Raw genomic sequence first — 72,089 nt, 5'->3', positions numbered from 1 at the left:
CCATTTCATTCCTTATTGATATACCTTGAATATTATATTAGACTAGCACAAAGTCTTAACTTGGACACATATCATTTGGCAGAACAGAAACATTCTTCACATTCATGCACATTCAAATATCTCATTGGTAACTATTTACAGTTGGCAAAACATGCTTTAAACGTATCCAGTGACGTATTTTAAACAATGATATTTATACTGTCCCTCTGCCAAATAAGCCCACAGCACTGTAAGAACTGATCAATTCAGCTATACTGCGTAGAGTGGAAGATGCATGGCTAAAAATGCAAATCTCTGACATAGTGTTCAATAGCAGCATGAAACAAATAGCAATAATAAAGGAGAATTCCTATGAACAGGGAGCACATCCATAAAGACAACCATTAGCATAACTAGGAGATGGGCTCTGTTACACACCCATGTCCCCGGGCTTAGGCACAAACCCGGGTTTCCCAACTCTTCTGAAAAGTCAGAAAGTTGGGGCTGATCTGACTTCGAAAGGAATTGTGTTCCTTTGAGAAACAGAACCAAAATTCCCTATCAGCTTTCCTACTGCCCATCAGTAACATTACCCTGCTTACAACTACCAGATCTGGGCTGCAAAAATCTATACCAAGACTAGATGGCAATATTCTTTTTGCCATTAAGTAGTCATCTGCGTTTTTGCAATCCATTATCTGGTACTGTTTTCCATCCCTGGCTACTACAAATATCTATGCTTTCTCTGTTGCAACATCTGCTCTTAGAAGAGCATTGTACAGCCCTCATTTTGATGGAATTTAAAAAGTCTTTGAAAATGCAGCAGCATAATATCCTACGGATCTTGATCATCGTGTTAATATTAAGCCAGCATAAATGATCTTCCATCTGATTCATAAAGTATTTTTTCCTGAGATTACAAAAATGCCATAATGTTCTGTATTTTTCAGTTTGAGATTCCTCTCAAATTTAACTAGATTACGGTACTAAAAATAACACATAGAATTTCATTTTATATCTAGGTGCTCTAATAAAGAAACCTTAGCTTAATTATGAAATGCTGTCACTGTTAGCACTAACACTAATTATTCTGAGGCTTGAATAAGTTGTCAGAGTCAGGTACCAATGTATCATTGTGAGGATTAAAACTTTCAGGTTGAATCAAATTTTGGTCTATCATTGGGACATTTCATTTTGTTCTTTAGAAAACCTTTAAATTTAAAGCGTGAATGGTCTTGTTGGGACAAAATACAGACCAAACACAGATATTCTAGAGGCTGGGCACATGATTATGGTTATAGAAGCCATTTAAGTGATTCTACATGCTGAAGTGCCACACCCATGTGGTAAGCTTTAATCATCTTCAAATTCACTGTAATTTTGAGTTTGCTGGGTCATGGAAAAAAGTTGCTTGATCCATGGCATGGAGAAAAATTCATGACAAAACTTCATGATCAAAGAATAGTTAACGGCAGGACATGTAGCTTGCCAGAACCTATTATTTAAACATGTGTATCAGCTATCCAAGACAATTCTGAGCTATCTTACTGGTATCCAGGTTTCCAAGTTTTGCCACAAAGCCAACCTCTCCTTAGTGTAACTTTGGAAAGAGTGAAATATTTTTCAGATACTGTATCTAAAGTGGAACTTGAAAAATGTAAGACAGGTTAAAAAGAGGAGGCAAGCTGTCTAGAAATCATGGCAACAATCTCAAGCAGGCGCACAGAGAATTTAACCTGAAGTTTAAATATTAAACACGTCTGTACTTCTGGTTTCTGCCTTAGGAATATATACCTCATGTCACAGTGAAAATGTCTTCTCTGTCTAATATTTCTGATGTGTGGAATTTGATATGACAGAAGAAAATATGTTTTTGAGGGTTCTTAGAATTCTCCCCACAGAACCTAGAGAGCTTGCAGGAAAGAAATGCCAGTTGCAATCCTAGGTCAGCAAGTTGACAGTACAAATTTTAAAAAAAGATACAAGCCAGTTTTGCTAACATGTATTACCAAAGTTAAATTCGAATATATCCTGAAAAACTGTTGCTGAGCCAAAGAGCATACTCTTCTTAATTATTATGATATTATCCAAAGATTTAAAACCGAATCAGGACGCATAAGGAGCCCTATCTGTTGTCAGCATACTAGATTTTGCCGCACAAGTAATTTTTCGGTTTGGTGAAGCATGCCGAAAATGCAGCAAGCATTTTAAAAAGCCAAAGTGAACTGGCTGGTGATAAACTCAGGTCTTCCAATGTGGATATAGGCACAAACAGTGTATATAACTTGAAAAGCAAGCACAGTAATCGGTTATTAACTTTAGTCTCCCTACATCTTAGAACATTGTGACATGCTTAACAAGTTTGCTATATACAACAATAGTGACACCAGCTGCACGCCACTTCACTGTCATGCTTCATCAGCACTGGAAAGTCTTTTCAGAAGGCCAGGTAAAGAACCAGACAAACAAAATACAGAAACTCTTTCCTTCCCAAATGCAACAAGTAGCAGACATCTCTAACCAATGGGCACGCAGGCACAGTGCTACTCTTCAGTAGTTAACACACCCTTTCCTGAAACTTTGTTAAGCCAGCATTGTTTACCTCTAAGGATAATCTCTTCCTTGCTCTCAGATCACAGCTAAATTCCCTTGCCCCAGGTTCCCCTGCAGGGAAGGAAGTGAAGCTTCTTATACTTCCTCACCCTTGAATGGCAAACCTAGCAAATAATTTTAAGCGGGAAAGGAAGGAAGGACCGGCAGAGCCTTTATGACCTGATCCGAAGCTGAAGGAGAAATCCTGCAGGTGAAGAGTGTGGGGACTGGAAGAGGACAGGCTGCCAGCCTGTGGAGATTCAGTCCTAGTTTGGAAAGAGAGGTCTCTGTTTATTCAGCTGCCTCCTCCCCATGCTGCAAATCATGACAGCTCTTTTTTAAAACAACCAAGAGCACTTCCTCTTACAACAGCTACTAGTGAGGGAGGCTACCGCTAGAAGGGGCGGGAATGGAAAGCCGGAGACGTGCAGGCTTACTGATCTTGGCTAAGCTGAGGCAAACTGTCTTTGCTGAATAAAGTCTACATGCAAGAGCTATGCTAATGTAAGATCAGATTAGTTATATTTTGTCCGCCTCTGCTTAATACAGAAACGTAAACATAGAGGAATGGAGAGAGAATAATGCCACATATATCCCCCAGAAACTTAATAAACTTTTGAGGATATTGCATATTACAAACGAAAAACCTTAATTCCCAGGACTACATATTGTAAGATTTTGCTCCCATGCTTTTGGGCTGCTTCCATCTTCCTGATTTTGAAAGACTATACTGGAAAGTCAAAGGTGTGTGTGTGTGTGTGTGCATACAAGATATATAGAAGTGAGGAAAAAACTGTAAAGACAGAAATGAAATCCTCCTTAGCTAATTCTTCTTGTGTTGAATATCCGCTTTTCCTCCATGTAAATAGTGCTATATCTTGACCTGATTTTGCTTCAGTAAAAGGTCATCCTCCTTCTTCATTTCCTGTGCTCTGTGAGCAATTCTTCCATTTAAACAGACCCTGTTCTCAATGACAGCAGCTACTAAGCAAGCAAGGCTAACTGCTAGAAGGGCGGGAATGGAAAGCTTTTCAGTGATGCCTCTTTATCTTGAAAATGAAGCAGGCTGATAAATTATTCTATTTGGGGAAAAGAAGCCCAAATAGAAACACACCCTAATGCATTATTTCTTGGTTCTAAATACACTGCACTAATATTTTATTTTCTATTATCAGAATGAACGATAAGAGGTGAACTAAGTCTAAACTACTGCAGCAGCAACCCATCCAACTCCAAAAGGCCATGGAAGAGCATTCGTTCCCTGAAGGCCTGGGGTATAATCCCCCTTTCTTCTCTCTTCTGATGTTTCAACTCATTTTGCAGGGTATTTGGGGCAGATTGGTTCATTTCTCTCAATAATGAAAACATGGATTGCAGTGTGTGCCAAACATATTCTAGGTGGGAAAAGGATAAAGGATAATTTGTAATAGATTTCTATAGAGACAGCTCATCTTATTTGACAATGGCCACGTTGTTCTTAAAGACTGACATATTGTCACAAAAGATTTCTTGAATTATCATCCGCTTCATTATTCAAATATTTGTATGGTTATATTTTTAAATATATGGCTACATACATATTCTTTAAACACATCAAAGACTGTCACAAATTAATCTTATATGAGTTTTATTTAGTAAAATGTGCACAAAAGTGTTCTCAAATAAGCTTTATTTCCCCTTTTTTCCAACTGTTTGCTTCTTTCTTCTTTACCATATTTTATCAGTGTTCTTCTCAAAAGCTTCCCTCTTTATTAAATAAATATCAAAATGTTTGTATTCTTTGATAAGAAAAAAACCCCACATGGACCTCTCCGCATATGCATTATATTTTATGTACAGTATTGAACAATCTTATATTTTTGAAAATCAGATGAATAATCTGTAGCGTGGTATCTAAATATTGAAGTAGCCTACTAATTACCCTATTTTTCAGCCTTTTAAGAGAAAACAATTGGAAACATTCTTCATTCTGCAAATATACTTGCTATGCATGTTATAGCATTACAGTAATATATCCTGTTAACATATGCATGAAGTACAAGAGGGACTTGAAAGAAAATGCTAAAATGCATCTCGCCCCCTCCCTAAAAAAAGATTTTGAGTCTGTTCCCTCCTCTCCCCATACTGCTTTCAGAAAGGCACAATTTTGCATCTGCTCTTAAGAATTAAGTGTAAATCTGGGGTATCACATGGCAACATTATTCATCTGACTGTTTCAGTTCCCAGTTTCAAATCCAATGCACCGAACTTGCTATTGGAGGAATGCATTTGAATGTATCTTTACATAATGTGGGGGTGAAGCACTGGATGTTATCATAGATGCGTGGTATTACATTCTGAGTAACCCTAAAGTATGTGCTGCAATCATATTTGTTCCAACTGCCTTTTTGCAGAACAATCTCACAAACAGAAGTTGAGTGGTTGGAGACAAATTATTACTCAGATTTTAAACATTTCATATTGCCAGAGACATTCATTTGGGAAAAAAAGACTGCTATAAAGTAGCAAAGGTTTATTCAACTTTGCTATTCATTTTAACAGACTAAGCACAGGATAATTTATACTAATGTACCTTGCTATTTAAGAAAAGAAAAAAAGGGGGGGGGGTGTTCATAAATAAGCTATGTGTAAAAAAAGCCATGTTAGCTAGGTTAGTTAGCTAGCTAATAATACTAAATCTATCACAGCCTAGACAGTGTGTCAATTCTCACCCTAGGTGGCTCAGTGGCTAAGACGCTGAGTTTGTTGATCAGAAAGGTCGGTAGTTCAGCGGTTCGAATCCCTAGTATAGGTTGGACTAGATGACCTCCAAGGTCCCTTCCAACTCTGTTACTGTTAACTCCTCCTGTCCTACCAAATACAAAAGGTAGAAAATATTAGCCACTCAAGCAATTACCACGGTCATGTTCCATATTAACCTAAGTAGAGAGATGGATCCAGCTCTAGAGAAGTTATCATTATACAGGAATAAACAATACCAGGTGAAGATCAGGGGTGGGTTGCTTCCAACGTTACTGCTGGTTTGCTTTGCACGCGCTTTGCGCACGTACGCAGTTGCCTGTAAATTGTTCTGCGCATACGCAGAACTTTTAAAAAGGATTAAAACCATCCCGTCAACGGCAAACAGGGAACTGGTTCAGAGACGTGGCCAGCCTGGGTCGCTGCCGGTTCTGCGATGCAGGCCAATATACCAGTACTGGTTTGCCTGAATCGGTGCGAACCAGTAGCAACCCACCTCTGCTAAAGATATATGGTGCTACAGTACTAAAAAGCCAAAAGCCATTTTCAAATCCTTTAATGAAGACTGCCAACAATCTTCCATATTTCAGCTAACGGAGTTTCAGGAACATAATATGTTTATTTAAAAAAAAGGAAGTGCAAAAAAGATATATTCTACAGATTTCTAAATTCCTCTATTCTATATAAAAAAATTATATACTTTTTCTTATCTATTTTCCCATTACACCTTTAATTCTTCTTTCTCTTGGTTTTTTAAAGAAATGTTTCTTTTTTTCCATTCTTTTGTATTTTATTAATACAAAATATTTTATTAAGTTTTGAAAATTCAGTAAAGTTATGTTTTAAAAAGGAAGTATGCTACAACCCAGGGAAACAGCAGATGGAAATGGTCTATTAATTTATTTAAATCATTTTATACTGCCTTTTACAGGTCAGTTCACAATGGGTCTTAAAAGCAATAAACAATTATTACAGCTTAAAAACAATAAAATAATAAAAGTTGTTGATAATATCAACAGAGCTACCCTAAGAACCATCACAGCAAAATTAAACAAAAGAGCATGCACTCAAAATAAGAATTAAAATCTCTTGTAAGTAAACATATTGTCAGCTAGTATCATTTCTTAGATGTAGAGGTTTTTCAAATGGCAAATGGTAAGAATGCTCTTTTCTTGTAGCCAATTCCATGTCACCTTTCTTTCAAGAAAGAAAAAGAAAAAAATGGACTTCTAAATGTAATACAGCAGGCTAATATGGGGAAAGATTTAATTAAGATAGCAAATCTAAAATGATCCACATGAATCAGTTTAGTGAAAAGAAAATACATCAAGCGAAATGTTAGTTGGATACAGGTCCTTTCTTGATGTCCATAAAAAATTGGGGAACTGTAATTATCTCATTCCCAATTCAGACAAAGCCATTTTTCAGATTCGGTTTTCAAATTCTGAGATAAGGAAATAAAATAGAAGATATTGGAATTCTGTGCAGACTTCTTGTTGTCACTGTGAGAAAAAAATGCAGCTAGATGAAAATTATCTCTGCTTGCTGCAGAATCTTGTCCTGGGGTACTGGTGACAATGAAGCCTCCCCATATATCCTACTTTAATCACAATTGAAATATCAGTAATGAAAATTAATTAAAAATGGGAAGTTATTTTCATTTTCTTTCTATCTCCTTTTCCATCTGTAGCATGTCTTTGTAGACTGGAAGCCTGGGAACAGGAAATGCCTGTTTTTATTATTAGATAACCTGCTATGAAATGTTTTTAAAGACATTTAAATATATCAAACAAATATATTTTCTTAAATTTTCTAACCGATTCGGTTACTCACACTACTTTTGCTTAAGGTCCTGAGGAACAACGGGGTGGGGGAGGGGAGAGAATTGGATAGGCGAAAGCAAATTACTATATCTCAACTCATCTTCCTTCATCTCAGTGTCCTCATGATGTGTTGGCTGTGCCAGCTGGGAATTCTGGGAACTGCAGCTCAAAACATTTAACTCTAAGCAAGCCCTAACAACTCACAGAGTTATAAAATGGACGGTTTCCATGCAGATTTCCCTGAGCATCTGGGAAGAAGAAAAGGTTTGTGGACCTGGTGAGCAACGTGACTCCCAAAGACGGCATAAGCAAGCTTTCACTTGACCTTTTCAGTGCCTCCACCCTCTTTTCCCCAAATGAAAGATGATTATGCTGGGTAAACAGATCTGTGGTTGACTCATCAACATGCAAATTTCAGAAAGAGGTTTCCTGAGTAAAAATAAAAGAACAGGACTTATTTTTTTTTAAAGGTCTAATTCAAAGTGATAGTGGAATTTTTTTTTTCTAGTCAAAATAAAATTGTAGCAAGGACAATAGAGAAGAGAATATGCATCCCAGCCATCAAAACATTTAACCCATAAAACACTAATTGAATTCATGATATCCATAACATTTTTAGTACACAGGGATACCTCGGAGAATATTGCTGGTTCTATTCCAGATGACTGAAATAAAGCAAATATTGCAATAAAGCAAATCACAATTTTTTAATGTTTCCCAGTTCATATAAAAATTATGTTCACTCTATACTGCAGACTATCAAATGTGTAATAACATTATTCTAAAAAACAATCTACATACCTTAATTAAAAATACCGTGTTTCCCCGAAAATAAGACAGGGCCTTATTTTCTTTTGACCTCCCAAATAAGCACTTGGTCTTATTTTCAGGGAGGTCTCATTTATTTTTGAGGTGTAGAAGGCGGCAATTGTGGTCATCTCATGGCTGCTGCTGTGTTGCAATATTTTCAGGGGAGGCTTATTTTGAGGGGAGGGCTTATTTTAGCGCATGCGCTCAAAAGCCTGATTGGATTTATTATCAGGGGAGGTTTTATTTTGGGGAAACAGGGTACTTTGTTGCTAAACATTGCAAATCATCATCTGAATCTTCAGCCAGTTGTACTCTTTTTCTAACCTCTCCCCCTAAAAATACTTGCCAAAAGCAATAAAACAAAGCACAATAAAATAAGATAGGCCCGTGATGGCAAACCTATGGCACAGGTGCCAGAGGTGGCAGGCGGAGTCCTCTTCGTGGGCACACATGCCAGAAAAAGGGATGAAAGCAGCCAAAAAACCAGGTGATTTTTGGTCATTTTCCGGGCTGTTTTCAGGTCGTTTTAGGCCATTTTGAGGCCACTTTTGGCAGTCTGGCGGAAAACAAAAAATGGTTTGAAAATGGCCCCCAAATGGCCTGAAAACAGCCCAAAAGACAGCCCCAAAACCAGCCAAAAACACATGAATACACCTGCATTCCGGTTTGGGCACTTGGTGCCGAAAAGGTTTGCCATCTCTGAGATAGGCCTTTACATGAATGTCCTAAAGCAGTAGAATATGCAACATTTTCAGTATCAAGAGGTGTACTTGTTCTTTAAGCAGTGTGCTTAAAGGAACACACTCCAAAACTTGGAGGGATTAAGACAAAAACTATAATTTAATTTGATTTCATTATAATTAAACAGTTTGTAGAATTGCTCTCATATGTGGCATTTAATCATTTTCTTGTGTCATGTTACAAATTACTGTAATGAGTTTAGGAGTCCTTGGGGGCCTTTCCAAGACTTCTCCAGGCTCCATGTGACTCTGGGGCCTTAAGCTATGCACCTAAAGAAGGAATTGATAGATTACCATAAAATCAATTCCTGAGTTTATAATTAACATTTTTGAGAAATAATTATGTTTAAATCCTTGTTAACAAACAGAAGCAAGAAATCAATATATAATACATACTGAAAAGGATTGAATTTTTCTTTATACACTTCTTAACCAGTGGAATATAGGCATATTGTCAAAACATTATTAGATCATGTTTTATTTAATGAGCCCCAGATTTTAAGTTAATTCATATATAATCCAGAAAAAACCTGCAGTAATTAATCACAATTACAAGTTTTTGCATATTGACTTAACTAGGATCATAAGGACTGTGCTCAACACAGTTTGCACAATAGTTTAATTACAATAACCATTATTATATTCCAGCAGTAAAGTAATTCAGCATTTCCTGACTTCCTATGTATATGCTAGACTTCAAGAATTCATTATGGTCTTGGAGGAAAAGCCAACATCACGACGATACGACGTGCGGTCTCGATGCTCTGAGACCGCAGCCGATACTTTTGCCGCTGGGTGGTCCAATCGGACCTAAACCGTCCCGAAGAGATGGTGAACAGGAAGAATACGTCTTGCTGACCTCAGGGACATTGCAAAGTCCCTGATCGATGCAAGAAAAGTTCTTCAAGCCGGTGACAAAAAAATCCAGCCAAGGCTGATGAAGTCGGGGCGGCTCCAAAATGAAAGGATACGGAAAGAGAAAGTGTTTCCAACTAGTGAGGAACTTTTACTGTTTTAAAAAGAGACTGCCCATAAAAAACTTAAAATTAATTTAAATTGGAGAACAGAAGAATCAAGTGGCGGAATTAAATTTGGAATGGTTTTGGACAGTGATTATCTTACTTTTTAAATGCTATCTTCATGGATGGAATTTATGCAAGCCTTTTAAAACAAATGAAGTTTTCTTCTATTTTTTCTTTTATTATTCTCTGTAACCTATGGTCTAAAATTTTCCTCTTTCATTACTGTGGGTGTTCTTCTAACCCATTTAAAAATTGGACTCTTTTTTCTAACTTTAAATACAAAAAAGATACAAAAAGAAATAAAGAAATTTGCAACAATAACACTACTACTCGGAGGCTGGAAGATTTGTGTATTGGAAATGGAACACTTTTTTTCTTCACTGATTGTTTTTGCTCGGCACTACAAGGTCTCACTGCTTGGTTATAGAGAGTGATAAGAAGGGAAGTATACAGATGTCCCTTTGAAGTATATCTTTAACCAGAGAAAAGTGAAAACATTTTTGTGAATTTATGTTTAATTTTATTAACCTTCCAAGCTAGAGCAGCTGTGTTTGTTAGCTGGAGAGAATGGCACAATATTAAAAACAAACAGAAACCTTAAGCTTTCAAAAGATATTTTCAGAAATACAGAAATTATCAAATACATATGAGAGGATAGAGAAGAAGCAGAAAGATTTAGAGCATATAACAGCAAAATTTGATGAAGAAGTTGAGGATGTTTATCAAATGGAAAACATGGTGGTTGAAACCCAAAAAATCGAAGTGGAAAATGAATATAAAGAGATTAAATTTGCTGATATTTATGGTGATTGGTTTGTCTCTGAAAATGGAAAGAGTGGAATACTGAAAGAGGAATTAAATGGAGGGGAAATTTATCCCAGAGGGCAAGATACAGAAGAAGAAAAAACCAAATAATCTATGGATGTAAAGAGAGAAATTTTATTATGAATAACATTGATAACACTACTGACAATCAAAGATAAGATGACTAAGGAAACAGAAGAAGGGCATCAAGATTACACGAGAGATCTTACAAGCAAGGAGTTGCTAAGAGGAGTCCATACAAAGTTGATCAAGGAGATGATTAGAGGACTGGCACCACAAATGGCAGAAGATATGAGACTGTTTTGCTATTGAAAAGATACTGATTGATAGATGGAAGAATATAATTTAAAACTAGTTAAACTTAGTGAAATTTATTGACAATAGATATAGTTTAAATAAATAATTGATAATGTTACTAATATAGACAATGTGAAGTGTTATGATGAGTATAATTGGATATGAATATTGAATGGTACCCATGTAAGGAAGATTAGAAATCCCTTTGTATTATATATAAAGATTAATAATAATAAAAAAGAACCAAGTTAGATACAGTTGAAGTTTTGATTATTAGGGGGAAAATGTTATGATACAGGATATAGTCAAATAAAGGAAGGATAAGAATAACAACGTATATATAGATATGGGTATAACATAAGGAAACTCGATGTAAATTTTGTGATTCGGAAAGGAGGATTAGATAAGTTTGTTATTAAATATTATGGATGTTTAGCTAGAATAAGGCATAAGGATTTAGTGTTAGTGGAGGATTTTAGAAATAGTAATTGAAAGGCCAGTATGTGGTTATGTATTAAATTTTGGTATATTCTATGATGAAGGACGCTTAAACAATTATAGTCAAATGAAAATGGAGATATGATGATGGTGACATGTGTAAATTTTTGAGTTAAAATGCTTGAGTTAATATGAATGATGTTTGTTGACTGTGGAAGAGATGCACAAAAGTCTTTTTGTAACCAACTGATACACTTTCTACAGCATCTTAAGAAGGATGTTGTGTTTGTTTTAAATAAAAAATAAAAAAAATTATTAAAAAAAGAATTCATTATGGTCTTACAAACATGCTATTATTAATATCCAATCCACCACAAATGCAGGAAGCACAGTTCATACATACATATATTATTGTACTTTTAATTTAGCCCTTTAGTTAATACTCCCACTATTAGAGAAGGACAAAATAGAAATAATTTGCAAAGGTTGGTGTGTCAACCCACTTTCCTTTCAGAAAAAACTGTATTAGTTATATTTTTATCCCATCTTTCTCCAAAAAATTCAATGTGACATACATACAGTAACACCTCCTCCTTCAATTTCCTTCCATTAAAAGAAAATATTCTCCCCAGGATTTACCTCCCAGGATTACTACTGTATTGTCTATGCAATGAATGGAAAGGAGGGGAAGGAGAAAAAGATGGGAAGAATAACAGTTCCACAGAATAAGAATTCCCAAATTACAGGTTTTGTGAAAAGAAAACAGTATATTGGAAATCTTTTTATTTGATGCTACCATAGAGTATATCCATTCAGTTCATGAAGGCAAGTATCACAACATAGCACCAAACTTGGGAGATAAGAAACTTGATATTAAAATAAGTGGTTGGGTTTTTTTCCCCTTAGATGAACACTTTTCCTTAAAAATCTATGATTTCTTCAATTGCTCCTTAACCTTATTTAGCCTGGAGGTAAATTTAAAGTTAGTCCTTTTCCTTAAAAAAACATTCATAGGATGGATATAGACTGAAACTACATTTTTATCGCTTCAATCAGTTGTACATGTTGGAGAAGAAGAAAAAAATCCACAGGACTTAACAAATGATTCTCTAAATAAATGCAAATCAGAAATCACTTCCCAGATATGAAGGCCAAGATGTCATTCTCAAAAAATGCATGAGTCCCACCCAGGGGACTCAACCAGATATTGATAGAATACAATAACCCCACTTTTTTAGAGAAAGGTAAAACTGTCATATATTCATTTGCAATTGATCTCCTACAGTCAAAGATGCTGCAGTTGTTTTTGCCACAGTCCACATGCAAGTAAAACTACACTGCTAATTTCATGAAAGAACTGGCCTTATTTTAGAGCATAATTAAGTGCAAGACAATAGCTTTAAACAAGGTTGGCTGAAAGGAGCCAGCCTTGTTTACTTTTTATATAATATAGCTTTTAAAAAAAGATTTAATATGCACATTCAACAAATATGTTTTAATTATATGTAGCAGATGGAGAGGATTGTACTGTGCTATTTTTATTAGCATACAGGATATGGCATAGTCAGTCACAGACTGTCTCTTTTTAATCCTATCTCTTTAGTTTTTAAAAGCTGCCCTACAAATTGAATTTATTCTGAACATTTGGGGTATTTTCAAAGACACATTTAAGCATTCAAGTTACACTGTGCAACGTATTATCTGTTTCATTGAAAATTTTCTGTTTTGGAAATCATTTACAAGTGATAATGCAAATAACCAAACAAAAATCTAAGGTAGCAATTTAACCTAACTATAGATCAAATACAAGACATTTAAATAATTTCATCACTTCTTAAATTAAAGACTCTCGGCCTGATTAACAAGCAAATAAACATGAAGAGTATTTGAACAAGTTATTATGATATAAATACTTGGAAAACTTGCAATGATTAAATATTTTAAACACCTCGGGAATCATCTTCCGTGAGGGTAGCGAGGAAATAGGGACCCAAATATACATTCTCTAAAAATCAAGAAAGTTTCTTGCTTTAGAACTACTATTGTTATTCATATGCAATTTCAGTCCACAGATGAAGACTTATTCAACTAATCAGTTTAATCATTTATTTGAGAAATGTATGAAGTGGTAATTCTAGGTTTGCAAATTCATTTGGTTTGTATAAAACTATTTATAACTTTGAATAGAAAACAAAACAGTTTTTGCTCACTCTTGGTCAAAATGATCCTTCCAGATGTGTTGGATCACAATTTATTGTTTTCAGCTATCTTGAGTAAGTCCATTCCATCTTAGCAACATAATGCCACTCCCAATAAAAAAATATTTAAGACAAGTAAGAAATCTTTCCTTCTAAGACAAGCCTGGCTTGGTTCAACAGCACAACTGGATCATGTGCTGATTTCTGAACTATTAAGCTAGAACAATGCTTTTATTTCTTGCACATCAAAGGCAGCCTTTGTGATCCTCAATACACTCATTTGCTGTCCAGGATGATGCTGCCAGTACTGCAATGAAGAGGAAGCAAGCAAAGAAACAGGACCACATCCCCACCCCCACACAACTGAGCAAGAATTCTCTGAGGGATTATGAAGCAACAGAAGGAAAGTATAGACCAGTGATGGCTAACCGTTTCCGGACCGAGTGCCCAAAGTCCGTGTGTGTGTATGCAAATACGCACATGTGCACCTGAACTCCCGAAATTCAATGTGCATGCCCCTGTGCATACGCAACAGAGACCCGAAGACCAGCTGGCTGGTGAAAGGCGTGCATGAATGCGCAGCGGAGCAGAGCTGGGGCAAAGCTTGCATGCCCACCGAGAGAGGGCGCTGCATGCCATAGGTTCTCCATCACGGGTATAGACTCTCCCACACTGCTTGAAAAGAATTTTCCCTTTCCCCAAATCAAATTTGGAATATAATGTCTTCCTAGGCTTCAGCAAAATCCTGATTGTAGCTAACAGCTGCCACTAGTGCAGGTGCTACAGGGTTAACTGTCTTGACCCTAATAACAGGGAGCTCCCAGGAGGGAAGCAGGCAAGTTCTCATTAATGGCTTCCCTTTTTAAATGAACTTCCCCTGAGAGCAAGCAAGGCTGAGTGTCACGGTGGAGGCTAATGAATAAATTCTATAGAAGGTGCTGTGCTCTACAAAGGAATTCAACAGTGTTCTCCTCTCTTCCCAGGGAGGCATCTGCAGGGATTTTCCCCCATAGGAATCATTCTGACAATGACCTGACTCTATTAAATGAAGAAGGAACAAAGAAAGGTGTGATTAGCTATGAATACTTGAAAGGAAACAATGTTTAATGACTTGAAATTATGTAATGTAATGCATATGATCTGTGTCTGTGTGTGCGTGTGTGTGTGCGCGTCTTATCTCATAGCCAAACTGGTGAGGTAAAAACACTGCTTACCAGAATACTGTGTTGTTGAAGACAATAACAACATCGCTTTTGATATTAAAATAAAACCTACAGTAAAGATCCATATAGCCAAAAAGATCATTCTCCCTCTAGTGTTTAAAATTCAGCATTACACCTCCCAACAATATTTCTCAAGGCCCAAATAAGACATCTCATTAGAGCTCTGTAGCATTGATTTTATTTTCTGTTCTACACACTGATGAAATTGCAACTCAAGCTTTACTTTTCCCCAGCAGCTTTGTAATACAATAAAAACGTGGGGCACAGAACTAAAACAACCAGTATCATATAATCCAAAGATTATTAAAACGGGGCTGCGGTTGAGTTGCTACTGTCAGAAAACACAGAATTATGTTATCAGAGAAAAGGTGATTTAGAGGGTTTTACGATTTACAGCATTAAAAAAACAACAACAATGAGATGCAGAAGAAATAATACTTCCTTGTGCCCATTTCCTGGCATAAACACTTCTATCCTGAATCTTGTCTGGAAAGCAGATTGGAACAGATCTAAAGCACTGGTTTCCTTCAAGGCTGCCAGAAGATGAGATACTACAGTAATTCTTTTTCCGTCATCTTGCTCAAGAAATGAATATTTGATATAGATATCTTCACCACACATCTTTTTTTTCCCAGTACAGATTTTACCACTGGATTTTAAAACAGCAAGACTTGCGGTTTTATGAGCCAAGCAAGTTTTAAAAATATACCCTGCATATTTTATAGAAACTGAAAGATATCTAAAGCAATATATCCACATCATGTCTAATCTGCATCCATTCTTTAGCTTTATTGCACAATGGCATATTCAAATAAATGTGATTTTACCTACAAAATGCAATGTACACTGGTTGTAGTAGACTTTCTAAGATTCAGTCCATATATTACCTGAACATCTATGTAAGATCATTGTTAGCCTTGGTTAATAGCATCCTGCTGATACTAGGATAGCAAAAAAAGAGCATAGAGTTGCTACTGTCCTATCCACAGAAAAATGTATTTTAATAATATTACACCATTGTTTGGTTTCTCTTATCACAAAATTTCTATCATTCGTTCCCTAGAAAATGACCCAGCTGTTTTACTACCAACTGTCTCCGAAATGCTAGGGAATGAATGTGATTCCATAATGGGTTGAAAAATGTTTGGATGTATTTATTTATTCATCACATCTCTACCCTGACATCTCACCTAAGTGACCCTGGGTTGACAACAAAATTCTCATAATATAAAACATAAATCAGAACAAAGTTAAAATGAAAAAGATTACAATAAAGATATTAAAATATCTTTTGATATCTATTAAAAGATATTAAAGTTAAAGAGTGAGAAATTTAAAATGTTGGAGAAAACATCTGCCATGGCACCAGCCATCACCAGGGTTTTATAGCACTCTCCAAGCTCCCATGCCAATTGGCAGAACCAGGTCTTCATACTCTTTCTGAAGGCTGGAAGGGTGGTGGGACTGCTTCACCTTTGAGAGTAGGTTGCTCCAAAGGACACATCTTGCAGTGGCAGAGAAGGCTCTCTACCTGGACTCTGCCAGTCAAAATTCTATAACTGATGGGGGATGCATAACAAACCCGCCCTGCCTGACCTGGTGGAATGGGTTGATATAATTGGGATGAGACAGTCCATCAGGTAAACTGGTCCCATGCAATAAAGGGCTTTAAAGGTGATAACCAACACCTTGAATTGGCCCAGAAGCAAACTGACACCCAATGCAGCTTGAATAGCAGAGGTGTTATATGTGCAACCCTAAGGGAACCCAAAACTGCTCAAGCCAATACATTCTACATTATAACAGCCGAGATGGCACAGTGGTTTAGAGTGCAGTACTGCAGGCTACTTCAGCTGACTCCTAGCTGCAGTTCGGCAATTCAAATCTCATCGGCTCAAGGTTGACTCAGTCTTCCATCCTTCCAAGGTGGGTAAAATAAGGAGCCAGATTTGGGGGGCAACATGCTGACTCTGTAAACTGCTTAGAGAGCGCTGTAAAAGCACATGAAGTGGTATATAAGTCTAAGCGCTAGTGCTATTCTGAACCAATTACAGTGTTTAATATTCTTCAAGTGTGCCCCATGCATGTGTAGAGTCCATTGCAATAATCCATATGGGGGATGGCCAGGGTATGAGAGACTGAGCTAGGAAACAGTGTAACTGCAGTAAAAGGCGAAGATGAGCAAAGACCCTCCTTGCCACAAGTGCCACCTATTGTTTGAGCAGGAATTGTGAATCCAGGAGGAGCCCCAGATGAGCCACAGATCTGTCTCAGGGAGTGCAACCTTATCCAGGACCAAAAGTGGTAAACCCCAGATAGAGAGGATCCCCCTACTCAAAGCTACTCTTATCTAGATGGAAAACAACAGGTTCAGTTGAAGCCTATTGTTTGCTGTTCTGACCCCCTCCTCTGTCCAGTAACGAATGCCGAGACAAGCTTAACTGGAATGTATTTTAATAGCAAGACACTAAAACCTCGGTGGCTGAAAGCCAAGCAGAACAAACAGATAAGGACCTTGGCAGCAACTCAGACAAACTCAGGCAGCAATAAACACAGATAAGGCTTGGCAGCAATCCAGTCTGCCAAGCTCCCAGCACTGTCCTCCGACATTCAATCCTGCGTTGACTTCTGCAAAGAGGACCGTGTGCACAAGTAGCTTTTTATAGTCTGGAGAGGAGCCTAATGACCACCAGCCGAATACAATCACCTCCTGTAATTGCATGGCGTGCATCCAGGAACAACTCACTACTGGCCTCCGGCTCACTCTCCCTTGTCTCCTCCACACTGGTCCAAGGCTCAGGTGCCTCCTAGTGGCCAACCAGCCTCTCTGCGCCCTGCTCGGAGTTGTAACCCTGTCCAGGGTCCTTCACCTCCTCCAGAGCCGACTCAGAGGGCCCCTCGCTGTCGGAGTCTGGTGGCAGCTCCAATGGCACCTGCTGGGCTACAACAGTTTGCCATCTAGACTCCCATCGTCTCCCTGTGGCACTCTTTGAACTTCCACTGACCGGCAAGTCAATTGAAGGTTGAGATGGAGGGAATGAAGCAATCCAGTCAATATGTTTCATTGACTATGTGAAGTCCTGAATCATGATCATTATGGTTTAAGTCAAACCATAGCCATTTTTCAGCATCCTTAGCAGGGCATCATGAAAAACTTGCTCACCACAAGATACTATACCTCTCTGTCCTCCTCTAAGTCACTCCAAGAAACATCAACTTGAATGTAAGAAAAAAGTCCTAAATAATAAAGCTCACTGTGTTTCAGTAAAGCCAACATAAAATTTAATGACTATTAATTAACTTAATGAGGGGTGCTTTCTGAGCTTGGTTATTTTCTTGCAGATGTTTCATTACCCAAACTAGCTAACATCAAACTCAGAGAGCACCAAGAAGCCCCCATTTCAACCCTGAACTACTGTTCTCCTTTACTGATTAAAGAACTTAATGAACAATATTGAGTTAAACATTAACCAAATGAATTAAGCATCTTCCAATAAAATATCCTTAACAATCAATTAATCATGAATGCAAACATAATTCCACATTTTTTTTTAAAAATGTACATACATAAGCACACAAACTTAAAATCCACTCGTTTAACTCTGGCAGCGAATACTGTGGTGTGACCCAAAAGCCAACAAGACAAGCAGAATCCATAAAGCGTCTTTGTATCCAAGCCCCCAATTAGTGCAGGTTCTAGAGGGGTGCAGAGCTTCGTTCAGCAGTAGTTGGAACTACAGATAGCAGCATTATAAAGCTTGGGCAAGCTAGTAAAAATACCACATACTTATATATTGCTGGCCTGTGCTTTATCCTGTGGACTCCCCAATGACCAGGTTGGCTGCCCTGAGGACAAGACAGGGCATCCCTGTGAGACAGGTGGAGTCTGGGAATACAAAGAGATGAGTCAGCATAGCCAAGTTATATCCCTTATTATGACACACTGTTTTCTTTCTTTCAGCACATGCATATATATACACACAAACAAAATACAGGAGTACAAATCAGCAGACAATCCCCTTTTTCTGTTCTGAATTAAGACTAGTTGTTCCCTACTCCAAATACTCCCAAATAAGCACTCCTAAACGAGAGGTGACCAACACCAGAAACAGTAGGACTACACCTTCAATTGCTAATTTTCTGAAGTGTTAAAAGAGGCCATCTGCTAACATAACATACGGTCTTTTAATTTCGTTGCACTGAGAGTTCAGGATGAGAAAGGGAGCAGGAAGGCCCATCTGGTGCATTATCCTGGGATGTCAGAGGCCATCTGGTACATTATCTTGTGAGGCTAGGCCCTTGGGGAGTGAGGAGCTACATGTGGCTGGGGGCTGCCAACTTTTTATTTTACCAAATAAAACTTCACTTGAAATTAGTTCAGATATTCAAAGGATATGAAGAGCCTCCAAGTGGACTAAAGGCAAAGAAGAGCAGAATGGTTAAGGAAAACAAAGGGAAAACGTGGTTCATAGCTAGATCTGTCTCACCCACTGTTGACTTCAATCCTATACACTAGTGGTCCACAACCTTTATGGCATGGAGGCCTGCCTTGGGGGGGAGGGGGAATTGGGCTGCGTGAGCGGTGGGCCAGTACACATGCGTGTGTAGCTACACTCAAGCGAGTGGTGGGCTGGCACGCATTTGTGTGCACCAGCCTGCGACTCTTGTGAGTGGAGTTGCACATGCACATGCATGCTAGCCCACCGCTCGTGGAATGCAGTTTCAGGACACAAGGGTTGGGGATTCCTGCCATACATAGCTCCAATGGATTATTCCCAAAAAGATATATGGCTGATATAAAAAGATTCCTCCTCCCTACTTCATTTAGTCTAGGGATCTGCAACCTTAAACACTCCAAGAGCCATTTGGACTCATTTCCCACAGAAAAGAAAACACCGGGAGCCACAAAACCTGAGTGGGTGGCTGTTGTTGCGAGAGGAGAAGGAGGGGGAGAAGGAGTGTCACCCGAAGGGAAGCCTCCACCGCAGCTCGCGCTCATTCCTCAGCCAGCCCGGATTTCTAAAAAGTTGCCAAGAAGAAAGAGAAGGAATAGCGAAGAACCCCAAGGAGAGCTCGCCGGGTTGGACCAGCGTCGGCTTTCCGAGAGAGAGAAAGGAGAGACACAGAGAGAGACACAGAGATTGAGAGTGAAGCTCCAGCAAGAGTGAGGCTCCGGAGAATCAGCTCCGGCCGCTTCTCCATCCCCTGCCATAGCCCTTACCTTCTCAGGCCAGGCAAGGAATGACTGGGAGGTGAGGGTGAGGGGCGGTGCCAGCCAGTGGTGGGATTACCCAACGGGGGGGGGGGGAGCACAGCAGAGGGGCCCCATGTTGCAGACACCCGATCCAGTCAATGCTTTATTTTATAGTGGCCAACCATGATACCTCTGAACCCACAACACTGATAATCTTATCCTGCTTGAATTTTAAAAATATGTATGCACTCTTAAGAAATGCTGCCTTTTATCTATATCAGTGTTTTATTTTTGCTACATGACCATATAGGCAAGACTCTAATGGAAGTATTCATAGCAAAACACTAATAAATATCCCGAATACTATGCAATTGAATAGGATTGGTTTCAAATTTATCTGTAGTAGGATTACAAATTACCCATCACAAATCTGGGATTGAAGAAAACTTTTGATTAATTAATCATTCCTGAACATTTTATTCTCAATGATGTACTGAAACTTGTATTTTCAAAAAGTGGACAGAAAGTACTTAATGAGAAATCATATCTTCTCCTGCTACACAAAGAATATTTTCTTCTTCTAAGCTGTTATCTGATGAACTCAGTGCATCGTATTTAAAGACTACATTTTGGCTCCATATCTATTGCCATGACACAATAACTATAACTTGAACAATGAATCCACTATGATCAATTAATATCCTAATTTAGCTGCTGAAATGGCCCATAAAGAACTGTAATGTTTTCCCTTTGGGGGAAAGAATTCCAGCTGCTTTCTTATAAATCCAAATACAACGCAAAAGGAAGTAGCAGTTAAATAATAAAGTCAGTAGGAAGAAATGGAAAACGCTTTTCTCGCCAGCAGGTGGAAGCAGTTCCCCGCTGAACCGATGTTGCTGAAAAAGTAACATCTACCAGCGGCTCTGTTGATACATTGGAAACCTCTTTTAACCTGGGCATGTGACCCAGATAGCTCAGAAAAGACCCCACAGAGGAATCAGGTAGCCACTCTAATAGGAGATGGTAAACTCCCTCCACCCACACATACTCTGATCATTACACCAGCTCCAACTTCTGCTGGTTATCATCCGTGGCATTGATATTGATTTGTACTGTAATTCAAATACACTGGAACAAGCTCTCAGGCCTCCCACTGTATGAAGTGACCCTGAAGCATTGCCTAACCAGAGCTTGTGCAAACAAAACCAAACTAGTGAGATTGCTTTTGATCAACACAAAAAAGTTCCATCTCTAACATACGTAGAATTCTAGTTAAGACAACAGATTTTAATCCCAATGTTGCACTACAACTTCAATTTGACTGAACTATTTTAACCAAAGCCAGGTGAAGACTAATAATTTAATAAAAGTCTCTATGTCATAACTATGTCACATCCTCAAAGGGGAGGAATATCATCTACCCTGTTCCCCCCCCGCAAAATAAGACCTCCCCGGATAAGCCCAATCGGACTTTTGAGTGCATGTGCTAAAATAAGCCCTCTCTGAAAATATTGTAACACAGCAGCGCCATGAGGTGACCATTCTCACCGCCTCCTACACTTCAAAAATAATAAGACCTCTCTGAAAATAAGGCCAAGCTCTTATTTTGAGGGGGGGTGTCAAAAGAAAATAAGACCCTGTCTTATTTTTGGGAAAACATGGTATTTACCCATGTAGAGAGTAAGAAAAGTGTCAGTGGCAAAAATGTGCAAGAATCATTACCACAACAGAGAGCTAAAGCATTTTTTTTCGCCCTGAGAATCAAGATAAAATTAGGAGGCAGCTCAGGCAGGGACCTTCCCGATTCAGTGGAATATGAGAAAGAAGGGAGGTAAATGTGCAATCTGACTTTTCAAAATTCTCTTATAAGCAAATTCAATAAAGTATAATTCTGCTGTTCCCATGGAGTTGATTTTCTGGTCTGATCTACCTAGTGGGGAGCTGACAGTTCATGAGTTCTTAAGAATAATTTTCATCTAGAGATTAAAAGGCAACCTTTGCAAATTAAGGACTGGCCTTATAGATAAGAGAAGGAAATATACTTTTTGCAAAATGTTGGGACTTACTAGCATCAAGTTGGCCAGTCATCAGTGGAAGAACCAGCTCTAAGGGACTTTATTGGTCTCTCCTAAATTCGCTGGATACTCTTGGTTGCCTAAAGGGAAACTGTTATGGCACTCACAGTTTTGAGTTAGCCATGCATAATGGATGCTACCAAAGCACTCTTCATAGAAAGTGGCATCAGATGGTAAACTCTTTTAGCTACCATCCTTATTTATGGCCCTTGCAGATGGTCTAACATTATGTGGTAAATCCTACATTTTTCTGCTGATTATCTATGGTTATTGTCATTGTTATAAGATCCATAAGACCTTTGCATACAATCTGCATTACTGAAAGCAACAATATATACTGTACCCACTTCTGTGATATTATGCTAGCACTGCCATGTCTCCCTATGGTAAGTGAACATTTTATCAAAAAGATTGCCTACCAAGGGGAGACTTATGTTTACTGTCATCTGCTCATTACCTCTGCAAAGAATCATCTCAAAATCCAATTAGCCAATTTTTAAAGATATTAAATTTCATGAATAAAGACGAATTGAATATATATTCAATTTTCCTGAAAACCAAGTCCTGGGCTGAGCATTTCTCCATGGAGGCACCATCTGCACTGAAAGTAAACAGCTGGAACTCCCCCACGTCCTGTTTGGCCTTCCAAGTTGATGCAGGAGGCCATAATGCAATGCCCATAATGCAATGCCTGTGTGAATCCCCCTATGTACCCTGCCCCCACATATGCATGCACGACCTTCTTGTGCACCCCCCCCCCTCGTGCATGCACCTCCCCTTGCCCATTTTTGGCTTCTAGGTTGGTGTAGGCAGCTTTCCAGGCCCAAAACGGGGCATGGGGGCTCCTGCGCTCCGTTTTGGGCCTGGAAAGCCTCCTGCACCAACCTGGAAGCCAAAAATGGGTGAGGGACATGCACCAGGGGGGCAGGGGAGTGCAGAGGGTCACATATGCATGTGCTGGGGAAGGGCTTGCAGGGGGAGTCAGGGCACACTTGGGTCACACATGCATTCACACTTTCAGCACATGATGACAAAAAGGTTAGCCATATTATTACATATTATTACATATTATTACTCTAGAGGTAATAATAAAGGAGAGTATCTCTAGCTCAGGGTTGACATGGGGTGCTCTCTGAGCTTGCTTGTTTTACTGCAGACATTTCAATACCCAAAGTAGGTAACATCAGCAGAGGTAATCCTCTAGATGTAATCCTTGTTTAAAGGCCAGTCACTTGGCAACAATTGGAACTTATGAAGGCTCCCCAAAACTTGAAAGTTCCCATGGCTGCCCACTTTCATGGGATTACCTTTAGGGTACTCGGCACCTGGCTGCATCAACAGAGGGATAGTATCAAGGTCACATGAAGTGTTAGTCCCATATACTACTTTGGTGAGCACACACTTGAAATACTGCATCCATTTTGGCCACCACAATATAAAACATACTGTATGTTGATACGCTAGATCAGTGGTCTCCAACCTTGGCAACTTTAAGACTTGTGGATTTCAACTCCCAGAGTTCCTCAGCCAGCTGGGAGTTGAAGTCCACAGGTCTTAAAGTTGCCAAGGTTGGAGACCACTGATCTAGATTCTAGAAAGTGTGCAGAGGGGAAGAACAAAGATGATCAGGGAGCCGGAGGGTACAACATATGAAAAATGGTGGCAGGAACTGGGTATGTCTAGTCTGATGAAGAAAAGGACTAAGGGTGACATGAAAGAAATCTTCCAATATTGGAGGGACTGTCACAGTGTGGCGGGGTGTGTGTCAATCTATTCTCCAAAGCACTGGAGGGCAAAACAAAGAGAAATAGATGGCTTGCCTCCAGAAGTTGTGGATGCTCCATCACTGGAGGTTTTTAAGAAGAGACTGAACAGTCATTTTTCTGTAATGATGTAGGGTCTCTTGCTTGAGCACAGAGTAAACTAGAAGATCTCCAAGCTTCCTTCTGACTCTGTTATTCTGCATTCATGGCCATTTGCAGAGTCCTGCAATCACATGACTTCACAATTTGCAACTTTTCTTGCCAGAAAACAGCATTTACTTCCTGTTTCCATTTTTAAAAAATGGCTGTTGCAAACAATGGGCTCATTTAATGTGGCATTTGCTTAACAACCAGGTGTTTGTTTAACAATTGACACAAAAGTATATTGTCAAATTAGGGTAGTCATGTGGTGACTCACTTAACGACTGGCATGATTTAGAACAGTAATTCCAGGCTAAATTACAGTCATAAGTCTGGGACTACATGTACAGTCATAAGTCTGGGACTACATGTACTTTGAGTTCTTGAACAAAGCTGGGATACACAGCTAATTAAAAAAAAACCTTAGAAACAATTGTACAATTTTATAGCCTTCAATTAAACAAACCATTTAACTTTCTACTAGACATATATTAAAATCTGCATTTATATAAAGTCAGAATTGCTACAAATTTTAATATAAACATCGATCCATTATATTATACATTAATTTATTCTGGTTTTTTTAAAAAAATAGACTCCTATAATTCTACCAATAATTCATTACTAGTACTTTTCATAAGAATTCTTGTGCAAATTCACATTAGACTAATTTTTGGTAAAAATAATAATCTATGTAGGCTGTGTACCCTTGATAGCTGCAGCTACTTGATGATAGTACTTACAGATTTTTCAGGGGGGGGGGAGGGCATGTGAAATTATTGTTCCTCTAATTCAGGGGTGGGGACCCATGGCTCTTTTATGACTTGTGGACTTCAAATGGCTCAGGAATTCTGGGAGTTGAAATCCACAAGTCATAAAGGGCCATGGTTTCCCACCTCTACCCTAGTGGTGGAAAAGCAGCATTTCATTCCCATGAGTCATCAAGGACAGTTGATTGGGGGGGGGGGGATTCCGAAAGTTTTATAGCCTCTTTCAAAGTTTACCTCTTTCTGGAATGTGATCACAGGGAGCCGATTCACGACAGCTGAGATATACACTCAACTGGTGGCAGCAGCTTTTCTCTGGGAAAGACTCAATTATATTCCACCTGTTTTTCCAGGACAACTGCAAATAACGTAGGTCCACAATAGATTTTGGATTGGAAAACACCGAGTATGTAGAAGACTATGTCAGCAGTAAAAATTTAATGACAAAAGGTAAATCAATAGCCCAAATAGTTACACTGTACTAAAGAATCTGTTTATTCATACGGATGTACATTCAATAAAGAGATGTTTCTTATTCATATTTCATCTTATTTCCAAATAAATTGGAATCTTGAAACAAAACATGAACAAGGTGAAGGAGTACAGAATTGAGTCGTTCAGAGTACTAAACTCCAGTACTGTAGTTTTAAATCTGTTTCACGTTATGTCTGATTTTTGATGATTCACCAGACACTGTCTGTTTTATTTTGCAGCATATGGACTAGGACCACTACTGTAAAATGAAAGCTGACATCTTCAGCAGATGCATTCATTCTGAATCATTTTACAGGTAGACAGCTCCAATTTTGTACACATAGATATACAAAGCCTGCAATGTATCTCCTGTCTTTGGAATTAATCCAACAACATTAAAATTAAACTGCACCTAAAAGGAATGCATTCATCTTCCTTACTTTAACTGCACTACAGAACATTTTGCAACTAGAAATCCCTGAATAAGTTATTTGCTGAATAAAATAAAGTAAACCAGACTTTTCTTTATGTATCATACACCTATGCAAATTGAGTCTCAAATATTCATCACAATATGAAATTAAATAGGAAAAACTTGAGCTACATGTTTCTTGATAGCATATTCTTAAAGAAAAAAAACTGTATAAGAAGAAATAATGAAAATCGCATGTGTGGAAGAAAAGTGAATGGCTCTCACTTGCTTTAAATAAAATTATGAAAAGCAATTACATTACCGAAACTTGTACAATCAATCAAAAGATACAAAAAAAAATGCAAAATAACCCATGGCAAAATAAAAATACATTCAAATTGCATATGTTTTCCCTTTCAGCAAGTGCAGTCCTTGACTTACACAGTCCATTTAGTGTCTGTTTCTAGTTACGACACTGAAAATAATGACTTATGACAATTTTTCTGTCACAGCATCCCCATGGTCACATGACCAAAATTCAGATGCCGGTCTCATATTTATGGCAGTTGCCATGTCCAGAGGCCATGTGATCACCAATTGTGCCCTTCTGACAAGTAAAGTCAATGTGGAAGCCAGATTACTTAGCAACCGTGTTACTAACTTAACAACTGCAGTGATTCACATAACAACGGTGGCAAGACAGGTGGTAAAATGGGGACAAACTCGTGTAACAAATGTCTCGCTTAGCAACAGAAATTTTGGGCTCAGTTGTGGTTTTAAGTTGAGGACTATCTGAAAATGGAAGTCAGATGTCTGATATATCCTCTTTGGCTAAAATACTTACCAATGACAGGCAGGCACACACACACTATTTGAAGCTCTGAACAATCTCACTGGAAGAAATTCTGTGGGGAAAGGGAGGGGGCTCTCTGGACTTGCACTCTTTGTGCTCTGGAAACGACTTCAGCATATCATTTATCAGACTACTCAAGTCATGTTTGTGGCCATATTTATATGATGACTAAAGTTTGCCATTAGCTGGCACTGCCAGGAATAGCTTTAGAAGAAGTGCATTTACAGCTCATCAGTGACCATTAGCAATGGCAGCAGATAGTCCGCAGGGCATATAGAAAGGATTTTAAAAAGTCTGCAGCAAGAGAGTGCAGATATGAATACAAACACAGTCAGTTTTAAAACTGGAATGTCCGATTATACTGTATATACTCGAGTATAAGCCTAGTTTTTCAGCCCACTTTTTGGGCTGAAAAAAGCCGCCTCGGCTTATACTCGAGTCAGTGAAAAATTTGCCCGAAATGGAGGAGAAAAAGGGGCGGGGCCATGCCGCTGGGTGACACTCGTGAATGGCCCAGTGCCCCTGTGAGTTTCCCCTCCCTCTGTGTCAGTTTGCCGCGCAGCACGCACCGCACCATCCCCCCTCCTCACGTTCTAATGTAATGCAGGGCTGTCTTACGATTCCCCTTCCTCCCCCTCCTGCCGCTCTGCAACGATGTCCCACCTCCTCCTTGTTATGGCAAGCAGCCACATAGCGATGTCCCACCTCCTCTGGTACAGTGATCCAATGATAGGAATCACTGTGCCGTGTGTCATAGGAGGCGGGACATCGCTCCCGCGGCTGCACGGGACATCATCATCACAGCGGGACATCAGCATCATGAGGTGAGTGAAGTATTTCATTGAATACACCGCTAGTTTACTGTTTTTCTTTGAAATAAATATTCAAAAACATTATTGGTATCTATTTTTATTTTTGAAATTTACCGGTAGCTGCTGCATTTCCCACCCTAGGCTTATACTCGAGTCAATAACTTTTCCAGTTTTTTGTGGTAAAATTAGGTGCCTCGGCTTATATTCGGGTCGGCCTATACTCGAGTATATACGGTATGTGAATTTAACACAGTCTTTGATCCTGATGATTGCTTTAGTTACTTTGGATGAACCAGAAATTTGCCCCTACTGTTTAGGAAAAGGAGCTCCTAAAGGATGTCGCAATGAAAGCCATTCAATAAACAGGAAGGATCCCTCAAAATAGATGCAGAATGTGGTTTTTAAAAAGATATTCCGCACCCGAAAATAAGGTATCTGTTCCAGAGAAACTGGATAGTAAAATCACTGGAAATAGCATGTTCTGCACGGTGATATTTCCCAGATCAGCCAGAAAATATTGATGATAAATAGGGAAAAAATAATAATTACCTATTAAGTAATTGTAGGCACATTAGAAAGACTCACCAAACTATATTAACAACAGGTGGTACTAATAGACTACATAATCAGCCTCTGCCTTTTACAGAAAGTGTCAAACAGTACTGTCCCAACAGATTAATGAGCAGCAATTAGTGGATTTCCTTGAAATTTCTAAAGGCAAGTTTTGACAGAGTAGAACAGCAAGTCAGAACTTTTAAATCTAAACCTTTAAATTGCTCCAGCAATATTGGCACAACCTTCCTGTCTGGAAAATACCCAATGACACAAAAAGCCTTCTCTAGTGATTGTGATACCACAGCAGACAGACCCAGGCACTCTTTATAGTGACCTAACAGCTAATGCATTTGTTGTTACAAGGGTCTGACAGGCAGGTTGCAATGAAATTATCGTCCGATGATGATTGTTATAATTATGAACATCCAGGCCATATAATGATCTTAGGCAGTTCACAACAACTGCTAAAAAACGAGAATAGAACCACCACCCTTCCCATTAGGCGCCAGATCAACCAGACTATTAAGCCTTCTGACTCAACTCCATCCTAGCCCAGCACCTGTGGGATAAGCCAGGTTTTAATGGCCTTCTGGGAAGTCAAAAGGGTGGAGATCCCTTGAATCTCAAAAGCAGGAACTAGTCCAGAATATTCCAATATTGTCAGAGAAAGCAAAAGACAAGTCACCTTTGAAAATATAATTTATTTTATAGTTTATTTTTAGTGTGGATCAGTGGTGGGTTGCTCTTGGTTTGGTCGAACCGGTAGTGGTGGTGGTGGGAGGCCCTGCCCACCCACCCAGATGCTTCTGCGCATGCGCAAAAGTGTTGTACGTGAGCGGGAGCACGCGTGAACTGGTAGTAAAAATATTTGCAACCCACCACTGGTCTGAATGTACCACTTTCTGCAGCAACCTTGCTGCTGCTGCTGCTTCTGATGCCATGTCAGTTTAACAACACAAACCAAATTGAAAATGAAGGGAAGTCATAGCAGTGACTGGAGGGATAGGGCATGGGGAGATGCCTATAATTGAAATAACCAATGAGGATTGCAATGAGCTGATTCCAGTCTTTCCCATTCTATCATCCCAGTCATAAGCAGTGTCATGCAGACATATCCTTAGAAATGCTTTATGGGGCACCGTTAGCTGAAGTTTTGAAGGATAATGTATACGTCCCTCAAAAACCTTTCCATTTGATTGTTTATGAGAACAAGAGTGCAACAATTTTAACAATATAGTGTGTCTGCAAATAAGGATTGCATGATGGTTCAGATTTCAAATACACGCACACACATATGAGAAAGATAAAGAGAAAAAAGTTATCTCTGTGCTGGATATATGTATACCAGTGCTTTTCAACTTTAACTGGCAACTTTAAGATGCGTGAACTTCAACTCTCAGAATTCTCCAGTCAGCAAGGGATCTTTCTTTGCTTATACTGTATGCTTAGGCAACGCAACAAAAATAAGCACAGTATTTTATTACTTTTACCAACCATAAGAGACAAAGGTTTGATGAAGCACATTGACAGAATTCTGCCCAGGATGTCCATGCAGGATGTCCATTTCTCTACATTTAATATTTTCCACTGCTCTTAAGCTAGGAAAGTTTTTTGTTTCACAATACAAGTAATAAGATAAGAACATGTCACTGGCCAGTCTGAAAATATCTCAGGAAGTAGAATGAGAACAAGTTAGCAGATATTAATGACCTTTTGGAGGGGACATTTTATTCTATAATAAAACCAATGTTTAATCCAATATAACATAGAGAAGGAAAAAGCACCATCCTAGTACATCAACCTGTTTATTATAAAATACATTTTATATTGTCCCATACTACTAGGTAAAGCCAGGATTTTGTTCTACTTCTATTTGCTTTAATACAATAATACTTGCACTTCAACTAATGATTTACAATGGAGTTATTTTAAGTAACTTGAAAACATATACAAGATACTGTGATATGTCTGTGCTTGTTTTTATAAGATAATTATGAATTTTGCATAACAGGTGTATTCAAACAAGCACTCTACAATGAAACCTCCTCAAAAGTACACTTCAAAACCTAATCTTTCATTAAGACAAAAAAATACACACACACACACACACATACAACAACCCAAGAAATGTAAAATCATTCTTTGGATAAGTAAACTAAACAGCATCTTCTATTCCAAAGAACCATGGTTCGATTTACAGAAGCCAGCCAGAATTTATAAGGTGAGTAGAAAAAGACAAAACGATCACAGGGATTAATTTATAAAATGACCATTGGTCTTACCTGAAGGGTCCTTTTCTGCACACTGCGAGAGAGTCCAAGTTGTGGGTTATTTCAGTCTGGTTGCCCTGAAACTGAGGAAAGACTTTTCCTTGGCCACGCCTCCAGGCATGCCTAATCCCCAGAAATTTGAGACACTTTGGCCGTGGAGATGCAGCTGGAGATGACCTTAGAATGGAACCGTGTTGACACGACGATCCGTAACCCCGGACAGACCAGGGTGGGTTCGACTCTCTCGCAGTGTGCAGAAAAGGACCCTTCAGGTAAGACCAATGGTCATTTTCCTGCACACTGCTTAGAGAGTCCAAGTTGTGGGACATACCCAAGTTAATGTCCATCTGGGCGGGCAGAATCAGAGTCACGGGTTACGACAGAAGTAGTCACTGCCTGCAGCACCCGCCTGCCAAAGGCCGCCTCAGCTGAAGCAAATGTGTCTAACTTATAGTGTCTGATGAACGGAGACGGTGTAGACCACGTGGCTACCCTGCAGATCTCCTCGATCGACTCCTGCGTGGCCCAAGTTGCAGAAATCACCGCACTGCGCGTCGAGTGAGCCGTAATTCGGATAGGAACCGCTCTCAACTGTAATTCGTCCGCAGATGCAATACAGGCTCTGAGCCATCTGCCAATCGTGGACAAAGAGACTTTCTTCCCTAGCGATCCGGGCTGGAAAGATATAAAGAGAGCCTCGGACTTCCGGAAATCGGAGGTGCGATGGACGTAGATTTTTAGTGCTCGTCGCACGTCAAGCTTGTGCCACTTGCGCTCGCCGGATGCGAAGGATGCGGGCAAAAGTTCGGCAACACAACCCCCTGCGCCCTGTGGTACCAGGAGTTGACCTTGGTGAGAAAGGTCGGATCAAGCTGCAAAAACGACCCTGTCGGAATGGACGACGCATAAGTCCTGGCGCATAGACAGAGCCGCCAGCTCCTAGATCCGACGGGCGGAGGTGATGGCGATGAGAAAGGAAGTCTTTAGTGAAAGGTGCTTGAGAGAGGCTGTCTGGAGAGGCTCAAACGGCGGACCCGTGAGAGCCTGTAGCACCACAGAAAGTTGCCATATCGGGTAACGGTGGACTGTGGGAGGCCGGATGTTAGAGGCGCCCTTGAGAAAGCAGCGCACCCTGGGAACCTTGTTGAGAGGAAGAGAAGGGTCGCCGGACCAAACGGTAGACAAGGCCGCCACCTGGCGACGAAGCGTGGCCGGAGCGAGACCCCTCTCAAGGCCCCCCTGCAGAAAGTCCAGCTCCCTTGCCACTGGAGCAGTGACGGGGTCAAGTTCTGAGTCCTCACACCAATGGGCGAAGGTAGCCCAAGTGGAGTCATAAATCCGAGTCGTCGATGGATGCCGAGCCGGTTGAATAGTGTGGACGACGTCATCTGACAGACCTTCAGCCCCTAGCAGGTCCCCCTCAAGTGCCAAACGGCCAGCTGCAGCCATTGGGGCTCCAGATGGACAATGGCCCCTTGGCTGAGGGAGACCTGATCCGGGGCAATCCGCCACGGCGGGGACACCGACAGGCTTACCAAGTCGGCAAACCACGACCTCCAGGGCCAGTGTGGCACCACAAGTTGTCCGTCATCAATAGGACATGACGGTGGCGTATGTGACGGTGGAAATGACGGAGGGCCAACCTCGCAGCTCGCAGCTCCAGAAGGTTGATGCTGCAATGCGATTCCGCCGGGGACCACCTGCCTTGGACCACGAGATGATCCATGTGCGCTCCCCAACCTGCGAGACTGGCGTCGGTGGTGATAACCAGCCGGTCAGGCCCCTTGACCAGGTGTCCCTTGGTCAAAGCTGGAGAAGCCCACCACCGGAGGGACTAACGGAAGTCCCCGCTCCAGTTGGCCCTCTGATGAGGAAGTAGCAGCCACTGCAGGGCTCTGGAGTGGAGACGAGCCCAAGGGATGATCGACAGACAGGAGATCATCTTCCCCAGTAGTTGTGAAAGGAGGACAATCTGAACCTGCCTTGCTTGCCGTACAGTGAGGGCCTCCAACCTGTCTTGGGAGAGGAACACCCTGCAGGAGATGGTGTCTATCACCGCCCCCAAGTGATTGATCCTGGTGGTTGGGGTAAGGTAACTCTTTTCGAGATTTAGGGAGATTTAGTGATGCCTGAAGGTCCTCATGGTTATCTGGAGATCCTGCAAGGCCTGCCGCCTGGACGACGACTGAATAATGATGTCGTCTAGTTAGCATTGGAGCCTTATGGGCCTGCGGCGGAGGTGGGCCGCCACTACTGCCAGAACCTTGGTGAAGGTCCTGGGGGCCGAGGACAGGCCGAATGGAAGGGCCCTGTACTGGAAGTGGCGGCCTGCATAAAAGGAGCGCAGGAACTTCCGATGTCGGGGGTGAATTGGGATGTGTAGGTAAGCCTCCCGCAGATCTATGGAGGTGAGGGGGTCTTCCTGGCAGATCCCCGCCAAAATGGACTGGAGGGACTGCATCTTGAGCCTCCGATAGGCAATGTGCCTGTTGAGGTTCTTGAGGTCCAAGATGGCCCTCCACCCCTCTGAGTTCTTGGGGACCAGGAAGAGAATAGAGTAGAACCCTCTCCCCTCCTGGTCCGGGGGCACCTGCTCGATGGCATTGATCTCCAGGAGGTGGGGGACCTCCTGGTTCATCTGCTCCCTCTTGGTGGGACATGAGGGAGTAGGGCACCTGATAAAGATTCTGGGAGGAGAGGATAGGAATTCGAGGATAGACCCTCCCTGACCACTTGTAAGACCCAGGCATCGTGAGCCGTCTGGGCCCAGAGGGAGGCGAACAGCTGCAGTCGACCCCTGATTGGAGATGAGCTCGGAGAGTCACTTGGACTTCCGGAAGGGCCTGTTGGAGGCGCCTCCTCGATTGAACTTACGGAAGCCAAACTGTTGCCTACCGCGGTCTCGAAGGAAGACCTGTCCTGAGCCCTCTCCCCCTGCTGCCCAGAGTTTCTGTTAGAGGGGTAGAAGAAGGAAGACGTGGAGGGCTCTGAGGGCCGAAAGGACTTTCGCCTCGCATAAGGGGTGGACTTGCGGTCCTGTTTCTTGGATGTCGAGGGAAGGCTTTTTCTTTTATCCTTTGATTTGATCAGGAAAGAATCCAAGACCTCACCAAATGACTTGAAGGGGGCAGAAGCCAATTTCCATTTATGCTTCTGGTCCGCCTGCCAATGTCGGAGCCAGAGCAATCTTTGGGAGGTGACATTCGCGGCTAGGGCTCTAGAAGCGAGTTTAGTGGCATTAAGGGCCGCATCCGCGGCGTACTGGGACGCCGCGATGAGCTTGGTCACGTCCTGATGAAGACGGGCATCCCCTGGGGGAATCTTATTTATGATGTCGCATGACCAGATTACAGCCGCTCTACTAAAAAAGGAGGCGGAAGAAGAGGCCCTGATGGCCCAGGCCACCGCCAGGTGAGCCTTGTGACAGACTTTCTCGGCCTTTCTGTCCTCCACCTTGAGGCCTTCAGACAGGTCCGCAGGTAGGGAGGCGTTAGAAGTAAGGGCCGTAATGGGGGGATCCACTGCCGGGAGAGCCAGGAGGTCTTCCAGGACAGGCTCCATTGCGTACAGTTTCTTGTCTACCCCACTAGGTGAGGACAAGGTGGCTGGCTGAACTCAGTGACGCTAAATCAGTGTTTTTCAACCTTTTTTGTGCAAAGGCACACTTTTTTCATGAAAAAAATCACGAGGCACAGCACCATTAGAAAATGGTGCACCCTGGTCAACACTGAGTAAGGAGCCTCCCTGCCAGGCCACATTGGAAGGCCAGCTCAGTGGTGTGTGTGTGTGTGTGTGTGTGTGTTTGTGTGTGTGTGTGTTATTTCAGTCAACCAAGGTTGGGAAGCAAGACTCTGTCCAGCCATCGTTTGCTAATGCAGCCCCAGCTGACCTCTGCTCTTGCCCAGCAGCAGGGGCTGATTCTTGGTCTGGTGAACTGTCTGCTTGTGTGTGTGTGTGTGTGTGTGTTGTGCGTAAAAGAAAGCAGCCCTGGGCTTGGGTTCTCAGTGGACCCCCTGAAGAGCCTTTCCTGTGGCTGGCTGTGGAGGTGGGATCCTTACTCCCATGATCTCAGAGGGCAGGGGCTGGCTGGGAGGGCAGGGGCTGGCTGGGAGGGTCTCTTGGCCTCTGTATGCAGGCCCAGCTCAGACCCCTGCCCAGCATCCCCTTCCACCCAAGCTCACATATTAAGTAAAGCAAAACAACCCTCGCACGGAATAAAAGCTTCGAATTTAAGTCCTCCTCACCTTTCTGAACTTCTCCTTTGCTGGATAAAAGTTTTCATTTCTTTTAAAGCAAAGGGTAAAAAAAAAATGTTACTTTTTGGATCCCTCCATACCAGCAAGCTCATCTCACCAGCCACGCGCGCGGAGGATCCACGGGGGGGGGGGGGGGAGGAGGAAAGGATGCGCCTTTGGAGCGGCCCAGGGAAAGGGAAGCGGGTGGAGATTCAGGTGATGGGGGAGAGGTGTGACTACGTGCCCCCCCTTCCGCAGCCCGTTCAAATATCACATCCTACCGGCGAAGGGAGCGTGAGGGGCGGCGCGGCGATGTCCTCCCCGAGGCCGGCCAGGTGCGGCGCTCGCCCCCTCCCCCTCCTTCCCCCTCCCCGACTGGCGCAGGTGAGGTGGGGCGCCCGGACTTGGCCTCCCGCTGAGCCTGGGCGCGCGGCCGTTTGGCGCAGCCTGTTCCGGGACGGCGCTGGCACTTTTCTCCCCCGGTGGTGGTGGAGGAGGAGGACATACAAAAAGGGAGGCGGAGCCCGAGTTGGCTTGGTTGGGCTTCGCGCTTTCCTCCTGCGACGGGAATCCCACGGGAAAACCCCCCACCAGGCGCGGCCGAGGTAGCCGGGGAGAGGCCGGCCGGCCGACTCAGCCTCTGCCCGCCAGCTGGGATGCAATGCCGGCGGGTGTTTTTCCCACGGCACACCTTACACTATGTCACGGCACACTAGTGTGCCGCGGCACAGTGGTTGAAAAACACTGCGCTAGATAAGGCCTAGAAACAACCCGGGAACGGGAACCAACTCCTGTTGGGAAGTTGGAGCATCGAACATGACCGCATTCGGGTTTACTGGGGCCTAATCATTCTGAGTGGTAGTGGGCTTTGGTTTGATGCCCACCATAGTGGTGGTCTTCACCTTGCGGAGGACCGACTTAAACAGGGTGGGCTTGAACAGGCCGGAATAAGAGGGGGTATCCGGGGAGAGATCCTCATCCTCGGACAGACCCTGTTCTATGGGATCCGCTGCCTCCAAGGTCGAGGCCTCACTCACAACGGAGGATTCCAGGGATGGATGGCGCACCCGCTTGGCCGGGGGAGGACCGCCCTGAGCCTTGGGAATCGAAGGAGCCGCCTGCCTATCCCATGCCCACATGGCATCAGCTATGCCCTTGGCTATGGCACGTTCCACTATTGCCTGCATCTTAGGAGACAGCTCGGGATCCTGGTCCGAGTCACCATCAGCGCCCAAAGGCTCCTCCCCCTGGGAAGGAGAATCCTCCGGGGGAACAGCTTCCTGGGCTGGTTCTTGTTCAGGGAACCAAGAATTGGCAGGTGAGGGAGGTTCAGAAAAAGACCGGTCAGGGGACAGATTCTGAGAGTCAACCTCTTCTGCCATAATGGCTGTCAAATCCCTTCTGGGATGTGGGAGGACAAAGGAATCCCCTGAGGGAGTCTCCTTAGCCACTCTGCGACGGGCTTTTTCAAATTGCTTGTCAAGCGCCGTTTGGCGCCTGGCAGCGTCCCTAGCCTCAGCAGCAGATGGAGTTCTGAGGGGAGGGGTCTGGGAGGGAGCCCTGTCTCCACTAGCCCCCCCCCAAGATATAGAAGGAACCTTAAGTACATTTAATAATAGATCAAATTCATTACAATGTAAGGTTAGTCAGAAAATAAAGCACAGGTCAGGAGTTATATCAGACGTCCAGGAGATGACTAGCACAGTTAACAACAGTTCAGGAAATTGGTTTTTTTTAAAAAGCATTTCCTAAAAAAAACAACCAGATCACTTGTTCAAATGAAGAAAACAACAAAAAGGAACACAAAATTGAAGAAATAAAAAAATATATAAAATAAAAGAGGCAATGAAGATTACCACCGCCAACAAAATGAAATATATAAAAGCACAGGATCAGCTAAGTAGATGATGAGATAAAATAAAATCATCAAGTAAAACGAACAATTTCTGCAGAAGAAAAATCCACATAGCTTTTGCCAGGGTTAAGTAACAATTCTTTCCTGAAAAGGTCAGCAATCCTGTGTACAAGAACAATCCAATAATAATTTTACATGGACTTTGAAAAGATTTTTGACAATACCTCTCAGTGCTGCCAAAGATTCTGGAACTAGTTTAGCAATCTGTTATGAATTGATAACAGATTAAAAGACACAAATGCAAGGGGCATATTCTTAAGGTTATAAACAATAGGCATCCAAGGATCTGAAATAAGGACTGCATGATTACTTTATTTAAAAATAATTTGGTTTTAGCATTAAACATTAAAATGGATTGGATATGGTAATTTAATGAGATTAAAACAAAGGGATAGCAAAAAGCCCCAAAAGATTATGTATTACAAAGCAAATAAAATTCTGTATAAGCAAATAATATAAAAGGATCTATGCCTCTATTTCTCTCTGTAACAACCAATTTGGGAGCTTAGAAAATGGACAGAAATAAGCAGTCAAAGTGATCAAGAACCTAGATTAATTCTTTTATGATGAAAGGTAAGCAGTATAAAAAGAGGTACAATATCAGTATCAGGGGACATTTAGTGTAATAGTGGAACGTTTAGTATAGATACACAGAGGTAACTTCACAGAGCACATAATCAAAAAATAAAATTGCTATTAAGGGATATAGTGATAAGTGTCATTTTATTTGGCTTTAAAGATCTTACATAAATTTATGAATATACAGTAAAGCTCTCAAGGAATACATATCATAATGGTTACAAATGATAATTAGTAAGTATATATTAATTATTAATTATAGTGTTTCCCCGAAAATACAGGGTCTTATTTTCTTTTTACGTACAAAATATGGCTTGGGCTTTATTATGCAAAGGGGGTTTGCCGGGTGGCTGCTCATGAGCGTGGTTGCTTCACGGCTGTTGTGTTGCGCTACTGCGACAGTGCAACACAGCCATTCGCCCATGAGGCTGTGCCCGGCTCTTTGGGAGCCCGCTCGCAAGAGAGCAGCCGCCCGGCAATCCTCCTCTTCAGCTGGCACAGCGCTGCTCACCAACCTAGCAGTATCCCGAAGGCGCCAAGCAATGCAATCACCTTTGCCTCCCCCCAGGTTCCCGCGGCATGGCACCTTCGGGATACTGCTAGGTTGGTGAGCGGTGCTCTGCCTGGCCGGAGGTGGGGGGTTGTCCAGGGGGCTTATATGCGGTGGGGGGCTTATATTTTTGCCCACCAGAAAAATGTGGCATGGTTGTATTATGAGGACATGTCGTATTTTTGGGGAAACATGGTATATTTGTAACCATTATGATATGTGTTCCTTGAGAGCTTATGTATCATAATGGTTACAAATTATAGTATACATACATTCATTCATACATACATACATATACATATAAAGCTAGAATGATTTGCTGAGGTGCTTCTTGATAAATACAGGTAGTCCTCGATTTACAACCACAATTGGGACCTGAAAATTCATTGTTAAGCAGTGCGATCATTAAGTGAGACATCATGACTGCACCTAATTTTACAACTTTTTTTGCCATTAAGCAAGGCATCATGTGACTTGACTTGCAATTTTCTGCTGCCTTCAGTATTGACTTGGCTTGTTGAAAACCAGCTGGGAAGATTGCAAATAGCAGTAATGTGACCATGAGATGTTGCAACCATCATAAATACCTGCTAGCTGCCAAGTGACTGAACTGTGATCAGGTGACAACCGGGGACACTGCAGTGATCGGAATTGATTTTTTTTAAGTCACTTTTTTCCGTGCCATTTTGTAGCTTCAAACAGTCACTAAAGGAAGTTGGGGATTATCTGTAAAACTATGCAATCCGAAGGATACTGTAAGATTAATTGTTGTTCTAGAAAATGTACCTTTTACTGAGCAGTTTTATACTAAGGAAAATGTTGTTGTTCATTCCCTGAAGTCCAAGAGTCAAATGACAGAAGTGGTTTTGTCCTGTTTTCAAATCATTATCAGATTTCCTACAGCTTCCCAAATAGTGGTTATTTGCATATATATAAGAAAACAGTATTGGGACCACCATTTTGTTTTTAACTACAGTTCATATAATCACTGGCCTTGCTTGCTGGAACATAGAAGAAGTGGTATAGGCTTTCATGAAATAAATGGCCATTCACACATAATAGACAGGGCAAGATCAAAGACCCAGTCCATCACCTTTTAGTTGAGCAACTGGGGCAGATAAACCATTCATGATGGTTGTCTGAGATAATGACTTTCACCCAAAGCTGATCTGATCATATTCAAAGGAAGGGCAGAACTCCAGATTACAGCCCAAGTGAAGAGGCACAAATTTGAGTTTAGTAATAGCTCACACAGTCACCTGGGAACACAAAAACACAAAAAGAAATTGGAGCTCCAGAAGAGGATAGCTGAAAGCTAAATATAGAACTCTCCTTAGAAGTCGTGCTCCTGTACATGAGACACAGGGAAGGAAGCCCATACATGGTATTTCTCCTCTAAGATTGTACCTGCTGCTAACTATTTCTTTTGGCTCAACCTTCCCAGCAAGGGCAATCTTCATATTCTGCAGAAAATATATTACCATGTGCAAAATTAGGAATAACAATCCTCAATTGTTACAAGCACCCACTTTTGCATTTTAATGCGTCAAATAATATTACTGGCTGGCAAATGTTAGTTGATATTGTGCCCTAGTAGCTAACATTCACATACAGCTCAATTACTTATATGGATAACATAAATCACAACTTTCACACTTTCTCTTGTATATCAGTAACACTTTGTTAACATGATTACTGCACGTTTGAATTAAATTGTATACAATAGGTCACCCTCCGCACCCCCTTATGTTGTTTTGCCAAATATTTTTATTTCTGTCCCAGCTACAAATACTTATTAAATTCATGTTCCAAATACAAGATTTTCAGAATACGTTTTTAAAATTTTATTTTTCACTCTTAAACAACATTATGGTCATGTAGCTGATAAGACTGAGGCTCACAGAATGCTGCTACCTTCCCATTAAAGTGGTACCTATTTATCTACTTCCATTTGCATGATTTCGAAGCCCTAGGTTGGCAGGAGCTGGATCAAGAATGGGACCTCACCCCATCATACGGAGCTTGGGTTTCAAACTGCCAACAAATCCAGTGTCTTACCCACAGTCCTCCTCTATAAATATTCTAACTATAGCAGGTTCTACATTTGGTATTTGGTATTTATTCAATTTGTAAGCCGCCCTATTCCCCAAAGGGACTCAGGGCGGCTGAACAAAAACCAGGGGAAAGGGAAAACAAATACAGAAAGTAAGACAAACAGGACAGTGATACAACAATTAAAAAAAACACAGCAAGCACAGCAAATTCGAGTAGTGGGGGGGACTCAACCCCAGGCTTGCTGGGACAGCCAGGCCTTAACGGCTGTCCAGAAGGCCTGAAGGGTGGCGAGGGTCCGAATCTCCACGGGGAGCTCGTACATTCTTTGTCACTACCCAATACTAAACTGTGCCAAAGCTCATCTATAATTTGCTTTTAAAGCTCACGAAGTCCCTTTTTGTTTTTTGCATGTCCAAAAATAAAGGTCATTTCAGGCACCTCACACACTTTTCTCTTTTTTCCCACCTTTTCTCCTCCAATAGGACTTCTGCATATACTGTCACTAGCAAGGACAAACCACTACAAATTCATTTTAAAAAGTTATATGATTTTGGTGCATTATTGTTGAAAAAAAGATTAGGCCTCTTGGCTTCAAAAGCTTAAAACTTCTATCAATGAGGTCTAGAGGATTCACAAAAAATATAAGCTTCAAATAGTATAGTATTTGTATTGTATTGTATTGTTTTGGTATGGTATGGTAAAAAATTAAGAAATTATATTGAGGAATTCGGTAGAATTTAGCTTGATATACAATTTCATTTAAAAAAAATACAAAATACCATCATGCACATGCTCTGCTCCCCAGAGCTATCCAGTATAGAACATGAGTGTTGTTCAACTGAATAAGATGCCCAAATGACTCATAGGTCATGCCAGACAGGCCTTGTGTGAATACAGATACTGCACTAGTTATAAATATCATATTGTGAAGTCCTTGGTGCTTTATGAATTTCATATTGTTTTCTTCTTGTCAATATGGCCTATCATTAGCAACATATAATAAAGTAGAGATGTGAATAGACGTCTCCTGATAGTTAACACTCAAATAGTTTGAATGCTAGTTCAGAAGGAAACTAAGCTATATTTACTTGTAGGAAGTGGTACTTTCCAGACGCTGCAGAAAGTATAAGCAATATTAAATCACGGAAAACATAGATGTCAATATAATCCTACTAGAAAAAATCTAAATGTGGGGTTTTAGGCTGAAATACATCACAACGCAGAGAGAAACCTGTTAATCAACTCTGAACACAAAAAGCAGTTCTCAGTCCATCAATTTAATCAGGTTGTTTTTCGTAAGCATAATGCATCAATTAGAAGATTCTTAAAAGTGTTTTTTTAATGTTTCAGGTGTCATTAAAGCACTCTATGCCTCCTCTTCTTCAACTGTTCTCCACCCCATTTAACCACATTTTAGAACAAGCAAGAATTACTGGAATTTCCATTTTTTTCTCTCTTTTTGCAAGTCTGCAGAGTTAACTCAGGTTTCATTTGATCATTAATGAACAATACCTATAAACTTCAGTTCAGTTCATAGATCACTACAAGAGTTAGGTGGCATTTGGCATCTTCTAATGGGTGTTGAGATTGGAAACTTCTTTGGGTGGTGGTCCTTTTTTTAACCACCATTGATTTCTCACAACTCTTTATTTCTCTTGCAAGAGTCTTAATTTGTAACAACCAATGACATACAAAGCTAATTCAGAACTTAGAAACTGTAATGAACTGAAGACAAGAAAGACAAGTTCAGGTGCTTTGATTTATTTCATTTTTATTCTTGTCCTGTTCTTAAAGCCAGATAATAAGCTTGCAGATTAGGCTAAGAGTTTAATTTATTCAAGGCTGTTTAAAAGTTTTATGGCAGAGACCTGCACTAGGGCTCTAAAGCCAGGATTTCCATGTGAAAATTCTTTAGGTCAGAAAAGATTGCTATATTCTATTTTTTTATTTCATACAAAAGATGAAATCTTGAGATGCAATACTGTTGAAGACAGAACAGCTTTATCTAGTTTCTAGTGTGTTTCTCCTATACTAAGAATCTGAGAGATGTTCACAGATCTGCAGAAAGCATTGTCTATCCTGTCATTTAATGTTTCCTAGTTTTATATCTTCATTACTTTTCAATGCAAATGAAAATCAGCCCCTGAATTTCTCTTTTGGAAACTAATTTCATTTTTTCCCTCACCTCCAGGGTAACTGCAAAACTCGAAAGGCAATTTTATCCTCACTACTTGCAACTGCACAATTAGAAGCATTACTAAGTAATAACCCAGAAAGACATGTACTATGCATTTCCTTCAATCAGCACTGCAACCAATTATTCTAACTTCCCTTCAGATAATTATAAGGTACAAAAATAGGCTTGTTGTCAAAGTGATGGAATCCAACTTACAACAGCTCTGACTTCAGAGGAAGCTGCCTTTTCCTTTTTCCCATCTCCAGGGCAGAAAAAGAACAGCTGATTTCCTGAACACTACATTGTAGAAGGCATATTTTTTAGGTACTCTAGCTCTGGAAACTCATTTTGGAGGCAAAATGTTCTTGTGGCAATAAACTATATATGACTCTGGGTCAGAGATTAAAAGGCTCCTGATTTAAAAACAGTCAAAATCCTTTCCCTACAATGTTTCTGAGTCTACCCTCTGTCCTTGTATCCATTCTGTATTGGCAATATTCTATGCATACTCCAGAATCTCATCTAGACAACATATATCAGAATTACCTGGGGTTTAAATAATGTTTCAGACTGCCCAGTAACAGACTTTTCTTAATATAGCAATAAAACCTATTATATTACATACCTTAAACCAGGGATCTGCAACCTGCGGCTCTGGAGCCACATGTGGCTCTTTCATCCCTCTGCTGCGGCTCCCTGTCGCTCAAAATATGTGTCACAACTGCCAATATGAGATACCTACTGGCACGCGATTTATTGAAGTTTTCAACCCATCTTTTTTTCTGGAGTGCAAAGTGTTTTTATTCCATGCAGAAATAAAATTTTGTTTTCTTTGTGGCAGTTCATTGATTTCATAAATGCAACACACTATAGTTTTTTTTAAAAATATACATAGCATAAAGGTTAAAAAAAATATGTGCAGTGCTATGTTCGTTTTAGATGTCAAAAGGATTTTGGGACTCCCGGTGTTTTCTGTGGGAGACATATCCAAATGGCTCTTTGAGTGTTTAAAGTTGCCAACCCCTGCCTTAGACTTATAAACAGATATATGGACTCATCTCCTAATTTGATGTTTTGTACAAATATTCCAGTATGGGGGTTAATAAAATCAAATATTAAAAAAAATATTCTAATAAGATTTTTTTTAGTTATCACACAGAAAACCTCTGTTGGTGTATTTATACTCTTATCTTTATCTGGATTAAAAGAAAAAAGTTGTTCTAAGGAATGGTTCTCAGGTAGACCCACAACATTCCTGTGCATCAAAGACAATACAATGTTTCCTGCAGCCACATTCACTGAGTTTATGCAATACACACCATGGTAACTCACAGAGTTGATACATAATGACAGTTGTGTAACATGGTAAAATTATGTTTTAACTACCGGTAATACAAACACACAATTCACAATATAGGAATTATTTTGTTGGCTAGCAAGCAACAACAGTTTTTTGCTAAGAACTGAATGGATAAATGTTTCTTTAACATTAAATGTTATACAAATAATTATAAGAAGGACTAGAACATTACAAACCTGTGTAGTTAAGTAAGGCCTTGTAGACTTCCTGTCACAGACAAAGAGGTTTTGTAATTTTATACAAGCCTATGGCAAACCAAGTTTTTCTCCACAAGAAAGACCAAAGGAAATGTACAAAAGAGACATGAAAAGGCAAAGTATTTCATGCCCATATGTCACTTAAAAAACATAGCAGGCAAAGTAGATAACAAGACCAGGTATAGTAATGGATAAGAGCAGGAAAATTGAAGAAAGACATAGGGGGGTTAATTTTGATGACACAAGCCTTGAGAAAAAAAATGCATGCGAAGCCAGAATTGAGAAGATAGCAACAGATAATGAATGCCACCTCTCCAAAGAAGTTGAAGAAACAGTGGACCACCTAGTTAGCTGCTGTAAGAAAATTGCATAGACTGACTACAAACAACGGCACAACAAAGTAGCAACAAAGGTGCATTGGAAGATCTGCAAGAAATACCATTTGCCTGCCAGTAAGAGCTGATGGGACTACAAAATAAAGAAAGTAATGGAAAATTAAGAAGCTAAAGTACTCGGGCTCTACATTTCAAACTGACATGGACCTGCAACAGAAGACCCCAAACAATTGCAGTGATTTATTTAACAACTGTGGCAAGAAAAGTCATAAAATGGAGCAGAACTCACTTAGCAAAGGTCTCACTTAACAACAGAAATTCTGGGCTCAATTTTGGTCATAGGTTGAGGACTACTTGTAGTACCAACAGTAATAGATGCCTTGGATGCAATCCCAAAACAACTGGGGCACCACTTGAATACAATCAGCATTGACAAAATCACCACGTCAATTGCAAAAGGCAACTTTACTTGGAACAACTTACATCTTGCAACAACACCTTTAATACCAGCAAACAAAACCTGCCTATGCCAGGTCCCTGGGAAGAACTCAGTAAGCCAAGTCCAATATAAGCATCTGCCTGATTGTGACAAACCATAATAATAATATTAACTTTTATGCCACCCAACTTTCAGCAACTCTAGGCATCACATCCACTATTTGCAGATGCAGCAGCTCTAACTCTCTACAGCACCCATTAGTTGGAAAAAGGGCACTGTTAATAGGGAAAGACTCCTAAATCCCTATTTTGGAGATGCCTAAGGGTTCTACTCCCTGTGCCTTTGCAGAGTGTCTCAGGGCACTACTCTGCTCCTGATTTTGCTTAACATCTATTTGAAACCAGAAGGTAAAGTCATTAACCAGTACAGGGTGAAGGGCTGATCATATACATGGAACTAAAGGGGATAGAGATCTCGCCCTTGTCATGGTCAGATCACTCCCTGCTGAGGCTTGATTTTCGGAAGCTGCTCCCCCACTGCAGGGAGGTGGAGCCGATTAAATGATTCTGCCTGATGGACCCACTGGGATTTCAGACGAAGCTTGGAGAGATACCTGACTCCCTTGCCCACAATCCGACTGGTCGCTGCCTGGAATATAGGGGCGGCTGAGGCATTAGATCGGATTGCGCCTTTGCGGCCTCTCCGCGGCAGTGGATCCAGGAGAGCACCTTGGTTTACCGAGGAACTCTGGGAGATGAAGCGCCAAAAGAGACACCTAGAGCGACGCTGGAGGGCTAGTAACTCCGAATCCGACCGAACACTACTAAGAGCCTTTGTTAGGACTTATTTAGTGGCGATACGGGAGGCCGCTCTTATTGCGTCCGCAGAATCTTGGCCGGCTGCCCTGTTTAGAATAACCCGCTCCCTCCTGAAAGCGGGGGATGCAGGGGAACCCTTACAGGGAAGAGCTGAGGAATTTGCCCAGTTTCTGTCAGACAAAGTCACTCAGATTCGGACGGACCTGAACTCCACTTGGACATTGCCAGGAGAGATGCCGAGGGAGGACCTTGATCAAACTTTGTGGAGTGAGTTCCAGCTTGTCACTCCTGAGGAAGTGGACAAGGCCATGGGAGCGATGAGTGCCGCCACCTGTTTGCTGGACCCATGTCCCTCCTGGTTGGTTTTGACCAGCAGGGAGGTGACATGAGGCTGGCTCCAGAGGATCGTGAACATCTCTCTTCAGGAAGGATCTTTCCCGCAACCTTTGAAGGAAGCAGTGATGAGACCCCTCCTTAAGAAGCCTTCTCTGGACCCAGCTGTCCTTAAAAACTATCATCCAGTCTCCAACTTCCCTTTTTTAGGGAAGGTTGTTGAGAAGGTGGTGGCCTTCCAACTCTGACGGACCTTGGATGAAGCGGATTATCTAGATCCCTTTCAGTCTGGTTTCAGGCCTGGTTACTGCACCAAAACCGCTTTGGTCGCGCTGACTGATGATCTCTGGCGAGCCAGGGATAGAGGACATTCCTCTATCCTGGTGCTCCTTGACCTCTCAGCGGCCTTCGATACCATCGACCATGGTATCCTTCTGCGGCGGCTAGAAGAGGTGGGAGCGGGAGGCACCATTTTGCGGTGGTTCTCCTCTTACCTCTCTGGCAGGTCGCAGTCGGTGTTGGTCAGAGGACAGAGGTCAACCCCTAGGTCCTTAAATACGGGGTGCCGCAGGGCTTGGTCCTGTCCCCCCTCCTATTTAATATCTACATGAAGCCGCTGGGTGAGATCATTCGCCGGCATGGGATTAAATACCATCAGTATGCGGACGATACCCAGTTGTATCTGTCCGGCCCGTGCCAACTCAGTGAAGTGGTGGAAGTGATGTGCCAGTGCCTGGAAGCTGTCAGAGTCTGGATGGGAATGAACAAGCTTGCACTCAACCCTGACAAGACCGAGTGGCTATGGATGTTGCCCCCCCCCCGCAAGGATAGTCCAGATACTCCATCTCTAAGCCTGGGGGGTGAAATCGTACACCCCTCAGAGAGGGCCCTCAATTTGGGTGTCCTCCTGGACCCACAGCTGACACTAGAACACCATTTGTCAGCTGTGACCAAGGGAGCTTTTGCCCAGGTTCGCCTGGTGCACCAGTTGCGGCCCTACCTGGACCGGGAGGCACTTCAAATGGTCACTCATGCCTTCGTCACCTCAAGACCTGACTACTGTAACGCGCTCTACATGGGGCTGCCCTGAAAAGTGTTCGGAGGCTACAACTGGTCCAGAATGCAGCTGCGCAAGCGATATTGTGTGTACCGAGATACACCCATGTTACACCCATCCTCTGCGAGCTGCACTGGGTCCCGATCGGTCTCCGAACGCGCTTCAAGGTGCTGGTTATCACCTTTAAAGCCCTACATGGCTTAGGACCTGGATATCTACGAGACCGTCTTCTGCCATATACCTCCCAGTGTCTGATAAGATCTCACAGGATGGGCTTCTCTGGGTGCCGTCGACTAGACAATGTCGTCTGGTGGCTCCTCGGGGGAGGGCCTTCTCTGTAGCTGCCCCGGCCCTATGGAACGATCTACCCCCAGAGATCCGGACCTTCCCCACTCTCTCGGCCTTCCAAAAGTCTATTAAGACCTGGCTATTCCGGCAGGCCTGGGGCTGTTGACCACTTGAATGAGGTCCAGCCCCACTAAGGTTGAGTGCATGTTGTGTCTTTTTAACTTGCCTTGTCTTTCTATTTTTAAATTTTTTAGTATTCTTTTAAATTGTTTTTATGTAAGCCGCCTGGAGTCCTTCGGGATTGGGCAGCATATAAATTTATTAAACATTAAACAAACATACAGAGTTATGTATCTCTGTGCCAAGGCAATCAGGTAATATGATCAAGGTTCTTTTCTAGTGTCTGGAGGCCTGAATGGGGAAGAACAGGCTTACAAATTAATTTTAGCAAAACTTAATGGCTGGAGGTTTGATGCGCTGCTGAAACTGGAACTGGAGATTTTACACAACTGGTTTTGAAGATGACTATAAATCCCCACCTTCAGAACTGATGAACAATGGGGGGTGATTTGAATGTTGAATGTTTATTTAATTTGTATGCCGCCCCACTCCCAAGGGACTTTCTTGCAATCAATTACTCCTTGAGGAGCAGATGGTACTGTGGCCAGAAGGGCCTTTGCACAATCCATGCCAGGATTAGGGCATCATTTAGGAATAGCCCTTAGACTTATATACTGTCCCACAGTGCTTACAGCACTCTCAGGTTGGTTTACAATAATGTCAGCATATTATCTCCAACAATCTGGGTCTTCATTTTACAGCCTCGGAAGGATGGAAGGCTAAGTCAGCCTTGAGCCCCATCAGGAATAAACTCCATGCTGTGGGCAAAGTTCACCTGCAATACTGTTTTCTGACCACTGCACCACCAGACACTTCACTTGCACCTTAGTCATCCTCTCATTGGACTACTACAACATAAGGTTGCCCTTGAAGACCATCTGGAAACTGCAATGGGTCCAGAATGCTATGGATTAAGTAATTATAGGAGTACCTTAGTAACACCATCCCAATAGGCTTCTGTGTGTAAGTCTAGGTATAGATTACTGTTGTGGCCCAGCTGAATGCTGATGGACTCGGATAGCAAGGAACCATATGAGTCTGCCTGGATGATGTGGAGGACCCTGGGCAGGGTTCAGACTCAGAGCAGGGACCAGAGAGGCTGGTTGGCCACCAGGAGGCGCCTGAGGCATGGAGCAGTGGGGAGGATCCCTGATGCTAGATTGAGAAGGGCTGAGAAACGGAAGCAGCAACTCCGTAGACAGACTCATAGAAGATGATTAAGCACAGGTGGTTGTTGATTGGCCCCTCCCAAGAGAGATTATAGGTAAGGCATTGGGAGGGGACATTTGCAGGAAACAACCGTTCAAATTAGTAGTTAAGAAAATCTATCTGTGTATTCTAGTTGTGTCTGTTTGTTTGGACTATCTGCATTGCTTCGTTTGAATTATCTGGGTTGCTGCAGAACTATTCTATTGAACGTGAGTTGCCTGGGCCCTCAGCCAAAGGATTCGTTATCTCAGTAATTGACCAGTGGCAAATAGCCAAGCCTGTGTTCTGGTTTATTCACAGGCTGGGGGGGGTCAGAATAGATTACCATCTATATATTATTTGTGGCACAACCTGTCTCCATCCCACACTTTCTCACAAGATCCTCTCTGAGCTTACCTCATCTGATTGGACCTAGGAAACATGCCTTTTCGGTTGTTGAACTTGGGTCATTGGAAAAATCCACACCCCTACCCTATCCAAATATTTGGATGGCCCTGACCCTGTTAGCATTCAAGAAAGCTTTGCAAACCTGTCTTTTCCCCTGGGCAAATTGGGTTAAGATGATATAAATAGTGAGTACTGGCTGCATGTTCCTTAATATGTCAGTTTATAATTTTTTTGTTAATATTGAATGGTTTTTTAAAATTTCCATATTGTTGATAGGGAAGAAGTATTTAATGTACACTATCCAAATTTGTGATTATGTTGGTTGGGTGGCAGATTTAGGTGAAAGCATAAATCAGGCAAGGTAAAAACTAAACTTAACTAAATTCCCACACAGACTTAAACTTCAGTAGATACACTAAAATAATCTGCTTTTATTACTAGCTTGCCTATTTACTGTTAGTGTTTCTCTCCAATCATAATTAAACGTATGACATAAAAGTACTAATTGCTGTTACTGTTGTATTATTAGCCCAGTGTTTTTCAACCACTGTGCCGCGGCACACTAGTGTGCCGTGACATAGTGTAAGGTGTGCCGTGGGAAAAACACCCGGTTGTGGCGCCCGGCAGAAGCCTCGCTCTCCTGCGGCCGTTTCAGTCGCTTCCCTTGTCCGTCTCGATTGCTGGAAGCAGTAACAAACGGCGCGTCCGCTCCGCAGCGCCCTGACAGCCACCCCAGCCGGTGGCTACCGGGCCTCGCTGGAGTCAATTGCAAAACCGCGTTCAGCGCTTTGAGGACCTGAGGCATCTTGGGAAATGCAGTTCCCTATCGGAAAGAATGGAGTAGCTGCGAATTTGTAACAACATAATATAACTTGGTGCTTCGCAAGTTACAAAAATCTCGTTTGATTTGCACAGTTTTTTAAAAGTTAGATAAAGAAATTATGCTGTGAAAGCGACTAGAAAGCCCCCCCTCCCCTTCCTGTGTGCGAGAAAGGGAAGGAGAGGAAGGAAGGAGGGAGGGGGGAGGAAAAGAAGAAGGGAGGGGAGAAGAAGATGGAAGGAGAAAAGATGGATGGAAGGAGAAAGAATGGAAGGAGAAGGAGGAAGATGGAAGAAGAAAGGAAGAAAAAGAAGAAGGGAGGGAGAAAAGAGGGAAGGAGGTAGGAAGAAAAGGGGAAGAGAGGGAAAGAGCAGAAAGACAAAGAGCATGAAGTTGATAGGCAAGAGGAAGGGGGAAGGAAGGAAAAAAGAAAAAGAGGGAGAGAGGAAAGAAGAAAAGATGGAACTAGAAAGAAAAGAAGGGAGGGAGGGAGGAAAGGGGAAGACAGGGAAAGAGCAGAAAGACAGAGAAGGTGAAGGTAGATAGGCAGAAGGAAGGAAGGAAGAAATAGGAAAGGAGGGAAGGAGGAAGGAACAGAAGCGAAGAGGAAGAGAGAAATGGAAAGAGCAGAAAGACAGAGAAGGTAGATAGGCAAAAGAAATGAAGATGAAAGAATGGAAGGAGGAAGGAAGAGAAAAAAGGAGGAAGGGAGTGAGTGAGGAAAGAAGAGATGATGGAAGGAGAAAGGAAGGAAGAGAGGGAAAGAACAGAAGACAGATAAGGTGAAGGTAGATAAGCAGGGGGAATGAAGGAAGAAGTGAGGAGTCTCGAGGAGGGGGAAAACATTTAGTGACCAAAGTTACAATGGCATTGAAAAAAGTGACTGATGACCATTTTTCACACTTAGCGACCGTTGCGACCATTTTTCACACTTAGCGACCGTTGCAGCACCCAAGGTGTTCCCTGTTCCGGCAAACAAAGCTATTTTGACATTGCTCCCATTTTCCACTACATATTTATTTGATTCCTATTCAAGAGAATTACTTTATATATAGTCAATATAGGCACAGAGTTAAATTTTTTTAACATTTTCTAATGGTGGTGTGCCTCGTGATTTTTTTCATGAAAAAAGTGTGCCTTTGCACAAAAAAGGTTGAAAAACACTGTATTAGCCTAAATCAATCCACTGCAAGATGAAAGATTCTTCAGTGAAAGTTATGGACCATGACCTACCATGCTGGTCCACAGCAGATTGGTAGATAGATTTGTTTTCCAACTTTCCAGTCTAGGGCTAAGATAGAATGACTGGTCCAAAGAATTGGCTTCCGTGATGAAGGGAAAACTACAACGTGTTTCTCCTCATCTCTAGTCTGGCATCTTAGCACTAGACTATAGCTTGCTGTCTTGTGACTAAAAAGATACGGTTGTAATTCCAGATCAGTTTCTAAATAAAATTTAAGAATTTTGGCTGAGTATCATTCTTATACTGCCACAAAATTGTCCTATAACCAAAGCCTGTCACTTTCATATATTATTTAAATGTTGCCTATTCAAGGCTGGCCACAGCTAATTCCATATATATACTAAGGTGGTCTCACATTCATCTGTGGGAGGCTGAGGTGCAGCCTGTGCTTTGAATGGTGAATGACTAAAAAGGCTTCTATAGATAACCACTGGAAATCAAGTGAAGTTGCATATCATTGCTTAGAAAGGGTGGAGTTCATAAAGATAAGAAAGTTAGAAAAATGTAGACAAGTACAAAATAAAAGAGGAGTAGTTACATTTACTGACTGTGGATACTGGAGATATTTGCTGACAAGCAAACGGGTTTATTGCATATTTTACCTTAGTGATTCAATCCAACTCAATCTGAAAAGTAGAATTATTGAATTGACAGATAATTCCACTGGAAATTCCTCAAGTCTGCCTCATAAGATGCAGTAGTGCCTACCAACCCAGTTTTCCCATATACATATAAATGAACATGAAAACGAAAGAGAGATCAATTTTGTTATTTTAAATATAGCTCTCGCATTTGCACACCCTGTCTAGACTTATTCTTTTCTCTACTTTTTTCCTTCTTCCTCTTCTTTCCCCTCCCCCCCCCTTTTTTTTGGCCTTTGAGCCAATGTTTTGATACCTGGGACTACCTATACACACCCTTAGAGTTTTCTTGGCAAGACTTCAGAAGTGGTTTGCCACTGCCTGCTTCCTAGGTCTCAGAGAAAGGGAATGGCCCAAGATCATACAGCTGGTTTTTGGCCTAAGGTGGGACTAGAACTCACTGTCTCCTGGTTTCTAGCCTAATGCCTTAACTGCTACTGCAAACTAGCTATCTTTTATACTTGGCATTTAATCCTGGATATTGGTTTAAGTAAAAGTACATCAATCCTCAAGTAAACATCCATCATGATTACAATTATTTTCTATAATTTCTTCTTTCTATCCTTTACTAAATGAGATTAGTGTTTAGGATATTACTAAAAATGCAGTAATAACCAATAATTAAGAAGTAAAAGCAACTTATAAAATAGTACCTAGGCCAGAATAAGACACAATTGGGCCTTAAACTAGAAAAAACAAAATAAGATAATACAGGGAACCGAAAGACAATGAATATTCAAGTGTTACCAGTGAAAATACAATAAAGACATAGGAAATGTAACTCCTACATATCTAATCTTTGAACAGCAACTCTGAAATGCAGATGTAAGCTATTTGCATATGATAACTCTCTAACACTCTCCTTTTATGGCATTTCCTCACTGCTTCTACCATTCTCACCCCCGTATATGAAACAGTATAATGAATTTTTTCCTTATACATCAAATCATAGCATTCATAGCACATACACGCAGATACGTTAGCTGTTAGGTTTACATTAGTGAAGCCTCCAGATGCTGCATCCAGGCTGCTCATCTCAAGTAAGAACAGCCATCATCCAGACAATAGTGATCCTGATGAAACACAGAAGGCATGGCACACAGCCTTGCAATAAAACCATTGAAATTGGTTCCAGAGATTTGCAGCAGGAGGGATGCTAAATGACTGATCTGTTAGAAGCAACATTTTTGGCCGAGGAACATAGCTTCTCTGAATAGACAGCTGGGGTCATTTTCTGTGCAAGGCTATATGTAGTCATTGGAGGGGCAGGGAATATGAGCTTGGAAGTTTGGCTTGTTATTTGTTCTATATTTCAAAGATATGTTCTATATTTAAGATTAAAATGTAGTATTTCCTTCTGAGTGACTATGGTCTACTAACCCTTTATCCTCGTTCTTGAAGGACATGTCTAGAACCACAAAAAGCAACTGTACCTTAACCATCTTTGCTTAAATTAAATTTATCGTAAAAGAATTGAAATCAATGGAACAGTCATAAGAATTAATTTAACACTTGTTAATTCCAATGGGGCCTCCAAGGAAATTAATCCTACCTATCTTTTCTAAAAGCAAATTTGCTGTAAGACATTTATTAAATAAATAAATGGAACATAATGCAGCATATTCTAACACATTTCTGATATGGATCATGTTATTAACATTTACAACAGTTTCTTATTTTGGAACTCTTTAGATAGCAAACCAAGTGGGAGGACTGGCATCTCCTCTCTCTCACACATCCTGTTCTAGTCTCACCAGAGAGCTGAACTCATCTCTTGCAGAGTTTGAAATTAGACTGAAGATCACAAGGGACTCACCCCTACATTAAAGAATCTTAATTGATCAATTGCATTTTAATCAAATAAAACCACATATAACTTGCTGAGACAAGTTACTTCACATTTGTCTGATTTATTAGAGCAAATGTTCACTTTATAAAAATAAAATAAAATAAAGTAAAATGCAATATAGTACATTGCTCTTCTCTAAACGTTCCTTTTCTGAAAAGACTCCAATATTTATAAGGACATTACTGTATATCAAGCATTGCATTCTATTGGAAGCAACATTTCAAGAGAAGGAAGTGATGAATGATGCCTCCCACCATATGCATCAGGGAAACAGAAACCATTGGCTTCCATTTTCTAGCTCAGATCCTGACAAAGAGTCCCAAAGTAGGTTGAAATGACTTTGATTTTCCTTCCACTCAAGAGATCAAAATGAAATAAAAGAGCAAATATGGACTACTCTGAATGCAGCTTCTGCTTCTCTGAGTTACTATTAGGGTGTGAAAATTAATACTGACAAGTGGATAGTTTCTCAAAGCGGGAGGGAGGTGGGGGTGAGGAGAGATGATGCCTGTAACTCTTAGTAAATTTACAGTAATGATGGAAAAAAGAGCCAGTTTGGTGTCTTGGTGAAGACATCAGACTAGCAATCGGGAGACCATGAGTTCTAGTCCCACATCCCACATAAATTTAGATGTGAGGTCCACTCTGACCAAATTACGGTAAATTGCTAATAAGTTCATTAGACAGCAACAGGCAGCTAAATACAATAGGTCTGTATGAAGGTTCAGGTAGGTTATTCTAAAGGAAAATGGGAGGTAAAGAGGCTAAACCATCCTTCCTCTAATTCAAAAGCAAGGCCAAAGACAAAAAAGTTATGTAATGCAAGAATAAATCTTTCAAATGCAGCTTTTAATAGTTCCTGGCATCATTTTATTCATTTGAGTTGGGATTGCACCAAACCCAACCTTTCCTAGGAATAAAACATAACAAGATTGAATCACCCACAGCTGCTTGATTAAAGAATCACTCTTCCTTCTTTAAAGGTAAACCCTTATTATGCTTTTTCTTACTACTAAATATCTTGTGAGCTTTAATCCTATAATCATATAATCTAGGGCAATACAGAATAAAGGCAATGTGCACACATACCCTTTCACACATATGTCCGCATCTTTCACAACCACCTTTGGACTTTTTAGGGCCTACTATATATGTTACCAAGGGAACTCTAGGACCAATGAAAAGGCAAATTAACCAAATACCACAATCCACTAAAGACGCCTTGCCTCAGCAGCCCACAAATATATTTATACCACTGCATTTTTAATGTTTTCGTATGTCACAATGGCAAGTTCACCACAGCTTTTCTTAAAATATCTGCTAATATGGTTACATATGGAGGTTGGCCAACAGCCATCATGACTTTTATTCAAGCCCAGTCATTTGCCATAATATATCGTTGACAGGCTAATCAGATACCAAGGCACTGTTTTCTGGGTTCTAATTACATCCCTCAAGGCTGAAATTACAGCTCACTTCTAATCTACAGCAATAGCTTCCCACACTGAGGTCTTCCATCAGTGTAGTGAAATTAAAGCAGCAACACCACAATAATCTTAGAATACCTTAGGTTTGCTTTCCATGCGCATTGCCAGAAACATCCTAGCTGAATACTACTTGCTGAAGAATTTTAAGATGGATCAAATTTTGCAACTATTGATAAACAGAAAATACATTCACAGTATCTGCTGGAATGAATAATACAAAGGTTCTTTTTTACATGCATGCAAGATTGAAAAGTATAAGATGAGAAGGCTAGTCACAGGAAACAATATCCATCTCTTCATTAGGGTATCACTTATCCTATTCTTAGCTAAAAGGCCAAAAAGATAAAAAGATTTTGTCTTTACTGGATGATTAGCCACTGTCCTTTTCCCCTAGAATTCTTGTTTTTCCACATGTTTCTCTCAAGCCATTTACACTCTTATTTTGTATTCTCACTTTGTCACCTATGCAGATGAAGTGAGAAACAAAAGTGTTGTCTCCAAATTTATAGTGGATAAAGAGAGCTACATATGAATCTGGTTTGTCCATTTTGAGATGCTGAAATACTGTATCTATAGTCTTCAGTTCACTATTTTGTCACCACCTCAGGTTTCAGGATGTAAAGAATGAGTTCTCTTTTTAGTCCTTAGGCTAACACAGTCTCAAAAGTTTGCAATCCACAGTCCTTAGCTTTCCAAACAGCCTATCTCAGCTGCAGAAATGTATAGTATCAAGGAGAACAGAACTGACCTTGGGATCAGTCTCACAATCCTAGTCATTGTGAAATAGAATGTGCACTAAGATCTTACAAGGCCTGTGAGATTGAAGGATAAAACCAGAGACAAACTATTAAAACAGCCTGCTCCACATTTGTCTTAACCCATAGTTTGTCAAATATATTTGCAGGGCATCTTTTACAGAAGCTACAGAGGATTTCCACAATATCTTAGGCTAAGAGCATTTCTCATATTCTTTTAGGACAATGCGTTATAACCATTGCAGCACCCCTTGATCAAAACATGATCAAAATTCAGGCACTTGGCAGCCCCCCACACACACTTATGACCACAGGGTCAATCCTCCTACCTATCTGTCTCTCCCCATCTCTGCCTTTTGGCCACCCTGGGCTAAGTCCCATCAGTCCAAATTGGGGTGAGGAGGAAGGCTTCAAACCCTAGCAGGAAGGCCATACATGGTTTAAATAAGGGCACATGTGGCCCAAGGAAAAAAGTCTAGGATGGCCAATTTCATGAAGGACCATGCTGGACATGCCGTGTCAGCAATGGGAGGAAAACAATGGCAAAGCTGGGGGATGTTCTGACCTAGGCTTCCCCAAACCATGAAGCAGACTCATTGTCCTGACAAAAAATCCCTTTTATTAAGTTACTGTGAATTCCTCTCATTTACATCCAGCAAAGTCTTTCAGGGATGAACATACAGTCACAGACCTTAACTGGCTTGAAGAGATGCCAGGCTGATATCTCCAAAACCTGGCAAGGAGCCTCTGAGAGTCACAAACCAGTTAAGCAAACTAAATTGTCTCCTGCAAACTCCACTCCACTCCCCTTTCATTCCTCTTTTATTCCCTATGGGAAGGGCCATTTATTGTCCACCTGTGGCCTTGCTCCTTAGCTGTTCCCTTCATCTGGCAATTCTGTGCATGTGCACACTGGGAACAGGCTCAAGCTGTTCATCTGCCCTACTGATGTCTGACTCCAAAGGCAGCTGATAACTGTCAGATGGCCACATCTCTGTCTCCGATGCAGAGCCTTCATCAGAGCCTTCTTCAGACTCCAGGAGTGGCCCATGTTCCTCCCCAACTCCTCACTGTCAAAATCTGCTGCAAGCTCCGCTGGCTGCTGGTGGACCACAACAGGGGACACAGGGGACACAACAGGGCTGGTAGGATGAGCAAAGGTGATTGAATGTAGGATGACCAGAAGAGCAAAGATGGGGCGGAGGGGGGGTGGGGTGGAAGAGATAAATGGGTCGGAGGAACTGAAGAGGGAGCAGCCCCTTACCTTACCCATAGCTGAAGACTGGGAACAGGGAATGGTTTGGATTGGGATGGAAGCCAGGATGGAATGGCTTGGATTGGGGCCTCCTCATCTAACAACTAGGTGGGCTCCAGTTTATGATGGCAACTGGGATTACTATTGCTGACTAATATGCCATGTGCTTTACAGCTACATTGCTTACCAAAGGAAGTTCCAGGCCAAATTACCATTGTTAACCAAGGAATACATGTATTTAGTTCATGTAGTATTAATTTGAGGACCTCATTAGATGCGTCTCTATTAGCTGCTTATTTGCAACTGTGATGTTATATTGCAAAGTATGGCAGGGTGAGAATGGGAACGGAAAGGAAAAAGGACAAAAACTTACTAGACAGGCATCTCCTAGAAACAAAAGGAAGAGAAACCTTCCTGTATGAATGAAATAACCTATATTCAGTTAATAGACAGAGTAATGAGACAAAAATTGATTGCTAGTTGATTCTAGAAACAGTCTCTATTCACATCCTCACTCTTACACAGTGTACACATATTATCCTATCTTTTATTAATAGGTGGAACATTGAGGCAAGAACCAGCCATCTGGTCCTGGAAACAGTTGGGTGTGGCTACAGGCTGTGTAGACTCTGGTGTGAATGTGGCAAGCAAGGGATGTATGCAAGATGGGCATCCAGACCCTTGTTCAGCTACAGAAAACAGCAACCAGTCAACCTTCCATTCCAATCTCTTCACTTTTACACTAAACCAAAACTAATGTTTTCTGTTGCATTTAATAAAAGTTGTAACAGTCTTCAATATCAAAGTTGTTTTTATCAAGTACCAGCTTTCTCAAATAAGAAAGCATAATTGGCTTTAAGCCTTGGCACAATTCAACCTTTAGGAACTGAAGACCTAATTAGCCTTGTGCTAATTATACCAGAAAGGATTATAAAGGAAAAATCTCTGTTCATTATCTTAACAGGCAATACTCCTAACTAGGACATATAGGGTATAATGTGAACACCAGAACAGCAGCAGTCCCAGTCAGAAATGATTCATCAAGGTCTCTTTTTGTATCTGAGTCAATTTGGGTGCCCTGGTTATTTTCAATTCCTATAAGACTAGCAAATCAATTGCTGGGATTGGAAGGAAAAGTCTCATTCTTTAAGAATTAGAGCTGGGAAATGAAAGACCTGTCAGGAATTTAAATTCTCCTAACTATTCCCCACTGATCCATCAGTATAGGACTGGTTCTACTAGATTTGACAAGTTTCTCAGGTCATCTACTTACACTGGATTTATGCTATGCTAGGAATAAATGTAATACAGTCTTTACCCACCCAAACGCCTAATCCTCAGTCCATTTCCACAAGTAAAGCTATTTCCTAAATTTACTAAATGAGCTCTGGATGAGAATGAACAGTGAGCTCAGGGGCAGATGAACCAGATTCACACCCTCAGAATGTTTCTAAAGTTTAGACTAAGCAAGTTTTGTAACAGTATTTAATACAAAAATAGCTGTTTATCATTGTCACATATTTCTATTTGGGTAGAAATGCCAAAGAATCAAGTCTGCCATGCTTTCCTTATTTCAAAAACAACATACCGTATTTTTTGGAGTATAAGGCACACCTTTTTTTCCTCAAAAAAGAGGCTGAAAATCTGGGTGCGTCTTATACATTGAATATAGCATTTTTTTGCCTCCGGAAGCCCCGCCCCCCTCACCAAAATGGTCATGCATACTTTATGGAGGCTTTCAGAGAGCTCCTGGGGGCTGGGGAGGGCAGAAATGAGCAAAAAAGGGCCGTTTTTTGCCCCCCAGAAGCACTCTATAAGCCTCCATAAGACTATTATGCATGCAATCTTTTGGATGAAAAACAATTTTTGGATTTTTGCAAAAAAAGGGCCATTTTTTACTTGTTTTGGCCCCACCCCACACCCCAGGAACACTCTGCAAGCCCCCCCCCCAAGGCTATTCATGCCTTTTTTTAAAAAAAAATAAAGGGTCCCCTTTTTGCGAAAAACGGGCCGTTTTTGGGAGGTTTGCAGAGTGCAACACCCCCCCCTTTGGAAAGCTCTTGAATTGATTGATGAAAATTACATTGATCAAGTGCTGTGCCAGCAGAAACAAAGTCTTAGGTGCTGCAGATTGTCAGAGATTTCCTTCTCCAACACATGGATAAATACACCTGGAAACATCCACCTATCTACCTACTCTCTCTTTCTTCCTCCCTCCCTCCCTGCTGTATTTCTCTCCCCCCTCCCTCTCCCTCCCTGCCTACCTACTCTCTCTCTCCCTACCTATCTACTGTATTTCTCTATCTCCCTCTATCTGCTTATGTACCTACCTACTCTCTCTCTCTCCCTATCTACTATTTCTCTCGCTCTCTATTTTTCTCTCTTTATCCCTCTACTTACCTACCTACCTACACACACTCTCTCCCTTCCTCCATATTGTATTTCTCTATTTCTCTCTCTCCCTTTATTTACCTACCTACTCTCTCTCTCTCTCTCCCTACCTACTGCATTTCTCTCTCTTTCTCTCCCTCTCTATCTCTCTATCTACCTACCTACTTTTTAAAAAATTTGCCTCTTCAAAACCTTGGTGCTTCTTATATCTGGTGTGTCTTATACTCGGAAAAATACAGTACTCTCTTTTTAAAAAATGGCCGGAACAAATAGCACTTAGCGCTTGGCTTGAACAATTGATTACCTAGCAAAGCTCTCAGAAATTACAAAACAATGGCTTCTTTTGGAAGGGAGAACTGTAATTCATGCATCATTTCCTTTTTAAAAGATCATTGGTGGGAGAACATGGTTAGTATCACATTCTATCCACCTGAGATCTACTTATCTCTCCATTCTTGTACTTTTACAGTATCTATAAGTTGACCGTTGGGAACAATGTGAACCCTTACTTTTCTATCTAGTGATGATTTATTTTGCACAGATGTGCTTTCAGTGGCAGTAATACTGGGCCAGGGAAATTCTATATATGTGTACACATATACATTCCACTGATTTACATGCACAAGAAAGGGACAAAGAGAATTTGAGTGAGTTCAGCCCAGATCATCAATTCTAACAGAGACAGCAAAACTCTCCTGCCTGTACTCATCTGTTAAGGCTTTGAAACTAGGATGTTAAGTGAGCCCTGTTAGCTAATTTGTTTAGTTCCAGTCTCTGGATTGAAAATTAAATTATTTTTAGACATCCTATACATTACCTATGTTTGGAGTTGTAGATGGAAGCCATAAACCTAATGGTACTTTTCGCCAAATGATAACAGCCTCTAAAAGAGCAGGGACCAACTTGTAATGCCAACTCCTCCACATTTTCATGCTTCTGTGCATGTGTTGCTGTGTGATATATCAGACCTGCATAAAAACTTGGTGACTTTTTTAAATAGTAAATTTATAGCCACTGTCACCACCCCAAAATACACACTGTCAAGCACCTCCAAGCCTTGCTGCCACTCGCAGTTCTGGTGCTTCCTCTACTCTGCTTGCACCCCAGGTATTTCTTTGCTTTTTAATTTTTCCATATGGTTTCTTTCACTCAACAAATTGTGCAGGCCTGGTGTATGTGATACATAAATACATTCTTGTACCCTTCTCATTGTCTTTGATTGAATTTTATTTTGGTTCCCATCTCTATATTCTGTCCTAACAAGCTTGGCTCACTTTCTTAATCAATGTAGCCCACATGTGTTCTGAGTTCACCAAATGTTCTAAGCTTCAGGACTCCCCTTCTGTAAAATGGAAAGCCACTTCCTTACTGTGACTTCTTCCATAATTTAAAATACATATCCACTGTGTGATAGAATATTCAGATTATAATTCTAACAATAATTACAATATAAACTACACATACATTTCTACTACATTAAGTACTGGTTTTTTATAAAAATCAAAATATGATTTCTGTAACATTTGGATTAGTGCAGCTGATCTTTTATAAAATGTCCTATCATATTCAGCTAACACTGTACTTGTCAGTATTTGCAAAACTGCTATCAATGAAGAATGCTTTAATTCCCTTCTCTGACAAAGTTTATATAATTACTGTAGCTAACAAACCACGTTTTGGTTTTAAAAAAATTCAAAAGCCTGCCACTATTGGCCAAAAAGCCAAAAAAAAAAATCAACTGTATTTATCTTGATCCAAGACCAATATAATATTTCAAACTAAAGAATTATGAATTCCCTCAAACATTAGACTCTCTCTGTTTAAAGCAAAACAATTCTAATATTAAATGTCGCACATTAATATTAATATTAAATGTGTGGAACAAAAACCTAAGAAGCTACCAGAAGATTACATACCAAATGTCTGATTGCTGGAAAGGTGGTTATAATGTTGAAAGGTATGCAATAGTGTGGTCAAAGGACAGCACAAACAAATACCTCAGAATATCGTTGGACACTGCTATATTTCCTTGTGCTACAGATAAACAGACACAAACCTAATTCACCATTTCCAAATTAAGCACTAACATTTTATTCTAGAGTTTATACCTAACTTTGTTATTGGATTATTTAGTCATCTCCAATTTATATTTTCCATGATGAATGTAAATGATGGGAACTGCTGATCAATCCATCAAAGGGCCCTCAGGTTGGGGAACTCCATAATCTGTATTTATAAACACATCTTAATTCAACAATAAATTGGATAAAGAGGTAGATGAATAAATGGGGTATGGGAAAGGAGAGGCAAATCCTGAATCCCACTGAAAGCTATTAACTAATTACAAAAATATAAACTATCCAGCCCATATTCCTACCAAAAGAAAAACAGCATTATTTGTTGAGATCAGAGACTAAACCTCAATCCAATGAACCAAAATGAATTGGAGGGGAGGTGAAAAGGAAGAACAACAGCTGACAAAATTTTACATTCCTGAATGACACAGAATTAGGGTTTTGTTTTTGTTTTTACACCAAAGATAAAAGTGTTGTTTCTCTGAAGCTGAACCTTATTTGCGCGACTGGTGATACCTACTAATTACATTCAAAAAGCACAGACAAGAATCCCAATATACGCGTCTCTGTGTATGCATGTTTTGGGGTACATCGAAGTAACCCATGCGTTGTCAACTGATCATCACCTGCCTCGGATTGTAAACATCCGCGCGCGTCACAACAACCGATACTCCCACTACTCAAAGATAGTAAATTTTGCACAACACACTGAGCCACAAAACTAGCCAAACCATTTTATTCCACTACCTGAACATATTTTTTGTGATTTGCTGTGTGGTGAACAACCATGCGTTAGTGTATACCATTACTCTTTCACACTAGCATACTTTAAAAGCGTGGGTCACACCTCTCGCTCACCTGCGCCCAAAGAGCTTGAGCCCAAACCTCTTTTTGCTGTGCCTTCGCCCCAGCGTGGAGAGCTTGTCCGGCTCCGGGCACACGGACGTCTCCGAACTAGCGGTGGACGGCGAACTGGAGCCAACGGAGGAGAAGGAGGAGGAGGAGGCGGCGGCGGCGGCAGTGGCGCCCCCGCCATTCGAGCCCTTTTCGTTGACCTCGTGCAGCTCCATAACGCCGCTGGTCGTGCTTCTCCCTCACCTGCTCGGCAGAGGGCCGGTCATATCCGCGGGGCGAGTAGCCAGTTATTAAGCCCCGAAGACAGCGTCGCTCTCTGGCTCGAGCGCGGGACTCATTGCTCTGCCAAGGCTGGCGGAAGAAGGGAAAGTGCTGCCCTCGCTCCTTCTGCCAGGAGCTTATCTGGGACGCTTCCCCGCCAAGCGGCCGCAGAAACGAGAGTGCCAAAGACTAGTGTATCCCCGAGACTGGTGGTGCATGCTCGGCTTCCAGCTACTCGATCCCCAGCGCGCCTTGCCGAGAAATTAGAGCCGTGCAGGAAGTATCAATACAAAGCAAGGTAAAGCGCCTAAGGACCCCAAATAGCTGCCCGGGAAGCTGCCTCCTCGTTGCTCTAAGGGAAAAGGCGGGTTAGTGGCTCCATCTGCCGCCTCCTCGAACGCAATGCAATACTCGGGCCCGGCCGCTTTCGTGCAACCGTTGGCCACGGAGACCAGATAAATAGAGCCACGGAAGACGGGCCAAAGAAGTGAAGAGTTAGCTATAGTTCTCCAGCTTTACCTTGAGAGGCTTAGGAACGAATTTACATCAATAGTGGTAAGAGTTGCCAGGCAAACATAACCTTGATTGACCCTGTAGCCAATTCCTAGCCCGTACCTATTGCTTTGGTGCTGTTCTTAATTATGGTGTGCCACTCTGATAGGCAAGGAGATAGCATGCTGCCCTCCTTTAAAGTGTGGAGGAACATTAAGCAGTTGTCACAAAGCCAGGGGGTTGCAGAGCTTGATGGCTTCCATAACCTGGCTTATCTGTCTTTCTGCCCATTTTCCAAGTTCAAACAAGATGAAATGCAGTGACATGGGAAGATGTCATAGCAAGAATAGGTCCAGAGAGAAGCAGGGAAGATTGTGCCATAATTTTGCAACTAGAGAAGAGCAGGCACCCACTAGTTTCTTGAAAGAAGGAATAGTCTGGTAGGATCTTTTCAAATACACATTATTACTGTAAAAGACAATAAATAAGCTTCATCAAATGCATTGGAGTGACTGAACTGATGTAGGATTTCAATTGGGATGGGGAAAATGTTTCTATTTCAGACTAATAATTCCTACCTAATAGGTCTGAAGTTACCAGACTCCTCCTCATTTTTGACAACTATAGATTAACATGTTTTTGTTCTGTAGTCACTAGCTGCTGAGTAACCATTATTTTACTTGTAGTTTAAGTAATAAACCAAGAAATGCCTGTTCAACATCTCTCCTGATTTTTCAAATACTGCAGTGAGAGAAAACGGGGGCTATTATTTTTTGTAGTACAGATACATTTTAAAATACTGTTAACATGGATCAGTATAAACATAAGCACCATTCTTCCTTGAATGAAAGTATAGAGCTCTCCTCTCTTTGCTCTTATTGGAAGAGAGAGAAGCTGGTATCAAAAAGAGAGAACAAGAGGAAGCACAGATGTGAAAGGAACTCAGGAAATAAAGTGCTAATGGAAAGTGCAAACAGAAAGAGAAATAATTGCAACAGAGGATAGGTGATAACCACAAAAGAAGGGTGAGCTCATATTTCCCAACACACCTAGGAAGCATATCTACATGTAACATGTACAAGTATAATAGGTAGCAAATGAAATACGTTTTACACATTCTGAGTCAGTGTTAGAATAAGGGCGTTGGGGAATACTTTTATATTAATGTATTATACGTTATAGTTGAGAAGGTGAGATAAGACCAACGTTGTGAAATAAGAAGGAAAAATTGGCATTGTTAAAACTGATTGTCCCTTTGTTAGATGAGCACACAAGTCTATATCACAGGAAAGGAAACTATCAAGCATTTGAGTGTCTGCAGACCAGTGCTGTTAGATTAGAGATATAAGCCTCTAATCTAGTCACTGCAACAGGGTACATTAAATGGATTTGTCATATAGTGGATGCCTGGCTGTTGAATAACTTTTCCTGATTATATTGTACATTCTGGTTTCTACATTTTCCATCAAGTAGAATGCTGAAGATGGTCTGTTATAACATAGAATCACTGCCTGCAGAGAATAAATAAAAGGAAATTAAAAAGGAATTCTGTGTTACCAGCTTTTCAAAAACATCTAGCTATTACGTAAATGTAGACGCATTCTCAGGATGTCAAGCAATATCACTTGAAATTACAACACCCTCTCAAAGAAGTTATTTTAAGATTCCGCAGCTAGAGTCAGATGGGTTTCATTTTAAAGTAGAACATTATGTAATTCTTAACACTACTGTGCAAGATGTCATTGACATACTCTAAATTTCAGAATGAACATATAGATTCCAGACAGAAATCCTTGTTAGGGAATTTTACTTATCACCATACTTTCTTTCTGGATATTTTACTTTTCAAAAATAGATTAAACAAAATGTCACACTGTAATCCTGATTTCTCAACAAGAATGCTGTCTTAATGACCAAGCAGAATATCAGAGATTTTGTATTTTTTTTTAAATATCACTTGAGCTGCATAGTAGCATTAGGAGTGTGCAATTTGGAAACAGATGTAACTGCAATAATGGGTCACAGGTACTCCATTTAAGCTTTTAACATCACTTCCAAATCACTGCACAGTCCTATAGAATATGTTTAAAACTCACCAGATTGTTTTGAGTAGTTGTTCCCTTAGTTATTTTGATTTATTTTGGTTTATTTTACTATTATTTCTGCAAACCTTGATCTAATCTTGATCTAAGTGTGCTGGTATTTCCCTCTAGATTTTTGTTTGTTTGTTTAGATTTTTATTCCACCTTTTTTTTTCATATACAGGTAGTCCTCAACATGATCACACTTGTTGGTATGTGAGATGTTTGTTAAATGAATTTTGCCCCATTTTCTTGCCATTTTGGTTAAATGAATCACTGCAGTTGCTAAGTTAGTAACATGGTTGTTAAGTGAAACTGAATTCCCCATTGACTTTGCTTGTCAGGAAGTCACAAAAGGGGATCTGGGACACCGCAACCATCATAAATATGGGTCAGTTGCCCAGCATCTGAATTATGATCATATGACCATGGAGATGTGGCAATGGTTTTAAGTGTTGAAAAATGGTCATGTCACTTATTTCAATGGCCTTGTAATTTTGAACAATCACTAAATGAACTGTTGTAGGTTGAGGACTACCTGTACAACTGAAGGTGGCAAACCTATTTATATACCTTTCTCCTCCTATTTTCTTCACAACCATCTTTTGAGGTGAGTTGGGCTGAGAGAAAATGGCTGCCCCAAGTCACCCAGCTGGGTTTTCATGCCTAAAGTGGGACTAGAATTCAGTCTCCTGGTTTCTAGGCCAGCATCTTAACCACTACATCAAACTGGTTCTAGTTTGTTGAGGCCTCACTTTTAGATCCATTTTTGCAAGGCCTTACCAGTTGATTTTAATATTTGAAGGATGTTTGTTTCAATTGCTTTAATCAATAGGTCAGTGGAAAGAACAATTATAGTACAGTAGAACTGAGGGCTAATTTCCCTATTCCTGCTGTATAATGCCTCCTGATAATAATCAGAAAGGAATGCATGTTGTTTGTAATGCTCTGCTGTTATCCTTTTTTGTTTTATTATTACCTTTTAGAATACCATTATTTTGTCCATCCACTCCAGTAAGGACTAATGAGTGTTCATTACACATAGGCATTTCTCCTTTTAGATGTAATTCTTCCATCTCAGTTGATAATTATTTATATCCACACTTCCAGATTACTTGACAGGTTTGGTCAGACCAATGTGTTCAAGGTAATCCTGATGGTCATACAATTAAAATACAATACTCTTTTAACCTGACCAAGGTCATTCTGCAGGCTTTGAAATATGCATCATTCATAACTCCTTCTAGATTTTTTACTGCATGCCAGATAATAGTTATGACTGAATTATTAGCCAAATGCCCCCTATAAATAATATAGAGAATATTAAATAGCATGAAGCAATGGTCTGATTTGGTACAAGGCAGATCTTTACATCTCTTTATATCTCTAAAGCTGACATTCAGCAGGAATATCTTCAGTACCAGTTCTTTCTCTGGGCTATGAAGGCTGAGCCTCATTAGTACTTAGGTGATAGACAATTGGGGAATTTAATGTCTAGATTTAGGCTAGAATAGGAAGTTAAAAAAAACAAAGATGAAGTTAATAGAATTACACTTCTGTTCTATTGACAAAAATACCCTTAGCATGAATATTGATGTAATAACCAGGAATCATTTTGAGGGCATATTTATCTTATGATTCACAAAGAATGAGTGGATATTATTTCCAAAAGGCACTCATCTCAATGTGATAAAACTGGAAGGAACAAATCTCTACAGTCCACTCTCCTGAAAAATGTCCATGTTGGGAAATCAGTGTAAGAGTACAGATACCATATCTGTGATACTTTGTCTTAGTGGAATACAAAGTGAATAATCTTGCTATTTTCTGCAACCAACAATTGGCTATCAAGCCCAACCAACAGTTATAAATAATAAGATATAGAATATTGAAAGTTTCTGCCATCTAGTGGCGAAAGTATAAGTTTACTAAAATAAGAAAAATGCTGCATATGGTATTATATTTTAAACTCCCCAAATTTTATCTTAAATTTAGATGAGTGCAAGCATGTATGAAATGGGCATTACCTTACATTACAGTTAAGCAGTCATTAATAACTAGTGAAGTAGTACCATCCTGTTTACCTCTCTATGAGTTTGAAAAAATAACAGGCTAATCAATGTACAGTAAGTACTGTATGCTGCTTGAGAGATTGTAAGACACGTGAGATGTCTCACTGCACAATAGAGTGCTACTTCCAAGTATCGATATTCAGTTGGATTTACCCTATATCTATAGTGTAGATATAGCTGAAGTTGTGACAAGAATGTGGTTGATTTAGGAGAATAGAACATATGCATTTCACCAGATTACTGTACAAACATTCATGGCTGGCACCAGCTTCAGATTATGATTTAAAAAATCCTCTAATCATTGACTTCAAGTATACAGGTAGTTCTCAATTTAAGACCATAACTGAGCTTTGCAATTACTGTCATAGGTTGTGATAAAGTGGTCAGGCTGGACCTGTTTTTATGACCTTTTTTGCAGCAGTCATTAGGGGAATATGGTGGTCGTAAAGCAAATGCTATGGTTATTAAGGGAATGCCATGATCATTAAGTGAACAACAGGGTCATTAAGCAAACCCGTTGTTCACTATGAGCTGTTTTTTTCTGGAAACCAGAAGTAGATGCTGGTAAAATTCACTTAACAAATGTCTCACTTAGCAATGGAAATTTTGGGCTCATTAGTCGCAAGTTGAGGACTACCTGTATAGAATATCATTTTTTTAAAAATGAATGTTTTTCAGCCATCTGGTGATGAACTGGATTTTGTAGTCCTCTTCAAGAACAGTTTGTCCCAGAAGACAAGGATAATTCCCATTCTGAAAGCTCATAAACCTGACAATTTCAGAAGATCTTTGGGACTTGAGTGGCATAGATTTCCTAGTGCCAGAAATGATACAATGTTTTTTTCTATTATTAATTGAAATTATCAACAGTAATTACATAACACATTTGTTTTGTTGCAAGCTATTGTTACTGTCGCATTAGTTATAGCTTTTATTCAGCACTTAGAGTCAAATGACTTAAAGTGGTGTAGAAACTCATTCATTCAATAATGTATGTTGAGAATTAGATTCGAAGGTAGGTACATAAGAGAGACACCTGAAAGAGGAAGAAAAAGAAGGTATACTGGAGTACGGGTAGACAAAACAGCAGGAAGAAACCGCTATGCAAATCACTGGGAATAAATAAACAAAAAGGATTTATTGGCAAAAATTAATCTCTGATGATTCAAATACTCCTACATGTATCTTCTTAATCTCCTTAAAAAAGAGCAACAAAAAGGAAGTTCCAGAACAGAAAGTCTTCCTTTATATTTTTCATCTAGTGTGGTCATTTATCGAATACCAGAATGAGGAAATGCATCTCTTGAGGACAAATTTGCAAAGGTATTTGAATACACCGTTTTATAATTGTAGTTCATCTTTTAAGCTCTTGGCCTACAATATACTAAGTTACACTATCCTTGAAAAATGCAACATCAAACTGTAAAAATCCAATCAAATTAGAATTAGGGTGAGTTAATGCTTTATATATTACTTCGCAGTTTACTTAATAGTGGATTTATTTATTTATACAGATGTTTAAAATATGAGTGAAATTGAATGAAAACTACAGCCTGATATTGCTGAAAAAACGGCTTTGTTTTCTCCTATTAAGCTTTGTCATTTCAATCCTAAAATATTTTACTATGCTCAACTAATGATTTATTCTTCTTGTACTTGTACTTGTCCAGATTGTCCGGGATTCTCTCAAAGCCCTCCACTGATTCATAACTATTTTTGAAAATAACTTTTGCTTTTTTTTAAAATGTGCCATTTGCATGGACACTCAAAACTTTAGCCATCTTCAGTGGATCATGGGACGTGAGAAAAACTACAGCAGTGTGTTACCACAACAGACCTGTTAAGGGGGAAATGAGACTACTGTATTTGTGGTTGGCTATTGAAAAACTCTGAACATTCTGCTATTTTTGAAGGAGGAGACTGTTTCATTTTTCTTTTCTTTTTTTCATTGGACTCCACGACTGTGTCTTGGCCTGTGGTTTTCAAAAATGGAAACTATACGCACATCACAACATCCTCACTATTTGCCCTCTCCAAGAGCACCTAGGAAACTCAAAATCTCTTCCTTGGAGATGACAGCAATTTCTGCAAAGCAAAAGTGTTTGAGAACTGGCTCCTTCCCCTTCATTACCACACTGAGGACACAGAGAAGGAAATTTGCTTCCTGAGGAAGAAGGCTGGTGTCCCTAGTACCATTCTCAACAGACACAGGATGCTCTTTTGTCACTTCAGCCTGGAAGGGATCCTTAAGGACAACACTCCAGACTTTCCTGTCTCCCCTCCCTCGGAGAGTTCCTCTCTCTTCTCCCAACACTCCACATCCCGCTATGCTTCCATGTGCTAATAAAGCCCTTCCTGTCTCCAGAGGAACAGATTGCCTGCTTGCCAGCCTGGCCACCCACTCTATGTGTCCCGGCTGAACAGGCCTACCTTCCTACACGCAGCCGGCGAAGGGCCCCCAAAGGGAGAGGAAGGGAGGAGCGGGGAGATATGGCAAGGCAGAGGCCCTTACAATAGCAGGATGTAAACAACGGCTCTCCCGTGGAAGAGCAGACCAGGGCGTCAGCCCAGACGGCAAAAGGAAACCAGCCGAGGCCATCCCCGCTTAAAAGTACCTGGCAGCGGCGTTTTTCCCTGGGGGACTCCGCGGAACATCCCAAGACCGATGCCACCACATCTGCCTTCTTCGGGGACAGGCCCTCTTCGGCAGGTCCTCTTCAGAAGGACGAGGCCCCCCTGGTCCCCCTTGCGTTCCTCTTCTTCCCGCCCCCGCGGATGGGCTTCGGAGTCATCGCCCGGGGCGCAGAGACTCGCCCGCTCCCTGCCATCGGTCCTGCAGTTCGGGACAACGGCTTTGTTCCCACTCTCTCCCCGCCCGGTTCCTCTTTTTATGTGCTTCCTGAAAGGTAGCTGCTAGTGGCCCAAAAGACGGTCGCGGTCCCACGCTGTGGAAAACCTGGGCGCGCGCGCACCCCACACAATTACAGCCCCGGAGACTCTCGGAGGGAAGCCTCTGCACAAGCCCGGGCGAGTGAGAACAAGTTCCCGCCGTTACGAAGGCTCCGGGATGAGGGACGGAACCCTCGCTGCAGGACAGTAAAGCTCCGTCTACCAGAGGCAGCCAGGCAGCCGGGTCTCTCGCTCTCAGAGGGAGGAAGGGCCAGTTGGGAGAGGGGCTTTGGTCCTGCGCTCTCGCCACGCTAGAAGTAAGCGACGTCTTCTCCAATCTGGCGCCCTCCAAGGCACGGCCAGCCCAAAGGTCCCATGATCCACAGTTGGCGGAGCTAGTCACGATGCTACTTTTTTTTAATCCCAGCTTTTTTCCTGGAGCTCAAGGCGGCATAGACTATCATTTTCATTTTCTCCCCAGTCCTAGACCAATAATGTAAACAATTTCCTATTGGGAAGGCACGCTTTCCTCCATCTGGGTCACCTGAGACTTTTTTACACGAGTCTCTGGTGGATTAACAATTTGGGATGAACACCCTTTGAATGGTGTGGAAGTAGGAATGGATTTCCAGAGGGTGGGAAATTGCAGACTACAGGAGCATTACTCAGGTGATCCCGAGGACACAGATAAACCTCCAAGTGCTTCAACCACCCTAAAGGATGCAGATTACCAGCTGTCTGCAAGGAATATACAGTAAATCCCATTCCCCACCATCCAGTCCAGAGCCGAAGAAGCTTCTTGGATGTGAAGCAAAACATCTTCAAAAGAAAAAAACAAGAAAGTCCAGTTGCCTCCTGAAAAAGCACCTTTGGGACAACTCTGACCTGGATGACAGAATCTCTACAAACTTTTAGTGGGCTAACACTTTTATTTACTTACCCCACAGTTTGAATCTATAAGTCAAATTACAGACTTCCTTGCAATAGTTTCTAAAGGAACAAAGATGTCTAGCAATTGCAGTGAAACATGTGCGACATCTTAGAGACCAACATGTCCAAAAGTTTGTTCTGGGAGCAGCGATAATTTTGTGAATGGTGATACTGTTAATACTGTTGCTGTTATTGTCCATACATACAGTACTACTTTTGAAGTTCTCTTTGATGCCAGTCACTGTTTGCCATTTCCCACCCCGCCCACCCACACTCTGCATTACATTTTTGCATCTCAGCAAAAGAAAGTTTCCCATAAATATCTGAGTCGTAAAGACTTTTTTGTGATAATTAAGGGTGTTTGCTCTCTTAAGGGCATGGAAGGCGGACCTCTTATTTTACCAATTTTATAAATAGGGAAACTGAATTAGAGAGATGGCCAAGTCAACCTCATTCAATAACAGTGGCTTTCTCCTCATGTTCCAACATCAACACCAGCCAAAAACAATAGCCAAAACCAACCCACTCAAATGCTATTATTCCCTCAGAGTTACTGTATATTTTCTAACTTCAGAAGAATAAAAAATAACCAACCCACTCAAAATGCTATTATTCCCTCAGAGCTACTGTATATTTTCTAACTTCAGAAAAAAGAAATGGAAGAGTTAAAGGACAAATACATATGTAGCTGTGTATTTTTAAATTAATACATAACTTTGGGGAAGGGAGAACTGAAATGGCATTCACCTTTATTCACATGGTACCAAACCAATTTTGAGGAAACCATCACAGTAATTCAATATCTATGCTAGAATACTGTAAATATGCTCTCTGCAAGTTATTTCTGGGAAATGGCCAAAAAATTTCAGTGGTTGCAAAATGCAGCAGTTAGAATTCAACTAGGAACTAGTTTTACTTATCACATCAGTTTCACAATATAGTACTTTGGTTAACTCACAATTTCTTTCTAAATTAAGTGTTGCTTTCTCTTTTTTTCCTCTTCAAATGCTTTATTCCCCCCACTTTATTAAAGTTAGGGACCTGAATATTTGAAAGGCTGCCTTCACTCAATTAAATTGATGAAATAAATAAATAATATGGAGACTGCTTGTACATTTCACTTTTCAGATGGCCCTCATTCTATGTCTTAATAACAATTATGCAGAGTAATACCAGGTTATGGAATTTTTGTCTCCAAACAATTCCTTATTTAGAAGGAATTAGAAGAAGTAATTTAATTCTAGGATTTTTGGTTTGTCACAATGGCAACCCATTGGTTTGGTTTCTGGTTATTTTATGATTTTATGTCTGCTTTATTGATTTGTATTGCCTTTGGAATATGCCATTCTTTGAGAGCCCTACTGGACTCAAAGATGGGAAATATACATGAAAGTGAAGCTTAAAAGCTTCCACTGACTTTATCTTGCAACCTTCACATATTTAAAATAAATTTAAGTTACATGTAGTAAGTTGTAATCCCTATAGTGAGTGCATCTCCAAGAATTCATAGGATGTTAGGTATACAGAGGAAAAATAGCATGTGCAGGAATCATGTGATATGCCAAAAATTCCATAAGGAATTGAAAAGCATATAGGATAGAGATCAGGAAAAGCATAAGGAGAAGTCATGGAAGGAAAAATACACTGGCAGTTACTGAATGTCAAACCACAGAATTTTATAACCTGCATGTTCTTGCAAATGGCAATGGAAAAATAATAACAGCTATTTTCATGCCTAGAAAATGTTCAGGCCTTTTACAGCCCTTCTTCAGATTTCATCAGCATAAATCAAATTGTCAGCAATAAATACCTGCTGATAGTCAGGCAATCTTTTGAGAAGATGATACTCATTTTTATCTCTGGAATCCCCAGACATAGGTTTCACATACAGTATGTAAACTTGAAAAGCTATTGGTTTTTTTTTTAAATGTTGCTGGA

Source organism: Thamnophis elegans, chromosome 1, assembly GCF_009769535.1.
Source record: "Thamnophis elegans isolate rThaEle1 chromosome 1, rThaEle1.pri, whole genome shotgun sequence".
NCBI lineage: Eukaryota > Metazoa > Chordata > Lepidosauria > Squamata > Colubridae > Thamnophis > Thamnophis elegans.
Note: the sequence above shows the minus strand (reverse complement) of the source record.